The sequence below is a fragment of the Arachis ipaensis genome, chromosome B6 (genome assembly GCF_059453495.1).
Source record: "Arachis ipaensis isolate K30076 ecotype BB chromosome B6, ASM5945349v1, whole genome shotgun sequence".
In the NCBI taxonomy this organism is placed as follows: Eukaryota; Viridiplantae; Streptophyta; class Magnoliopsida; order Fabales; family Fabaceae; genus Arachis; species Arachis ipaensis.
Window position 1 is genome coordinate 114,914,350 of NC_142441.1, and position 51,864 is coordinate 114,966,213.

At 33.4% G+C, this 51,864-nt stretch overlaps 4 protein-coding genes, 1 long non-coding RNA gene, 1 other non-coding gene and 1 pseudogene across 6 annotated transcripts; 2 read left to right on the forward strand and 5 right to left on the reverse strand.

Moving 5' to 3' along the window:
- Window positions 1-8,677: 8,677 nt before the first annotated feature.
- On the reverse strand, window positions 8,678-18,693 carry LOC148562385 (uncharacterized). Its single transcript, XM_088490876.1, has 6 exons — window positions 18,674-18,693; window positions 18,300-18,510; window positions 14,186-14,257; window positions 11,569-11,772; window positions 8,882-9,730; window positions 8,678-8,794 (listed from the first exon to the last, which is right to left on the reverse strand). Exons 1-6 carry the CDS (start codon window positions 18,691-18,693, stop codon window positions 8,678-8,680), a joined length of 1,473 nt encoding a protein of 490 aa, XP_088347002.1.
- A 5,623-nt stretch (window positions 18,694-24,316) lies between these two features.
- Window positions 24,317-27,393, forward strand: LOC107604717 (uncharacterized). The gene is made up of 3 exons (XR_015886112.1): window positions 24,317-24,561; window positions 26,270-26,821; window positions 26,947-27,393. It is a non-coding gene; the product is annotated as an uncharacterized LOC107604717 (transcript).
- Window positions 27,394-28,360: 967 nt separating this feature from the next.
- LOC110263431 (uncharacterized) lies at window positions 28,361-30,326 on the reverse strand. Its single transcript, XR_002349083.2, has 2 exons — window positions 29,360-30,326; window positions 28,361-28,980 (listed from the first exon to the last, which is right to left on the reverse strand). It is a non-coding gene; the product is annotated as an uncharacterized LOC110263431 (long non-coding RNA).
- On the forward strand, window positions 28,912-33,278 carry CRD1 (dicarboxylate diiron protein, putative (Crd1)). The gene is made up of 5 exons (XM_016306368.3): window positions 28,912-31,184; window positions 31,642-31,706; window positions 31,798-32,125; window positions 32,479-32,577; window positions 32,866-33,278. Exons 1-5 carry the CDS (start codon window positions 30,711-30,713, stop codon window positions 33,127-33,129), a joined length of 1,230 nt encoding a protein of 409 aa, XP_016161854.1. The 5' UTR covers window positions 28,912-30,710; the 3' UTR covers window positions 33,130-33,278.
- A 462-nt stretch (window positions 33,279-33,740) lies between these two features.
- On the reverse strand, window positions 33,741-35,682 carry SIP2;1 (small and basic intrinsic protein 2;1). The gene is made up of 3 exons (XM_016306369.3): window positions 35,216-35,682; window positions 34,369-34,629; window positions 33,741-34,221 (listed from the first exon to the last, which is right to left on the reverse strand). The coding sequence occupies exons 1-3, from the start codon at window positions 35,510-35,512 to the stop codon at window positions 34,057-34,059; spliced, it is 723 nt and encodes a 240-aa protein (XP_016161855.1). The 5' UTR covers window positions 35,513-35,682; the 3' UTR covers window positions 33,741-34,056.
- Window positions 35,683-39,606: 3,924 nt separating this feature from the next.
- LOC148562386 (uncharacterized) lies at window positions 39,607-40,462 on the reverse strand (annotated as a pseudogene).
- A 5-nt stretch (window positions 40,463-40,467) lies between these two features.
- Window positions 40,468-43,068, reverse strand: LOC110263794 (uncharacterized). Its single transcript, XM_021105587.2, has 4 exons — window positions 41,704-43,068; window positions 41,260-41,313; window positions 40,720-41,079; window positions 40,468-40,542 (listed from the first exon to the last, which is right to left on the reverse strand). Exons 1-4 carry the CDS (start codon window positions 43,051-43,053, stop codon window positions 40,468-40,470), a joined length of 1,839 nt encoding a protein of 612 aa, XP_020961246.2. The 5' UTR covers window positions 43,054-43,068.
- Between the last annotated feature and the right edge of the window lie 8,796 nt (window positions 43,069-51,864).

The window sequence follows — 51,864 nt, forward strand, 5'->3', positions numbered from 1 at the left end:
ATATAAATTTGAGGTTAATTTTAACACAGAAGATTTGAGGTTAATTTTAACACAGGCATCCGTTTAAAATCTAAAGAAGGAATGTATGAAACATTTTTAAGAAAAAAATTATTATAGAATGTGATTGTGCCAATGATGGTGCTAACAGTTTTGGTCTCATTTGGTAATATCACATTGATTGGAACAAAAAGAATTAAGAGAGGGAGAAAAATAAATTATTCTCATTATTGAAGAGAATGAAACATTTCATAAAAAATATCTATTGCGTTAGTACTCCTTATTTACTTTTACTAAAAAAAATTATAACAAATAAGCCTACATGTATTGATAAAAAAAATCTAGGCTAAAGTCAAAAGGTCCATTAAAAATAAAAGAAATTGTGAACGATTCTCTCATAAATACTATTGAGGTTGATGTATATAATTTTTCTCTCCAACTAGATAAAGATTTAGTACCGGAACAAGGATTTTGTCCTATGGGGATAGAAATTATTTTATTCATGAAGATTTTGAATTTTTAAAGTTAAGATGAAATAGTAAAAATTAAGATGAAAATAAATTAGGAGTCTATCTATTAGACTATATGGCTGCCATCGAAGATTTCTATAATGCAAATATATATATAGAAAAATTTAGATGGGATAATTTTGCCATATATAATAATAAAAGTCGTTTGTTGTTGGGGGTTGTGGAAAAATCGTTAGAGGCCGACACTACAAGACAAAGGGCGAAGAAGAAGTGATATGATTTGTATTTGCTACTAAAGCCATTTAAAAGAGTGTTAATCCACTTCCTAAAAGATTGAAATCTTACCTTGGATACATCCATAAAAGGAAGTCATGGGATACACTTTGACATCATCCATATGTATCAAATTCTATGAAGAAATTAGAGTATTTCATTTCTACATAAACTCTATGAAGTATTTGCCACAAGATATTCAACTGCGTAAAATAGTTACTAATAATCTTGGCCTGCAACATTTTAATTGAAGAACGCATGCTAATGGAAATAAAATTCTTAATCCAATTTTTATTGGAGGAACCTATTACGACAATTCTATTGAGTTATTACACTTTATATACTATGTACTCTTTATGTATTCCTACTAAAAAAATTATAACAAATAAGCCTACATGTATTGATAAAAAAAATAATCAAGGTTAAAGTCAAGAGGTCCATTAAAATTAAAAGAAATTGTGAACAATTCTCCCATAATACTATTGAGGTTGACGCATATAATATTTCTCTCCAACTATATAAAGATTTAGTATCGGGACAAGAATTTTGTTCCATTGGAAATATAAATTATTTTGTTTATGAAGATTTTGAATTTTTGAAATTAAAATGGGATAGTAAAAATTTAGATGAAAACAAATTAGGAGTCTATGTATTAAACTATATGGCTGCCATCGAAAACTTCCATAATGCAAGTATGTATATAGGAGAATTTAGATGGGATAATTTTGTCATATATAATAATAGAAGCCGTTTGTTGGGAGTTGTAGGAAAATTCGTTAGAGGCCGACATTACATAACAATGGGCAAAGAAGAAGCGAAATGATTTGTATTTTTCTGCTAAAGCCATTTAAAAGTGTATTAATTCACTCCCTAAAAGATTAGAATTTTTCGTTGGATACATCCACAGAAGAAAGTTATGCGATACTGATACACTTTGGCATCATCCATATATATCAAATTATACGAAAAAATTTGAGTGTTTCATTTCTATCTGAAATGCTATGAAATATTTGTCACAAGATATTCAACTGCTGATGAGTAAAATAGTTACAGGCAATCTTGGCTCTCCAACAGCGCATGCTAATGGAAATAAAATTCTTAATCCAATTTTTATTATTACGACAATTCTATTGAGTTATTACACTTTATATATTATGTACTCTTTATGTACTCCTACTAAAAAATTATAACAAATAAGCCTACATGTATTGATAAAAAAATAATCTAGATTAAATTCAAGAGGTTGATTAAAAGTAAAAGAAATTGTGAACGATTCTCCCATAAATACTATTGAGGTTGATACATATAATATTTCTCTTCAACTATATAAAGATTTAGTATCGGGATAAGGATTTTGTTCCATTGGGAATAGAAATTATTTTGTTTATGAATATTTTGAAATTTTGAAATTAAAATGGGATAGTAAAAATTTTGATCAAAACAAATTAGGATTAAACTATATGACTGCCATCGAAAACTTCCATAATGCAAGTATGTATATAGGAGAATTTAGATGGGATAATTTTGCCATATATAATAATAGAAGCCGTTTGTTGGGGGTTGTGAGAAAATTCGTTAGAGGCCGACAGTACACGATAAAGGGCAAAGAAGAAGCGATATGATTTGTATTTTTCTGTTAAAGCCATTCAAAAGTATGTTAATCCACTCCCTAAAAGATTAGAATATTTCGTTGGATACATCCACAGAACGAAGTTATGCGATACACTTTGGCATCATCCATATCTATCAAATTATACGGAGAAATTTGAGTGTTTCATTTCTACCTGAAATATTATCGAATATTTGCCACAAGATATTCAACTGTTGATGAGTAAAATAGTTACGGACAATATTGGCTCTCCAACAGCGCGTGCTAAAGGAAATAAAATTCTTAATCCAATTTTTATTGGAGGAACATATTACGACAATCCTATTGAAATATTACACTTTATATATGATGTACTATTTATGTACTCCTACTAAAAAAATTATAACAAATAAGCATACATATATTGATAAAAAAAATAATATAGGTTAAATTCAAGAGGTCGATTAAAAGTAAAAGAAATTGTGAACGATTCTCCCATAAATACTATTGAGGTTGACGCATATTATATTTCTCTCCAACTATATAAAGATTTAGTATCGGGACAAGGATTTTGTTCCATTGGGAATAGAAATTATTTTGTTTATGATTATTTTGAAATTTTGAAATTAAAATGGAATAGTAAAAATTTTGATCAAAACAAATTAGGAGCCTATGTATTAAACTATATGGCTGCCATTGAAAACTTCCATAATGCAAGTACGTATATAGGAGAATTTAGATGGGATAATTTTGCCATATATAATAATAGAAGCTGTTTGTTGGGGATTGTAAGAAAATTCGTTAGAAGCTCCCTAAAAGATTTGAATCTTTCGTTGGATACATCCACATAAAGAAGTTATGCGATACACTTTGGCATCATCCATATCTATCAAATTATACGGAGAAATTTGAGTGTTTCACCTCTACCTGAAATGCTATCGAATATTTGCCACAAGATATTCAACTGCTGATGAGTAAAATAGTTACGGACAATCTTGGTTCTCCAACAGCGCGTGCTAAAGGAAATAAAATTCTTAATCCAATTTTTATTGGAGGAACATATTACGACAATCCTATTGAAATATTACACTTTATATATGATGTACTCTTTATGTACTCATCTTTGATGTGGATCAATCTTGTATCTCACAACACTTAGCATTGATTAACAATTGACAATACAAGTTTGAGGTTAATTTTGACCCAGAGATAAGTTTAAAATCAAAAGAAGGAATGTATAAAATATTTTTGAAAAAAAAAATTTAGAGAATGTGATTGTGCCAATAGTTTTGTTCACATTTGACAATATCACATTGATTAGAGTAATATTTTGAAAGTTTGCAAAATTTTTTAAGTTAAAAGTCATATGATCTATTGCACCGGAGCCAATGACCCATAGTGCAGATTTTGGAGTGATAATACTCATAATTCTCCCATTAAAAGGTTTGAATGGAATTAGTCAAAATTTGATTTGCATTATGGGTTGTTGCTGCACACTTTTGTTTTTGATCAACTCTAACAAGACAAATCTTTGCTCTGAACCCAATCTAGATTTTCTCTAGAGAAAAAAAAAAGGGGTTTTATTGATATTGAATCAGACATGTGGAATTTGAGATTGAAAATTTGTAGGTTGATGGAGGAGATTGGCATTGCTTTGGTTGTCAAAATCACTACTCGATGATCTATTTACCATGTTTGCTATTTTGAGAAATCAATGAATCAAGTAATAAGGATTCAAATCTTCTTTCTTTCAACTTGTTGATCGGAACAACTATGTTCAACAAGAAAGAATCTTGTGAAATAGTCCCTCATCAAACTCTATTGAATGAGTTTAAAGAAATAGGTAAGAAAAGTGAAAAAAAAATGTCGAAAGAAAAATAAGGAAAAAGAAAGAAAATGGAAAAAATTGGCAACAATTGGATCTCAATTCACAATTTTTTTTTCAATTTGATTCATAGCTTTGTTACTCTTTATGCTCATTGCACAATGGAAAAAATCTCATGTTCTAAACTATTCAAACTGTGATGTTGATGGTTTGATGAAACAAAAAAATTTAAGAGAAGGAGAAAAATAAAGGTGTTTGCTTCGATAATAAATTCATACGTACCCATACGTTAAAAATATAGACAAATGACAACAAGCCACATGAAATTTATTTTTCACATCAGCACCTAATTTTTTTAAAAAAATATATATTATATCACTATTTTTATTAAAATATTCTTATAATTTAATAAAAATAAAAAATATTTTTTATTTAATTTTTTAAAAGATTTAAATATCTTTTTTTATATATTAGACAAAAATTACTCTTCTCGATTAATCAAATTATTTAATTTTATCGTTTCAAAATTTAAATAATTTACAAAACAAAAATAAAAATACATTTAATAAAATTATTTATCTCTCCACAAATCCTAGTCAATCATTTATACCAAAAAATTAAACAAATCTAAAAAATACTAAAAAAAATCACTTTGTTCTTTATTCTGGTGGATTTTTCATCCAACCTTCATGTCTCTTCTCTGTACTTGTATCTCTTTCTTGGGCACAAATTCGGTACGTGCTTCCTGTTAGCACCGAAACACCAAAAACGTATTTGGCGCCCCGATCAGCCAAAAAATGTCAAAATAAAAATATTTATTTTCTGGGGTCTTTTTTGCAATTGTACATAAAATAATGGGGTTTTTTTTATTTTTTAAATGATTACTCATATTTAATTATCTATTACTGCCATTAACATTCTCCTCCAAGTTTTCTTCCTCCCATTCTTCTGCCGTCGTAAGCGCACAGCCTCCTCCATTATCTCCAACGCCAACAACGACTGAATCTCCAAGACCTCTCCTCCTCGCTTCTTCGTCGCGCTACCAACTCCTTCTCCTCCCCCGCTCAGTCATGGTGGCTTCGGCAGCCTTTTATTGAGCACGCCTAAAATTCATTGCCCACATTCCACCGAAAATTTCAGTAACTCATACCGTCCATTCCTTTAGAAGTGCCCACATCCTCATGCTCAACAGTGGGATTCACTTCCACAGCATAGAAATTGGTGAAGCTATTGACCAAATTTGGAGTCTTTGTGAATCATTATTGAAAAGCATCGCTGAGATTGTGAGTTCACTGAGTTAGGTCGGTGGAGATTATGAGAGCAGAGTCGTGAACAATGGCGAGAAGAATGAGAGTATTGAGCTGCATGTAGTTTTGCCAACACCACCTTTGTCATCGAGGAAAACCTATTTGAGAGTTTCTTGGTTTAGAATGTTCTGCATCGTTCCTTCAAATTCTGCTGATTCGCCATGGCCACACACCCACACTGTTCCTGTTTCTCTCAAATGCGGTTTCGAATATTCCGTCAAAGCTTAAAAGAATATTTCGTCAAAAACGTGTTAAATGAGATTCGGCAATTTTTAACCATTAATTATATCTTTTGAACCATGAATCATCATTTATACAAATACAATTATATCTTTTTATAAATAAATTATTGAGCAGTTTAATGGGATTAATTTTGAATATTATTTTTTACTTTTATAATAACTAAAATAAATTAAAATTAAAAATTAAAATTTGTATTAGATATTATCTTTAAAATGATACTGGTATCATATTAAAATATACGTGGACACAAATATTAGAATATTGTAAGCACATCTGAATATTTTAAAATTAATTTCTTATTTTGTATTGATTTATGTACAAAGATATGTTTTATATATCTAAATATTACTCTTGTGACAATGAGTTATGACTCAAATGTCCCTGTACTCATTTAAGAGATTGGATTTGAGTTTTCTATCATCAAATATTACTCTTATCTTATATATACAAATATCACTCTTTTTTTTTTTGTCTTTCTTTTATTAGATTTTGTGAAAAACAAAATAATTTTTAGAAAATATTACAAAAATTTTAATTGAAAAATTTATTCTCTATATCATTTAACCATAGTTAATAAAATTATTAATTTTCAATATATATATAAAATTAATTAAATTACTCTTTAAATTACTAATTTAGAATTTATGTGAGGTTTTTATTTGTGTAGCAAAATATATTTATCTTATTTTTTAAAAAAACAAAATACTAATTATGAGAGTTTGGGAGTTAGAGGTTAAGGATTAGAGTTGAAAGTTTGGAGTTATTGAGCTAATCACTAGATGACTAGACTAGTTCAACTTAATTAAAATATATTTATCTTATTTATTAATTTTTATAGCATCTTACTATAATTCATACTCTATATAATTAATCATCTTCCATGATATATTTTTATAATTAATAAACTTAATTTAACATAATAATTAATTTCTCATATCATATTAACATAATTAATAAGATTATTTTAAAAAGATTTAATCTCTTAAATCATATTAGTATTACTATAATTAATAAAATTATTAAAAAAACTAATTTTTTATATATTCTCTGTCCTAATTTTTATAGTATCTTACTATGATTAATATTCTATATCTATCTATTCTATCATATAAAAATCGAATTTCTGCACTTAATGATGGAGTTGACGTGGTATGCTTCTGAAGATGTTTTTCGATTTATTTCTTTCAATTCTGTAAAGTAAATCAATTATAACTAATTAATGATATCAATTAATTAATTTGATTAAACATTCAAATCTCACAATTTATTGTAATTTATATAAATTGATTAATTATAATTAATTATATCAATTAATTAATTTAGTTAATTATATTAATGATTTGATTTGATTTGATTGGAGTAAATATCAAATTATTTTAGTAAATAATAAATATGATAACAAAATACATGAATTAATTTAATTAGTTTATTTTTTTCAAAGACATCTATTTATACGAAATCATAATGTGTTTTCTATTTATTCATTCATTCATTCATTCTCTCTCTCTCTTTCTGATCTCTCTCTCTCTTTCTCTGATCTCTTGTGCTTAGGACTTTAGGGTACAATTTTTGTAATTTATTTTATTTTTATTTCTTTTATCATTACTTATACATTTCATTTTTTTTATATTTTTTAAAGTTGTTTGTTTATTTTAGTTGCTCATCATTAAGTGCATATTTTTTTCCTACGAGCTTTTGATTAACAAAAGAGATGTGTCTTTTTTACGGTATTTTTAAATAATCTTACTATAATTTTATTTTGTAATATTCTCTTTTATCATGTGTACTTCATGTGTTTAAGGAGTTGACTTAAAGTTATAATATGATATATAAAATTATAGTATGATTTACATTGCTGAAATATTTGGACATTATCGTATAGATATTTTTGAATTTGTCCATTAAATTCAATCATATAGGATCTTGAAAATTATGCAATTATGTAATTATTTATTTTTTCATATAATTATTGTATTGGTCATTTATATTACGGGCTTGCTACACATACAAGCAAAAAGGCCTTACAAGTGATACAAGCCCCCAACCTACAATCCTTCCAAACGCGCAGTGAATAACATTGAATGTAGCATCATTTACACGCGCTCTACTCAAACGGTTGCACTCCGCTCCTTAATGGCGCACTCTTCCACTTCTCAAAGCCATTCAAAGAAAACACAACCGTTTTATTTTCGAGCAACATTCGAAAGCGAAGATATACAACTCGTCACTAAGATTCGAAAATTCCATCAACACAACATAAAACTCTCGATCGAGACTCTCCAGCAAAAACGAAGTTATAATACTGAAGGTACGTTACGTTACTATTTTAGTCATGCTGTATATTTTTCACATTTCGAAATCGAAGAACTAGGTTTTACTGTTTTTCTACGTTGTTGTAGGTTTTACTGTTCTTCTTGTTCTACGTCTCATTTTACAGTTTATAATGTTCTACTTGTTCTAGGTTTTACTATTATTCTTCGTTCTAGGTTACACTGTTCTTATTAGTTCTTCTAGGTGTTACTGTTCTTGTTTTTGTAGTTCTTCTGGTAGCTGATTTTTGACAATTATAATGCAATTTATTGTGATATTTATTTCAATAATTAAACTCTGTCTGCTGTATTTAAAATGTATGAATTACAGGTACTATAATATGAAGGAAAACATCAAACCAAAATATACACCCATAACCTGCTATTTTTTACACCCAAAGAAAGTTGAATATATACCCAAAAATCTATCACCCCAGATACTTTATCCCTAAAACCCTGAATCCTAAACACTTAATACCATCCATATGCAAACTGTATTTTATAACATAAAACCCATAAAACGTTGTAAAAAAAAACAAACAGTATTTTATAACATAAAAATAAGGTTCTGAAGTATATATATGTATATATATGTATAATGTGAAATACAAGAAAATTCAGAAATACACCCAAACAAACAGTGTTTTTACACCCATATTCTGTAACTATACACCCAAAGAGTTATCCACTGCTGCTGGTACCCTGAACTGATAATTCATAATACGTACTTGATATTGGCTGGAATTTGAATGCACCACTGATGCATCATCAAAGAGGTTCAACTGAATATAAGAAACTCAAATATTAGCTAAACTATTAATGAGAAAATTAAACTCAATCACCACGTATTTAAAGAACATCACTTTTACCTCATTTAAAGCTTTCGTTTTCTTCTTCTTTGTGGCATTTGCAATCTGTTTGTCCAACTTTGAACCTAACCTATCTTTTGGATGCCCTCTTGTTCGAATCCTTGGAGGGCTTTGAAGCTCGTTAACGGATTCCAAGTTGGCGTCTTCGTGAGATAAAGAAGATGTGCCCTTTCTTTTGGCTTTCAATGATTCCATCTCAACCATGACGTTATCGTACGCACGGTGCAGAATTGCAGTCAGCTCCTCAGATTCAGATGCAAATTCGCAAATATTTTGCGAACGAAAAACCAATTGGTCAAACCTCTTGCTTCTTGGCTCCAACAGTGGCTCGTCGTGGCTGCTCTTGATGTGTGTGTGTCGCCTCTTTACCTTCTTGCACCATCGTTCCAGTATATATCTCGGTGACACTTGGCTCACTTGTTCAAAGCTTAACACGCTTAGTGCGTGACGGCACAGTATCCCTCTCGACTCGAATAATAAACATTGGCATTTTACCTCGGCTGCTACTAAGTCGTAAGTAACCACAAACTTGTTGAATATTGAGCTGGAAACCTGTTCTCCAACTTCGTATACTGAATATCCTAGAGCGGAATTCGTTAATCTAGTGATGCGATTCGCCTTTCCTCTGAATTGTGCTTGCACTTCCCTAAACTTTTGATGAGTGTACACATCTTGAAACTGAGCTTCAATGGAGGATTTGGTTGCACACGGTATGGTTGTATGGAAATCTGCAGCATCTGATTCTCTCTCTACTTGCTCCCTGCTTCCGAGGCAATTATCGTATTGTTTGACGAATTGAATAAGCGAGATGTTCTGGGTAATAAACTTGTTAAAAAATGAATAAATGCTCTCGCTCAAGGTTCAGAAAACCGGACCGGTCATCAAACCGCTCTAGCTACTGGTTCACTGGTTCACTGGTCCAACCAGTCTAACCGGTGGTTCAACCGGAAAAACCGTTTTAAAATAAAATAATAAATAAATTATAAATAAACATGCTAAAATATAATTAATTAATTATAGTATAACATAAGTATTAAAATAGTTTTCAAATTTAAAAAACTACATTAAATGTCATCAATCAAATTCATATAATCTTATTAATATGTTGATGGTGGTGGTGTCTTCTGAGGCATCAATGTCTCCTCATCCAGCCCCTCCAATTTCTTCGGCTAAAGCCAGCAATTAGAAAACAAAGCCAGCAATTAGAAAATACTAAACCTTCACCCAGCAATTACAAACAAAGCTAGCAAAACCAACACAACCAGCAACTATAAATCAAAGCAAAACCAGCAACTACAACACAATGAAAACAGAGTAGCATTTAGCAACAACCATTACAAAACAGCAGCATAACAACAACAGTGCCATAACAAAATAGCAGCATAACAACAACAGCACCTTAACAAGTCACTAATCAAAAATTCCAAATTTAATTAGCAATCCTATTCTTGTTTCGTGCATTTAATTACTCATAAACAAAACTCAACTCCACCTGAATTGTTAATTTAACCTTGGTCTTATGGAATCATAAATAGGAATACATTACATTGCTCTTTCTCCTAAAATTCAAGCAACAACACATGATTTCACAGTTTAAAACCTTATTCACCGGCTTCTCTTCTGATGCTGTGACTGGGAAGCAACAAATTCAGCAACAAGCAACAAATTTAACAAATCCTAGTAAAGTCCCGATTTATAGCAAAAAGGCAAATTTATTGATTACCAATTCAGCAACATGTAGAAATACAAGAGAAGGGAAATCTGGAAAAGAGAGAACACCAAACCAAAACATTAACCAATAATCACAAAACACTAAACTTTCACCCAGCAATTACAAACAAAGCCAGCAATTGAGCAATAAACAGAAATTGAGCTACAAACAGAAATTGTGCAACAAACAGAATTTTAGTAACAATGGAATATAAAGGGATCTGATGCTGTGGAACACTAGCAGCCACTGTTGCTACATTACCAGCTGAATTCCTAAATTGAATCGGAAAAATAAAGTGAACTTTCAAATAGGTCAACACTCTACAACACAAACTTCCCATTTACAATCATATATACACTAGCTTAGTTTGAACACCCTAAGATTTTAGGGGGAAAAACCATTTTCAAGAGCTATGTCATAAATTTTTGTATTACAGGATATTATTTCAAACACAAACTAACTTAATCAAGTAACCAGAGCAAAATTATAAAACAGAGCCAGCAACAAGCAACCAGCTAACAACGATTAGAAAACAGCAATTACACTAACATTGGTACATTATGAAACAGACCAGTAACTAGAGCAAAATTACAAAACAGGGCCAGCAACAAGCAACCAGCTAACAACAATTACAAAACAAACCAAAACATTAACCAATGCAATAATCACAAAACACTAAACCTTCACCCAGCAATTACAAACAAATCACTGAGGACCTGGGGAGGGCGGCGGCGCTGAGGACCTCGGGCACGACGGCGGCAATGAAGGGCTAGGGTTTTGCTTTGCTTCAGAGGTCTCCAGGGAGTGCATGAATGATTTGGGATTTGGAATACAATAAAATAGAAATTGGAATTAATTTAATTTTATGATTATTTTTTTCTTATACTAAACAAGAAGACCGAAGAAGACCAGAGGCGAAGAATGAAGAAGATGAGCAGAGGAAGTTCAGAGAAGATGAAGGGGACGAGTCACTCACCTGGGTTCGATGGAGGGCTACTGGTGTTGAGGACCAGGCGACGATGAAGACGATCAGAGGGCTACTGGTGTTGAGAAGATGAAGACGATGGAGGGCTACTAGGCTGGGAACCAAGCGACGATGGAGGGCTACTGGTGCTGAGGACCAGGCGACGGCGGTGGCGCTGACGACCTGAGACCGCGGCGACGATGGAGGGCTACTGGGCTGGGAATGCTTCAGACTTCAGAGGGCTAGGGTTCACTGAGACTGAGATGAATGAATGGGGGGTCGAGGGAAGAAGGGGGGTGTGGTTCACGGGTGGGTCGGGTTTCTTTTTTAATTTTTTAAAAATAATTACAAAACGGCGTCGTTTATAAGAACCGGCCAGTCACCGGTCCGGTCGAACCGGCCAGTTTTCTGCCGGTTCACCGGTTTTTCAGCGATTTTCTATCCGACAGTTATTAAAGGAGGACCGGACCGCTTATATTTCCAGTTCGCGGTTAAACCGGTCGAACCGGCCGGTCCGGTCCAGTTTTTAGAACCTTGCTCTCGCTCCTTTGTGTGCTTCTCATCCCTGCCCAGAAGTGGTGATCCAGATATATTGGAACCCATATATGACGGTCTTCATAGAGATCTGCATAATACACCCAAACATACACTATGAATACACCCCAAAAAATATGCAATTTACACCTCTGTTGCATATTTTAAACAAACATTACCTGAAAGCCACTTGTTGTCCACAAGACCAAAATTCAGCAGAAAATCATTCCAATTCCTATCAAATGAGTCTTTGCTATGAGAGTTCCAAACAACTTGGCTCATTTCTTGTTCGATTTCTGCATGTCCCTTGTACCCGTTTAATTTACTTGGAATCTTCTTCATGATGTGCCAAATACACCAACGGTGAATTGTTGTTGGCATACAGGCCTCTAAAGCCCTTTTCATTGATGCGCATTGATCGGTGAGAAACCCTTTCGGAGCATTTCCTCCCATGCAACGAAGCCAACATTGAAATAACCATTTGAATGATTCAATTTCTTCTTTTTCATCAAAGAGCATCCGAGAAGTGTTGACTGACCGTGGTGATTCACCCCGACAAAAGAACCACAAACCAAATTATACTTGAATCAAATTACCATATTGCAGAATGGAAAATCATTAAATACACCCAACAAATGCTTTGTATACACCCAAAAACATCCAAATATACACCTCTGCGGAAGATTCATAAAACAACATTAATTTAGCATCATAAACAGGGAGAGTTTGTTACCTGTTTGTATTGTAGGTGGTGTCAAATGAAATAACATCTCCGAAATACTCAAAGGCAGCTCTACTTCTTGCATCAGCCCAAAAAGCCAGCTTAATCGATTGATCCTCCTCGAGTTCAAGCTCAAAAAAGAAATTCTGATTCTTCTCTTTCATTCTTAACAAATATTTTCCGAATTCCTTTGCATCTTCTTGTTCGGAAACATTCCGCACTTCTCTCGTAATGTAATTCCTCACATCATTTTCAATAAAATTTAACTCGCGGTGACCCCCGGCAGCCGCAACAAATGATTGGTAGGTTTTGCTTGGTCTAATACCGGCCTCCTCGTTATTCTCTATTGTACGATGAATGGACATGCTTAGTTCCCTGTGCTGTTTGAGCATCTCTGCTTTACTTGGACAGCAAGGGTGTGAATGATCCAGCACAACCTTTGAAATGATCCAAGCACCAACATCCTTCAATGTGTGTATATAAATTCTTGCAGGACAGTTTAAACCGGCTGTCAGATTCGTCTTCTCGGTCGGAGATATTTTAGATTTCCATTTTCCCTCTCTGCTACATGTAATCAATTGGTTCTTAATCTCGTTTCCCTTCCTATTTGTGCTCCGAACTCTTGTAGAAAAACCTGCAGCCTTGGCGTAGTTCCTATAAAATTTTCCAGCATCTTCAAGGGTGGTAAAGGTCATTCCAACCTTCGGAACAAACTGGTCATCTATAATAGAGAGAGGCTGCAGAATACACCATGTCAAAAACTAAAAATACACCCAATCATTGCTGATATAATACACCCGAAACAAAACAACTCAACTAAAATAACAAAAAAAATCATAAACTGTAAATACACAGGCTGCAGAATATACCATGTCAAAAACTAAAAACACACCTAATCATGTTTGATATAATACACCCGAACGACAAAAACTCAGCTAACATAACAGAAAAAGTCATAAACTGTAAATACACCCACACTTCTCGCAAAAATACACCCAAAAAAGTTCTGATCTACACCCGAGCGTCTGCTATAAATTCCAGATAATTAATCAAAACTAATACATTACATTCAATCCACAGATTCATATTAACGTGTTAGTTTCACAGTCAATGTTCACGAATTATTCAGCTGCACAATGCTATTCAAATGACTGCAACAAAATTCAGAGTAATCGTATGTAAATCAAACCTCAGGAACTTCGTTAGATTCAAATTCATAATCCACTTCGCCCTGATTTAGCTAACAATCTGAGGCTGAATCATCCATAATCTTCAAAACGAGTTCAAACTTTGATTTCAGAAAACAACAAATCGAATAGAAAATGAAGCTGGAGTTGCAGAGAGAGGAACTAACGTAAATGACGAAGAACATACCAGTGAGAAAGGAGGGAAAAAGAACGATCGAGAAGAAGCAGGGAAGAGGCGCGAGAAGAAGAACGAGCAAATCTGGAAATAAGGAGAACGAAGAAGGAAACAAATCTTTTAAATTTGGTAGTTATATATACGCGGGATCTTTATATAGCGCGTGTATTGGACGTAGAGCTTGCAGCATGTTTTTTGGGTTTACTCCTTAATGAACTTGTAAAGCATACAAGCCCTAATGGCTTGTATCCAGAACTTTTCTGTTTATATTAATGAGACTATTTTTGTTATTAATATTTATAAATATACTATTATCTGTATAATTAATTGAATCATCTTATTCGTTTAAGTTTAATTCTATTGAATTAATTATTCGAAGTGTCATGGCTATTTCTATTTTTAAAGATTTTTTTCTAATATTATTTAATAATTATAATAACATGATGATAGTTAAAAAAGACAGAGCAAAAAAATTTTTATTGTGAAAATAGGGTAAAAAAATAAATTTATTTAATGTGAAAATAGGGCAAAAAATAATATGTTTCTTTTTTATAGATAATTGTTGTAAGGCATTAAAAACTCTAACAATTATTAAGAATAAATGATCGTTATAAAAACAATGTCAATTTAAATGATATACAAATAAACCATGTCAAACATAACGTACAATTTAAAAAAGTTACTTATGAAAAAAAATAGTTTATAATATTTATTTTTTTTTACTAACAATAGACCTAGGTTGATCTTACTCACTTGAGTTAATATTTTGAGTCATTATTATAATAAATATTATACTATTAAATATGATTATATTTAGTATATACAAAAGTTAGGTAAACTTACAATAGATTTTATAATCAAACTAAAAAAATTCTAATTATCTTTTTTTTTAATTTTAAATATTATTTACTATCTTAATGAAAAAGTGAATAATAATAATCACTCACATAATTAAAATAGATCATCCTAATATATATATGACACTACATATATCAAAGATTATTATATGTGATAAATTATTTTTTTATTTTTCTAAAGATAATTTATATGTAAATTAACTAATCTTTATAACATACGATCTATTGTATAATTTTTCTCCTCTTAATATGGATAAATTGATGAATTTAATATATAAAATATAATTTATATTATTTAACATACAAAATAAGTAACTTAAGCCATTATCTAAGACAATAAATATAATAGTACAAATACCTACATATTTATTAGTATTAAAAAATATACAAATAATATAAACATGATTTTTTTAGAAAAACAATAATAAAGATTATTAATTAAGTTAATTACATAATAAAAAATTATGAATAATTTTTTAAATAATAATAAAAAATAAGATTACTATTTTCACATACTACAAAGTTTATAAAAAAAATTTAGACAATAAATCAATTCTCAATAAATTATACATTAGCTCTGTTAAAAAAATTAAATTATATGTTAGATATTATTATTTGTATATATATATATATATATATATATATATATATATATCTATATTATTGATTATTAAGTTATAATTAATTTCTAACTCAATTTTTGGTAATTAAAATTTAAATGATTGAAATTATTAAATGCTGAATATTTTGCAGCCAGCTAACTAATTTTGTTTTGTTATTAAAATTAAAAAAAAGGTGAGTTGTTAGTCAATTCTGAATTTAAATTTGTGTAAAAAAATATTTTTAATTTTTTTTACTAACCAGAATTCATTTTAAAATAAAATATTATTTTGTACATCATATTATAAGATAGTGTAGTCATTCGTTTTTTTAATGGTAATTATTGTCAAATAAAATGATATAAAAATAGAAAAAAATATATTTACCAATCTAAGAATAATAATTCATTTTTCAATAGAATAAATTATATATTGAATAACAAAAGTTATTATAGTTTCTTTTTACACAAACTAATATACTCAACGACGGTGTTTTGGTAATATTACCAAGAAATATTAATCAATCTAATAGCTTTTGTTAATGACATAAGTTTATCAGTTTAGAAACTTAAAAATCATGTCATACAATATAACATTTTAACTGGTAACAACGTTGATCATATTGTTTGACTTCTCGAATGAATATGATACCGTATATAAAACTATTTTCTTTCACTGTATTTTCTTCCATTTATTAAGACTCTGTTGCTAGCTAAGGAGTTGTTACATACACAAGGCGGGGTTCGAAACTCTAATATTTACTTTGGTAGACGGGTGAGATGGTCACTCAACCACTCCAAATCAATTAAGACAAATACTAATTATTTTTAATATTTTTAACAATAAAAATAATTAAACTTTGATTTTAATTATAATTTAATAAAATATTTATAATAATAATTATTATATATATTTTTTGTTTAATCTCTTTTAATAAAAAAAATTTATATATTTTTATTAATTATCCCGTACAGTGTACGGAAACATACACTAGTAATTAATAATTTTTCATGACATATTACTATAGTTAATAAAATTAATTTAACATAATTATTAATTTCTCATATCATATTAATATAACTAATAAAATTACTTTAAAAATTTACTAATTTCTCATATCACATTTCTATCATTTATAAAATTACTAAAAAATTAACTAATTTTTTAAATTATATTATTATAATTTATACAATTATTCTAAAAAATTACTAATTTTATATGATATCTTATTATAGTTAATAAAATTATTTTCGATATCATATAACTATAATTAATAAAATTAATTGAACCGAATTACTTAGGGTGTGTTGGTAAACACGTTGGAAGCACAAGAAGTGCGTTCAATCTTTTTGAATGCTGTAATTTTTGTTTGGCTAATTTTTTTCTTCTGAACGCGTGAACATGATTTTGGATTTGAACTCCCGTTTACCAGAAGCAATAAACGATAGCTTTTGCGTTTAGTTTCTGCATTCACTTCATAAATTAAAAAATTAATTGATATTCTACCAATTTTGCTATTCAATTTCATCTACAATAAAAAATACCAAAAACAATCATAGAGTTCTTGAATTTTTTCATAGCTATTTTTACAAACAAATATTTTTTTAATATTATTATTAGTACTCTTTGTTAAGTTTTAATTTTTATCAATTATTTATTTATTTTTTTATTAATAGTATGGATATTTTTGTTTAGAATTTTTTTTATGTTCACTTATGTATATCATTGTATTTTTTTAATAGAATTTTTAGTATTCATTATTGATATGTTTTTTTTAATTATTTTTATTAATACATATTTTTTTTATAGAACTTTTTTTTTTAATTGACTTTGTGTATTTTTTATTATGTATTTTTAAATTAGTTATATTTTATTTATTATTATTAATTTTTATAATATAAATTTTATTAAGAAGTTATAATTAAATACAAAAAGAGTAGTAAGGAAGAGTACTAACAAATTATAACAAAAGTGTACTAATTTTTAATACATAAATTTAAATCTTTTTAAAAGTAATTATAGTCAAAAAGTGTTAAAATAATATAAATTTGAATGATATAAATTCATGTTCTTTTTAGTAATTTTTGTCTAAACGTAATTTTAAATAATGTAATCCAAACAACATTCATTTTATTATAATCCATTTTGATACAAAATTACCAAAGGTTAACACCAACTCATTTTTTTATCAAAATCAAGTTTATAAAATCAATTTTATACAAAATTTTGTTTGCAAACTCTAATCTAAATACACACTTAGCTTATAATAATTAGTTTAGAATATAAGATTAATTTAGAATGTAAAATTCATTTATGATTTTTTTTCATAAAGTGTTTCATTCTTATCAAAACTTCAAAAATTAATGACAAGTAGACGAATATGACCAACCTTACTTTTGACTTTTTGTTAAACAAAAAATTCAAAATGGTAATTATCCAACAAATCGAACACAACTATTCATTAAAATTTCAAAGGATTAATTAATTTTAATTTTGCAAATGAATTAAAAAGAGGATCTTGTTGTGAAATTGGCTCTCGTTGCTACAAGGTTATTGTGGGTCCAGAGCTTCTCCTGGTATGCCACGCGCGCAGCTGCGAGCCGTGCATCGGTGCTGGCGATAGGTCGGAGATCGTGAGTGGCTTTGGAGGAAGCGTTTTTCGCCACTGACGTGGACTAGGTTCAAGTCTGTTACGGCAGATTTGTGGTCGTTCACGGCGGCTATGTTCTCTCTAGCAGCTGCAGGGTTTGAGTCCTCGTTCTGAGAGTCGATCCTTGCTAGATAGGATGGCGCATGCGCTCTGCCAGTCCGTTCGGGTCGACCAACTCCCTGCGAGAAGCTTGATGATTCGAACCCTTTAACCGCATTAAGAAGAAAGAGTCTTAGTTAACGAAATACACAATCATTAACCGTAATCAATTTCAACTTAAGAATTCATAAATTTTTTCTACAATAACCCCATTAATTTTCGGATCTCCCAAAAAAAATCAGTAGCCAATCAAAAGAGAAAAGTAACAAGTAATCTGAGTCTTCGAGGGTGGCACATAACGAGGCAGCCGGCCATGTCGGTGGGGATTAAAGGAGATGGTAACAAGACTCAAAGTCAGCGGATATCGTTCAGAGATAAAGTTATTGGTGCCTCAGCAAGGAGAGCTTTAGAGGTTGCTGATTCTCTTGATAGAGATAAGATGGCTACCGTAGTTGGTAAGCAAGGTGATTCGGAGATACCAACTGTGACGTTCACTGAAGAAGCAAAAGAGATATTGGCATAGCCCTACAAAGATGCCATCGTGATCAAAGTTCTTGGAAAAAATTTTAGCTATACAGCAATCACGCATAGGCTTAAAGGCGTCTGGAGAACCAAAGGAGAATATGAGGTACTAGATGTCGGTTTTGGCTATTTCTTAGTCAAATTTGATCTCTTAGAGGATAGAGAGAAAGTTCTCCTTGGAGGACCGTGGATGATTACTGGAAGCTATGTTGCGGTTAAACCTTGGAGTTCTTCATTCAGACCTTGTGAAAACACTTTTGGGTCTACCATGGTTTGGATAAGAATCACAGGTTTAAACATTAACTATTATCAAGAGAGAGCCATGAAAATGATTGCGTCAGCTGTTGGCAAACCGATCCGCATCGACTTAGCCACCAAGTCTGCAGAGAGGAGAAAGTATGCAAGAGCATGTGTGCAAATTAACTTGGGACTTCCAGTTATAAAAAAAATTCAAGTTGATGGTCATATGTATGACATAGAATATGAGCACTTGAATTTAATTTATGAAAAATGTAGCTGCTTTGGACATGTCACAAGAGAATATGTGAAAGAGAACAACAATGGCATTGGGAAGGAAAGCACGGTGAAGGAGAAAATTTTGCCGTTACTTTTTCCTGTAGATAACAACGAGAAAACGGTGGAAGGTAGTCAAATCCTAGTAAAAAATCAAAATTTATCTTTTGAATTTGGAATTAATGCCAAATCAATTTCAATTATGGAGAAGCATGGTGCAGCAGATCTTGTGCATGATAATTTGCAAGACTCACGTATGGAAAGGGATACTCGTGCAAAAGAAGGTGAATGGGTTACAGTTAGTAGAAAAGGCAAGGAAAAAGTGGGTAAAGGCCACAATGTGGTGCCAAAAAAGCCAATGTAGCAATATGCTCCAATTTGGTGAGTAAGAAATTTTCTTTTGGGTCTAATAACATGCATGCTGGATCCTCATCAAATGCAAAGGTGAAGTCCTTATCAAATGCAAAGGTGGGGCCCAAGGAAAAGAAAGATCCTCCATCCACGCTTGACTCTTTGGAAACAACTCAGGTGGCTTTCAAGGATCAGAGTACTCCCTTTTTTAAAGCAGGGCACAAAAGGCAGCGTCCTATTTCGCTTCAAAACTCACCTACTGAAGCATTGTCAATGGATTCTCGAGTACAAAAAGAGCTTGATAAAGTTAGTGCAACAACAAACTTGGAGACCCAACCTCAACAGAAGAATGATGGTTCTGCAGTACAAGTCCACAAGGAGACACTTGGAGACAGGGGTCCATCAACGTGAGGTAGAAAGATTAAATATTCCAATTATTTAATTTATTTTTTATGGATTGTGACCATTTAAATATTATTAGTTGGAATGTTAGGGGGCGTCAAATAAAATGTCTCGGGTGCACTGTAAGGAGTTGGTACGAAAATTTCAACCAACTTTTTTTATTTTGGTGGAAACTCATATTGGGTTTGAAACTATGAAAGAATTTTGGGGGAGATTAGGCTATTATCCTGTAGAGATTGTAGATACTGTTGGACACAATGGAGGAATTTGGTTCCTTTCTGCTAATTTAAAATTTTCTTGTAAAATTCTTTGGGCTATGAATCAATGTGTAACTTTGGAAATTGATGGTGGTGGGCGAAGATGGATCTGCAGTGCAGTTTATGGCAGCCCTCAAGCCACTAATAGAGTAGAATTATGGAGTCATCTGCTTGATATTGGTTTGTGCATTCAGGACCCGTGGGTGGTGGTTGGGGATTTTAATGATATTTTGAGTGTTCATGAGGTAAAGGGGGGTAATTTCTATTCAAATCGCAGTAGTATCTTTGCAAGTACTCTAGATTCTTGTGGTCTTTTTTATCTAACAACCTCTGGAAGACGGTTTACTTGGTTCCGTAAAATTCAAGGAAACAAAGAAATTACAAAGAGATTGGATAGAGCTTGCTGTACTACAGAGTAGCGCCTTCTTTTTCCAGAAGCTTTTGTTGAAGTTCTCAGTCGTTCCCACTCTGATCATTGTCCCCTACTTATTCGATGTCAAGGAGTTCCTATCAAGAAAGGAAACCGGCCTTTTAGATTTCAAGCGGCATGGGCAACGCATCCTGATTACAAGGCCATTGTTCAGAAATCTTGGGATAGTACAGACTTTGGCATCCATAGAAAGTTGTTGGGGGTCCAAGAAGCTTCGTTGGAATTCAACTCTACGGTCTTCAGCAATATTTTTATTAAAAAGAGGGAATTTGAGGGTTATTTGAATCGTATTCAATGGAAAATGGAAGCTGACGATAATCTGATTCTGAAGCACAAAGAGGAAGAATTGAGAGCTGAGTATAATATAGTTTTGGCCCAGGAAGAATTGCTTTGGTACCAGAAGTCAAAAGATCAATGGGTTCGGTATGGTGATAGAAATACTAGCTTTTTCCATATGCAAACCATCCTTAGAAGAAAATCTAACAAGGTTCATGGGTTGCTAGTCAGTGATGGGTCTTGGTCTGATGATCCGGAAGTTTTGCAAAGGGAGGTTGTTCATTTCTTCAAAAATATTTTTTGTTCTACTGAGCCTGTTGAGGTTAATTGCATGGGAGAAATTCCTATGCCATCTCTTAGCCAGGATGCTTGTGATAATTTGTCTAAACCAGTAACAATGTTGGAGGTTAAAGAAGCTCTGGATAATATGAGCTCGTTCAAAGCTCCTGGGCCGGATGGTTTTCAAGTTTTTTTCTTCAAGGAATATTGGGATGTGGTGGGTCATGAGGTGTGCGACCCTCCAACTAGATTAAAGGATTTTCGGCCAATAAGCCTTTGTAATGTAATTTATAAGCTAGTGACTAAAGTGCTGGTTAATAGATTATGACCATTTTTGGATGAGATTGTTAGCCCAACTCAGGGAGGGTTTATTCATGGTAGAGGAGCACCTGATAATATTATTGTCGCCCAAGAAGTTCTTCACTTTCTTAAGCGGACAAAGTCTAGAAAAGGAGCTATGGCTTTTAAGATTGATTTAGAAAAGGCTTATGATAGAGTTGATTGGAATTTTCTTGAGCACACTCTTGAATCTTTTGGCTTTCCTTCTCTAATTATTCGACTTGTAATGAATTGTGTTCAGGCCTCAAATCTTTCCATCCTTTGGAATGGGAATAAATTGGACAGCTTCCAACCTCGCAGAGGGCTCAGGCAAGGAGATCCAATTTCTCCGTATTTATTTGTTTTGTGCATGGAGAGATTGGCGTGCTTCATTTCCAAACAAGTTGACGAGGGTATTTGGGATGGTGTGGCTGTTTCTAGAGGGGGACCTAGAGTTTCTTACTTGATATTTGCAGATGACCTCCTCCTTTTTTGTAAAGCGAAGAAAAGTCAAGTTCAAAATGTTGTGCACACCTTGGAGTTGTTTTGTAAAGCTTCAGGTATGAAGGTTAACATTGAAAAATCTAAAGCTATTTGTTCTAGAAATATCTCTAATAGAAGGAAGGAAATGTTGTCTGGTGTTTCTCATATTCCTTTTACTAGTGACCTAGGCAAATACTTGGGGGTGAACCTTAATCATCCTCGAGCTGCTAGATCTATTTTTTCGGACTCTTTAGAGAAGATCAAGAATAGGCTGGCTAGTTGAAAAGGTCGGCTCCTTAACAGAGCAGGCAGGCTTTGCTTAATTAAATCTGTTGCTTCTTCTCTTCCTATTTATCAGATGCAAGTGACTCTTTTTCCTACTTCGGTTTGTCAAAAGATTGATTCTGTGCTTAGACAATTCTTGTGGAAGGAAAAGGTGGAGGAGCGTTGCTTAAATTTGGTCAAGTGGAGCAAAGTTGTCACTCCAAGAAAATATGGAGGCTTGGGAATTAGAGATACTCAATGCATAAATTTTGCTTTACTCGGAAAGCTTGTTTGGCAATTATTGCATAATAAAGATAAGTTTTGGGTAAGAATTATGTTGGCAAAATATTTATTTGGGAGTTCTTGCTTTTCACCCAAATTTTCTAATAATGTTTCAAGCACTTGACGAGCGATTTATAAGACAATAGAAAAGCTTCGTGATGGTTTTGATTGGTGTACAGGTAGGATGTCTCAATCCTTTTGGTATCATGCTTGGCGACTATGTGGAACGCTAGCTCCTTTGGTTCCTTTTGTGCACATTTCTGATTCTCACTTGAAGTTAGAAGATGTCTGGCACCTTGGGCATTGGCGGTGGGATATTCTTTGCACAATGATTCCGGAAGAAGTTAAACTTGATTTGATGCTCTTTGATCCTATCAAGCAGGTAGGAGATAAAACAGGTTGGTTTTGGACAAACTCAAATACTCTCACCTACTCGACTAAAAGCGGGTATGAATGGCTATTGAAGAAGAAATTTGGCTGGAATGATAATGAAATTGGCTTTGGCTTTGGCGCTTGAGAATACCGGAGAAGATAAAGTGTCTGCTCTGGCTTTGCCTCAACAACGGAGTTCCCACAGCTAGTTACCAGTTTCAAAGAGGTATTTCTACTTCTGCTTTTTGTCAGAGATGTTATCTTGCTCTAGAGGATATTAACCACTGCTTTAGGACTTGCCAAAAAGCTCGTCAGATTTGGATTAGCTTAAATTTGGGAATGACCGCTGAGGACTCTAGTTTGGATTTTGTGTCTTGGATTCGTTCTAACCTCAACAAAAATGAGTTTCTTTGCAGCGGCCTTTTGGTGGATTTTGAGGGATAGGAACAATGACATCTTCCACCAAAATGATCCATGGAGTAAGGAGAAAATTGTTCACTTAGTTAAACATGCTGCTCGAGATTTCTCTAATGTTATTATCAACCAAAAACATATTATTCCTTCTTCTTTGAAATATAACTGGGAACCACCTCCAATGAATGTCTGTAAAGTGAACTGCGATGCAAGCATTTTTGAAAATGAGCAATTAGCTGGCTTTGGATGTATTATTAGAGACAGCATGGGAATTTGGATAAAAGGTTGTTCTGCCAGTATACCTCTTTCTAGTATTCTCTATTATGAGTTTCATGCTATTTGGAGAGGGCTTGTTATGGCTTGGGATTGCGAGTGCAAAGAGGTCATATGTGAAACTGATAATCTTGATATGTTTCTTCTTGTTTCGCGAGGCACAATCAGCATGATTAGGAATGACTCTGATCTGCTTGACAAAATCAAAGAGATGCTCCAATGCAATTGGACAGCTACTTTAGTACTCATCCAGCAAACAGCAAACAGAGCGGCTAATTTAATGGCTAAGACTGCTGTTTTAAACAAGCAGGTGTATCTAGAGTGGTTACTGCCTCCTAATAATTTAGACATTATTATTAGAGAGGAGTACTACCCTTTTTCTTAGATCTTTTTTCTTTGTGTTATGTTCAGTCACAAAAAAATCTATACCGTCAAATAAAAAAACAAGAAAGATCCAATGACTCTCGTCCTTTAGCGCACCGATATGCCAAAATTAAGTGCTATGCACACCGAAACGCCAAACACACACGGCACATGGAATCCGTGCCCCTCTTTCTCATCTCTTCAATCGCCTCTTCTTCCGATAAAGAAGACAAAGAAGCTTCCTTCACGGCGATCTGTCAAGGTCACCGCGGCTTTCGCGCGCGCCTCACCCAGCCGAGGAGAACGTGCGGCAGAGACCGTGGCTGTCTTCCTCGTTCCAGAGCGCGTCGCCGTCTTCCTCGTTTCAGAGAGCGTCGCCGTAAGGTTAGTCTCTATAATTTGGTTGAATGTTGCTGCTTTAAATTCTTGTCAAGAGATGGTGTTGATATTCATCCTTTCCTTAACCCTCTATTTTCTTGTCTCTTTAGAATTTATTTATCCTTCTCACGCATGCATATACATATTAGAGCTAGTTTGTTCATCAATTTGTGAAACTAAAAAATTATAATTTAAAAATAGAAAATTTCAGAGGACAAGCACGTTGGAACTGAATTATGAGTACTCTAAGCTGACAGAATGGTTTGTGTATTAAAATCTTAGGAGGTCATATACGGCTCAGACACAATCAGATACTAAATTATCTCCTTGTTTAATGAGTTGTTGAGTTCTATTTGTTTAGCTCTTCTCAAAGACTTGTACACAATCAGGTACTTCAAGACAAAACCTAACTCAGAAGCATAATCCTCTTTATTTTTGGTTTGATTCAGTCACACCCAAGTCAGAAACAGCATTATCTTAACTCTCCTTTCTTTTTCTTTTTTTATGGTAATGTTTCTTCGGCTTTTAATGGGTCCCTGAGTTGTTTTCTTGTCATTTTATACATTCATTTGTTAGGGAATTTCACCAAATTCCAAATCACAAGTGAAAGCTATGTGCAATCAGATTTGTAATGCTCATCAGGCACCAAGTTTGCAACCTTTGCCTTTTGAACATGTTCATTCAAAAGAAGCTAAAATATTTGCCTGCAGCAATCTCTGTTTCCTATTTTTGGTGTAGCCAAAATAAGAAGAAACTATATGCCTTTGTCATGGCCCTTTTTTTAAAGTTAGTTTTAAGCTGATAATTTGAATATTCAAAAACTTGTGATTAAAGTTAGTTTAGTTTCATTGCCTTAACTTTCGATTAAATCTTGTGTTGCAAATTGATGATGCCTTTTAACTCATTCCTACTTTGATCCCAGTCCCTATGCTACTTCTACTACATGCCACCCTTTTCCTCTTTATGAGAAGAGAAAAAACAAAGATCTGCACTTTTTGCAGGTTCTTTGTTCTCTTTTGGATTCTTCTTTGTTTCCTCCGACAACTTATAAGGACCATGAGATTCTCATTCTCATTCTCATGTTAACAACGACATCATTAATACTAATACTAGTATATGGTCCCAGCTCAAACACCCCTTATTATGTTTTCTATGCACCACTCGTGTTTGTAAAAATAGGGTAGTGAAAATCATCCTCATTTGAAGCTTGTGTTTTGGGGGGTTGTTTGGTTTGGTGGGGTGAAGTTTATGTGAAGTTTTTTTTTTTTTTTTTAAGGTTGTTTGGTTTGGTATATTGATAAATCAATGTATTTGAATGTATATCATATCTAGATACATTTTGTTATCAGTAGGTATTTGAATGTATTTGGGTTTAGTGTGAGTACAATGCATCCATTGCTTTTTTATCTTTATATATATTACACAATTGCCTTTGTATTATAGAAGCTTGCAGTTTTATGTGCCATAGCTGTGAGGTTGAGTAGCATATCTCTTTATTGTGAATATGCATTCTCATCAATCTTAAGGGTTCCCCCCACAATATGTGCAATTACTCTGCGTAGTGTTTTAAAATTGTATATCGTTGATCTGTCTTTAAGATATATGGCTGAATGATTGTGGTGACAAAATCTTGTTTGTATATTATTTCTTTTTGTCCTTCATTTTCATATGCTAACAAAGGTCTTGAATTCATTAATTCAATTTCCATTTTCAGGTCTCCTTCTCCTCCTCTTGCAAGATCTCGATCAAAGTCAAGATGTCCTGTTAGTTATCGAAGAAGGAGAAGGTGTCGTTCCTACTCTCCTGCTCGCTACAATAGGGATCGTCAGTCCAGATCACCAGTCAGGTCCCATCATTATTCAAGCTATGAAAGGGATCGAAGGTCCTATAGAGACATCAGAGAACACAGTGAAAGAAGCAGAAGACAGGATTCAGATAGATACCTTGATCGGCATTCATTTGCTTCAAGAAGGAATAGGAGTAGGAGCGTGAGCCCTCATTCAAGGAAATCACATTGAACTGGATCTATTTCTCCAAAACATCACAGAGAAAGTTCACCTCATAGAGGAAGGAAAGAATCACGTGCTGATTCTGGATCCCCAAGTCATCACAGAGGTAGTAAGTCATCTCCCAAGATTGATGAAATCAAACAAAAGAGCAAAAGACGTTTAAGATCAGTTTCTTCAGATGATAATAGGCTTCAATCCAGCAAAAATGAAGAAATTTTGCATGGAAAATCTAAAAATAGAGAGAGAAGACGGTCCAGGTCAGTATCTGTCGAGGAGAAGCCTTATATCTTGCATGAAAAGTAGTTGCTAACAGAGAAGTCTTATATCATTTAATGTGATTTTCATTTTTCACACACTTTGCTTTTCATTTTGTTTAATGCAGTTATCCTGGGCTCTTGGGTACATTGTTGCAACTCTTTTTTTCGCAGTTGTGGAGATGTCAATTGAAATAATTGTTCTCTCATTCGGCCAAGATTCTGAAGAGCACCAAGGGCTAGCCCAGTATGCTCCACCCATTCTCATTGAAACTCTTGGTGACCATAATGAGGTGCAGAGACTTACACAAGGACCGCAGTGAAGTGTGTCCATCGAATTTGCTTATGATGATAAGATTTTAGATGTTTTTGCTACCCCTTGTATATATGTCTTGATCATATACATTTTTTAACAAAGGTCATTGTGGGGTTATCTCTTGATAAGTTGGGTTATTTAGATTTACATATACCAAGCTATGAGCACAAACATAATTATTGTACTATGTAATATAATCTTTTTCCAAAAGTACATCTCAGAACATGAATTAATTATAAGCTTTCTTTGTTTAGTGTAAGTTCTGCTACAGAATCTCAAATTTCTTTACATTCAAAATAATGCAGGTGATAACAATTTTATTTAAAAAGTTTACGATAGTTTTTTGCTTGTCCAAGATATGTCCATTCTAATTCCAGAAAAAGCAATATGAAGTCTGCAATTCATTGTAGAGAAATAGCTTGAAATATTGGTTGATTGAAGCCATCAGTTTTCTTATCTGAGAGTTACTAGTTGTGTGTCTCTTAAAAGTGGTATGAAAATCAGATAGAGTCGTATGTAGGCTGCCAATGTAGTTGCTCTGAATCTTTGAATAATGAAGTCTGTTTTTCACTGGGTCATCGATACGTTGATGGACTTTGAATGGGGCTTATCTGCATATGGATTAGTGTTCCTTTTTAGCTAATGGAGTAACTCCAATTTGCAACACATTGTAAGCTAATGGTCCCCATCTCTTTGAACCCACAGTGATGTCACCTTCAAATCTATTTGGTTACACTACCATAAATCCTATTATTATATTAATACAACTTAGATCTATTTTCTTCCACACAAAGTAATCAAAATTTTATGATATTACAATCTTGAATAAATAAATCAATTTAAAACTGTCTATTAACAAGTTATTTTTACAATATAAAAATCTTGAGAAAGTATAGGGAGCCAATGACCTAAGCATACAATGTGTACAATGAAGGTTTGGAAAGTATTAGAGATATTATTATTAGTGTTACATTGTCTTCTCAAGTTACGCTTTTGGGATGAGTGGTTTCAGGGCATGGTATAAAAATTCCAGATCCGGAAGGTCAAACTTTGGTGAATCCAAAATTAGTTTTTTATAACATGTGATGTTTATTATCCCTGGTATCCGGATGGTTATCTCTGGAATCCGGATGGTTATTCTGCATAGTATAGGTGATGTTCATTTGATTCATAAACCAAAGATTTAGCCCACACATTGTACACTTAGGCCATTGGCTCCCTAGCACTACTCAAAAATCTTAAGATTTTATATATTTTTCCAATATAAAATCATTGTTTACTCAAACCAACATGAATGAGGTTAGAATACTGTAAGAAAACAACCACAATTTTGAAAAATAAAAGGGGATAATGAAAACAAAAAAGGGGTCACAATCAACGGGTGCAAGAGGAAATGTGGTGAAAGCGGTGATCATAAAAAAACGGTTGATTTTTGAAGCTCATGAGTCATGATGCTCAACAGTCAACGACCCATAGGTACAACTTCCATTAATTAACAAACTCATCATGAAGCCCTTCTTTTACAGATTCTTGATTCTCCTTGCTCTGTTTTCTCTCGTGGAATCTTCTTCGTCATGCAGCAACAACAACAACAGAGACCACGAGCTTGTCATAAAAGCCTTCCAATATGTGTCTGGATTCAAACCTTCATGGTTCCTAACAACACGCCAACCTTCTTCTTCTTCTTCTTCTTCTTCCAACTGTTCGGTAGAAGAGTCATCTCCCATTATTAAGAACATAGAGCTTCCTTCACTATAACTCTCTGACCAATCTGCTCAACATAAGCTATAAAATCACAAGCTTCTTCAAATATGCTGCTGATGTTACAGTCTTCATTGTCACTCACCTGTTTTCCAGTAACATTAGTACTAGTAACCAAAAAGGAATAAAAGAGAGAACATAACCCCAATATCAAGCACTTATATCTTTAAAAATAGGAGGGGGAAGAAAATGATAAATATGATTCATGATTATGCCTATTGAGAATTTAAATTAGCTCCAAAAGATCTTTAAAAATTAGTTTTTATAATATGATCTCTAAAAGATCATGTTTTGTATTGCTTGGGGTTCCAATTTCTATGATATTTAATTGTATCTTCATTGTATTCAAGAGTACTGGTGCAAGAGATTGCATCCAAAGAATGTATGTGAAAAGGTGTTCAGGCAACCCCCTTTGCGTGAATTTTAAGAAAAAGAAAATTTAAAGGGCATGATTTTACTCTTACAAAGCAGAAGGCTACTCTTATACAGGCTGCGGATTCAACTGGCAATAAAATTCAATATGACTGTCCCGGTTTTCTTCCTAATAGGCGTCAGGTAAAGCTATTCAATATATTGATGTCCCTCTTAAGTTCTAGCTTTTGAGCCTTTGGTGTCAATATTAGACTTGTACTCTTCTTTATTTTATTGCACCTAAAAATAATGATCAAACTGTAAAAGAAGCAAATGTGCTATATAGTATTTCCATTTAGTTGATGGTGTTAGGATATTTTGTTTTGGCAAATAATAATGATCTATAATGGTTCAATAATAGATAAAACTAGTACAGATTAAGCAGGTCAGTTTCCAGATTTTGAAGCAATAACTAACTAAAACTTCTCATAAACTAAATCATATGATAAATTTCTTGTCCACGAAATTGGAGAGTAAAAATTCATGGATGAGTTAAAAGCCATCATCAATTTGCAACACTAGATTTAATCGAAAGTTAAGGCAATGAAACTAAACTAACTTTAATCACAAATTTATGAATATTCAAATTATCAGCTTAAAACTAACTTTAAAAAAAGGGCCATGACAAAGGCATATAGTTTCTTCTTATTTTGGCTACACCAAAAATGGGAAACAGAGATTGCTGCAGGCAAATATGTTAGCTTCTTTTGAATGAACATGTTCAAAAGGCAAAGGTTGCAAACTTGGTGCCTGATGAGCATTACAAATCTGATTGCACATAGCTTTCACTTGTGATTTCGAATTTGGTGAAACTCCCTAACAAATAAATGTATAAAAATGACAAGAAAACAACTCAGGGACCCATTAAAAGCCCAAGAAACATTACCATAAAAAAAAAGAAAAAGAAATGAGAGTTAAGATAATGCCATTTCTGACTTGGGTGTGACTAAATCAAACCAAAAATAAAGAAGATTATGCTTCTGAGTTAGGTTTTGTGTTGAATTAACACTTTATATACTATGTCCTTATATACTTCCACTAAAAAAAATTATAACAAATAAATCTATATATCTTCTATTGATAAAAAAATAATCTAGATAACAAATTTTACAAGTATCAATACAAATTGAAGGAAGGCCACAAGTTCTCGTCAAGTTGAAATCACAATAAATAAACCAATCATCTCGCAAAGAACCTCACAACACCTGCCACGTGTCAACCTTCCATTACATCTCATAGATTTCATTGGATGAGATTCTATCACGGTCCATCCGCAACTTAACAGTTATATCCTCATTCGATTCTTTGTCCTTAGTACTCCTGTGGTTACTCCTCAGCCTCAAAGTACACTCACATACACACACCAACTGCTTGGGATTTTGCTCCAAAGAAAAGAAAAAAAAAATGGCTGCAGAAATGGCCCTTGTGAAACCAATCTCCAAGTTTAGCAACACCACACCCAAATTTGGCACCAGAAGAATTGGTTCATACTCCAAATTCAGCACCATAAGAATGTCCACAACAACACCAACACCTCCAGCTGCATCAACCTCAACAAAGCCAAGCAAGAAGGGTAAAACTGCCATAAAGGAGACACTGTTGACACCAAGATTCTACACAACAGACTTTGATGAGATGGAGATGCTGTTCAACACTGAGATAAACAAGAACTTGAACCAGGATGAGTTTGTGGCACTGCTCCAGGAGTTCAAGACTGATTACAACCAGACACACTTTGTGAGGAACAAGGAGTTCAAAGAGGCTGCTGACAAGATTGACGGTCCACTCAGACAGATCTTTGTTGAGTTCCTTGAGAGGTCTTGCACTGCTGAATTCTCTGGTTTCCTCCTTTACAAGGAGCTTGGAAGGAGGCTCAAGGTCTGTGTGTGTTTGCTCTTTCTAGTTTCTTTATTTCCAGGAAAATGCAATTCACCATGTGAACTTTAGTTTTGGGCATTGAAAAAAATTGCGATGTAATTTTGTCAATACAGCATATAAAAGTGCACTATTGGTGTTAAATTCTAATTAGTACTAGGATTTTGGATCTATATTATTTGGGTAGCTTAATGTGACTCTTAAAAGATAAGCTTGAGAATGCCATTTCTATTTGAGTTTCATTCTTGTCTTACAAGGAAGCAGAGCTTTCTTTGCCAATGCATTCTTCGAGATGTGTTGTTTGTACTCATTTTGACTAGTTCACTGAATCAAAGTGTGATTGGCTCGGTTTTGGAAGTAAAATGAGCATGCAAAACATTTCTAAGTCTTTATTTCTTTGTACACTTTTGGGCTTTCTATTTATGAGACTGATGAATTGCTTCGGATGTTGAAATCGCAGAAAACCAATCCTGTCGTGGCTGAGATTTTCTCTCTGATGTCTAGGGATGAAGCCAGACATGCTGGGTATGAAAACACTACATATTTGTTCTTCTTTCCTTCAATTTATTGTTTCATGTCTTATGCTGAATGGCCTTATCCTTTTGATTCTATACAGATTTCTGAACAAGGGTTTATCTGATTTCAATTTGGCTTTGGACTTGGGCTTCCTTACAAAAGCTAGAAAGTATACATTCTTCAAGCCAAAGTTTATCTTCTATGCTACATATCTGTCTGAGAAAATCGGATACTGGAGATACATAACCATATACAGACATCTCAAGGAGAATCCTGAATACCAATGTTATCCCATTTTCAAGTACTTTGAGAACTGGTGCCAGGATGAGAACAGACATGGAGACTTCTTCTCTGCTTTGATGAAAGCACAGCCACAGTTTTTGAATGACTGGAAGGCAAAACTATGGGCTCGATTCTTCTGTCTATCGGTAATTTTTTGCTTGTGTAGAATTTGATTCTTACTTTTACCCTTGGATTGTTAATTAGATTCTTAATGTAACCATAATATACGTTCCAATTTATTTAAGGTTAAGCTGCTATATAGAATATAATAGATAATCAAGAGTTTATAAGGGAAAAGTGTGTATATGGAACACTACATTTACATGTAGATCAAACCCAATAGCATCCATCAATGTCAAGTACATCCAAGATAATTTCATTCACATATGAATTTCTTGTGTCATGAATCGGGTTATGCCTGTCAAAAAGATCTTATTTGTGGTATCTTTCATCATCCTTCGTAATCTTTAAAATGTAATTCTCGAATTTGTTCATGCAGGTTTATGTCACGATGTATCTCAATGATTGTCAACGCACAGCTTTCTATGAAGGCATTGGACTCGACACAAAAGAATTTGACATGCATGTCATCATTGAGGTTAGCTTTTAATTTCAAATTAGCAGCAGTAGTCACTATTGATGTTCAATTAATTTTTTGTTCGTAAGTTTCTATTCTCCATAATGAAATCGACATCTGTTTCTACTAATTGTCCAGTACAAACTGATGAACATAAATACTAACTTGCGAAAAAGCAAGAAAGAAATTTGCAGCCTTAAGTTCCCTTAAAAACACATTACAAATGAGAGCTGCTCAACAAAGAACTAACTTAGACTTCATTAATTTCAAGATATTACTCAAGCTTCATTCCTTGATTGTTTTATGCAGACCAACCGCACAACAGCTCGGATTTTCCCAGCTGTTCTTGATGTTGAGAACCCGGAGTTCAAGCGGAAATTGGACCGGATGGTTGAGATAAACGAGAAGCTTCTAGCCGTTGGTGAGAGTGATGACATTCCGGTGGTGAAGAACTTGAAAAGGATTCCACTTGTTGCCGCCCTGGTGTCTGAACTCTTGGCAGCATATCTAATGCCACCCATTGAGTCAGGATCTGTAGATTTGGCAGAGTTTGAACCACAGCTTGTGTACTGAAGTTATGCATAAAATTCCCTTATTTACTTTTGATCTCCATCATAATGTTCATTATGGGTTCTATTAGTATTGCTGCCAAAAGTTGGTTGTACTAGACAGTGAGGAAACATTTACAATATTGACTTATTGAGGTCCCTTTCTAGTTATAATGTGTTCTACCGTATCTTCTACTTTTTAATTTCTCTTTTTCTTATTCAAAGTTCACTAGAAATTAGAAGTATCTTTATGAAGTACTTAATAAGATATGATCCTTTTCCTACAATCTTAAATTGGAAGGTCTAACAGTAGAATTTAAGGTACTTAATTAGAAGTCCCCTTATGAAGTACTGCACATTGATCTTTTTGTTTAACGTAGAATTTAAGGTAGAATTTTCCGTAATCTAGCTCTATAATAATGTATCCTCAGGTTATAAAGGTGTTACAAAACAATTCCCGAATGATGCATTGAGGTTATAGGTGAACCGAACTTGTGGGATTTATTCAGAAATGCTTTGTGTCCACAAAATCTGATTTATAACAATTGGGTGATCGCTTAATAAACATCGAATGGGAAAAGAAACCGTTTACTTGTATAGAAAAGAAAATTTAAGGTTTGCATTACTTGCAGTATAGAGAAGAAAAATTGTCTTTTAAAAAAATTAAAAAAAAGATGGATTTTACACACTGTTAATGCCCAACAATCTGTTAGGTGGGAGAGTACAACGCGTGAATCATGCATAAGAATCCAAGAGATGCATGCAAGGATTCCAATTAACTCAAGCACTAGAAAATATTTAGAATTGCACAAAAACAATAGCTGCCGCAACACATACTGATTGTTAATCACCTAAGCTTGATGTACATTTATCCCAAACCAACTAGACTACCCAAATATTAATTGAAAGCTAAGGAAGAATCACACATTTAGCACAAAAATAGTAACAAAGCTTAATCCGATTTAGTTTTCGAGGCAGTCTTATCTTGTTTAACCGGCTGCACTAACAATTTGAATGTCCAAACTGCCAATATAGTTGCCTCTATGGGGGCAATCCAGTACACAAGAATGTGCTCCTTTGTTATGTGATCTCCTCTAGCATAAGCCCACCCCATTACCTGAAACATAGTCAAACAATGTTTTAATCTTTGATAAGATAACAATATAGAAGGTTTCTTAGCAAAAACTATTCGAAAGGATTCTCGCAATTTTTAATTTTACACTTGACAAGATAAAGTGTGATCTTTTTGGAGTAGTGTGCTTACAGAGGCAGGGTTCATACAACCACCAGTAAGATCCGAGCCAAGTATATGAAGTGTTAGCTTCGAGAGACTGGATATCCATGTTTTCATGAAGAAACCTCCACGAAGATTCGTGGTGAGACCAAGAGAAATGGTCACAATTGCATATGTTAGTAACCCTTCTGTCAAGGCACCCCGATGAATGTCAGTGTTCAAGCGCGGTCCACGTCCTACTTCAGGAATGGTATCAATTAAAAGCTTAACTCCAATTATAGATCCAAGCACCTGGAGAGAATGAAACCAAGCATATTAGAATGGTAATCTTCCATTCAAGTTGATTTTGATTTTGTAAAATCAAAATGGTTCAACTAAACAAAAGACGTGACATTATGCACAAGTTAGCAATGTTATGTCAAATAACACCCCTGGTTCTTCACACATCAGACATTATCATTGGTTTTCTGTGTGTGCCATCAAATCAACTATGATAAGATATGTATTATAACAACTATCATTAGTACTAGAGTATATGGATTTCCACAGCATGTAGGGTGTGAGGGAAAAAGATCTAAGGAGATTCCTAAACTGATACAGGTTGCTGATGATTGAATTTGTAACTTCCATACTATACGAGTCTATTTTAGTTTAAGAATGATTAAACGTTTATTTTTTCACTTTACAGAAACTTATCCATTTTTGAGACATACAGAAATATACTGAATGCAAAAACTCGTTTATTTCTGGAGGCAACATATATATATTAACTTCCCTTATAAATAATTCAAAGCAACATAAGAATCCAGAAAAAAATGTGAAAATGGTGCGATTGATGAATAGTTTTGTTAAGGGGCAGGGTTTTGAAGAAGGTAACCTGAGCGGGGATCCGGGCAGCAACACAGTAAAAGAAGCTTCGGAAGCCTGCAGAGAAGGCAGAGGACAAAACGGTTAGGGGGTTGTAGGCCCCACCACGTGTGGCATTGGAAAGGAAGGCAAAGACGAACATGGTGGCCACAGAGAGCCCCATCTTCACAATCTCCGCAGCCAGGTGACCGTGATGGCGACCCACTTGCATCACATCGAAGACGAGAATCCTCACAACAACGCCTGACCACACCCACATCGCGGACAGCACAAAGTCCCACAACACCAGCCTCGTCCGCTCTCCCATCTCCGATGTCGACCGTCTCCACTTGGCTACGGTGGCGCTGACGTGGCCATAGATGATGCAAATGAAACCGTGTCCAGGCAATTTTAACTCTTCATCTCATCTCTAGGACGCCAATTTTCTTTTTATGGAAGGAGAAAGTGTGTTGCCAATTTTCTAGTGGGACTCTTCCTTTAAACAGTCCATTTTGTTAAGCATATACTCAAATTGGTCCTACAAAATTTTGCGTCTTACATTTTTGTTTATAAAAAAAAAATATTTATTGAATTTTATAAAAATAAAATATATAAATTTTTATTTTAATTAAATTCATTATTTTTACTCAAACAAATGAATTTTAAAAATTAATGACAAAAAAAATTATATACCTTGTTTTTATAAAATTCAGACATAATAAAAAAATTTTAAAAATAAAAATATCCAATATAAAATTCTTTAAAAACTATTTAAGTATATATTCTATTTTTTTTCCTGAGCAGCTGCTTAGAATTAAATGCTCTTCATACATACATTACATATTCAATTAACAGAGATGTTAAGTCCTTTTAGTATCTAATTTCAATTGAATTAGTTTACTAACTTAAAAACATTCATAATAAAAAATTTTAGTTGAAAATGAAGAAAAAAATCTCTTTTTTAGCCCGTGCTTGAATGCTTTTCCGAATATATTTCATATGCAGATAAATTATTAAAATTGTATTAAAAAAAATTGTGCATAAAAATTTTAAAAGATGTAATAATAAATTAATTTCTAAAATTTTATTAAATTTGATAAAAAAATAACTAAGGATAAATTGATAATAAAAAAGATTAGGTTGATCAACAAAGAGATGAGATAACAAATTTTGAAAATTATATTATTACATGATACCGCTATTTATTATTAACAATAAAATTACCGATAGTTCTGTGTCTGTGCATCATAGACGGGTAACAAACTTTTAGGCCCATTTATTAATGTGTTTTTTTTTTTTGAAATTAAGAGTGAAACTCAAACTCACGATCTCTAGGTAAGTACGGAAAGACTATGTCATTTGAACTATAGTTCCTTGAATTTTAAGAAACTATTTAAGTGCTTATGAAGAAGTTAAAAAATAACTTCTCTCATAATAAAAAGATTTTTATCATATTTTTTTTAAAATAAGCACTTTTAGAACTAAAAAACTAAATACAAAATAATTTATTTATAAGCTACTTTTAATATAAGCATTTATTGTTTAAGCTATTTTTTGAAAAAGAACTTAATTAAACTATTTATCTAAAATGGGCCTTAATGTAAACAACTTTTCTCTGACATTTTTCTATGGATTTTGTTTTCTTCTTTGATTTCTCTGTATTTTCTGCATATTTTTTCTCCTTTTTTTTTAATTTTTGCTTTTATGATAAATGTTATTTGATCTGAATTTGTTTTCAATCAAATAGTAAAATCAAGCAGTAAAATCAAATTCGTATAGATTTTTCGTGTTTAAAAATAATGAATGATGCAAGTTCAGATCAGTTGAATCAAGACAAATTGAATTATTATTTTAAATCAAATCAAGTGGATGAGATTTGATTCGTTCTTAATTAATGTAATTTATTAGTAGTTGATGCTTGTGTAGTTATTTTGTCTACAAGTTGAATAATTTCTTTTTTTTTTTGTGAAAATCAGTGTTCATGATTGAAGATTTAAATTTGAATGGAATGTAAAAATTTTGAATTATTGTTTCAATGAATCTATTTATATTATGTTTAATGATAGTTTCGGTGTATTTTAAAACACAATTTGGTGTTAACTAGAATTATTTTCGATGGTTTATATTTTGTTGTGGTCACTTTGATATATGATTTTGTGGTTGATATTGTTGGTTCTTATTCTATACACTCAGTACTAAATGGAATTAGTTATTGGGTTCTTTTTTTAACTTTTATGTGATTTCCATTAACAATGAGCTAATGAAATTCTTTGATTATGAATACAAACACTTTTTGTGTTTTTGTTAGTTTATAATAGTGTCGTGCTTATAATTTTTTTGTGTTTTTTCAGTTTTTGTGTGATGTTGATGAGATGTTTGTCCAAAAAATTGGGATGATTTTTAACATATTTAAAGAAGCTAATTGAATTTTATTGGATTCTATTTTTGGCAAACCGCATAGATTAGATCAGATCTGATTTTGGATTTATTTCTCAAAATCGATCCAATCTAAATTTGATCCAATTCAAACCACATAATGTACTAAATATTATTATTTTATTACCATATTTACAATTTTATTTATAATATATTCAATTTGTTATATATTTTTATATTATTTAAGTATTATTATTATTTAGTGAATATTTTAGGTTCAAAATGACATTTATTTATTTATTTTAACTAACTTATAATTTTATTTCTATTGTTAAGTTATTGTTAGTTTTTCAAATATTATTGAACTTGTTATGTCATTGTTAGTTATTTAAAATTTGATGTTGAGACTTGTTATATATATATATATATATTAATTTACAAAATCGCAAATTCAATACAATCCAAACTATTTGAAATTGGATCGGATTTGATTGGATTCTCAAAAAAAAATATCTAATCTAAACCGCATTGCAAGTAAAATTATGTCCAGATCAAATGAATTTTTTATTTAAAATCGATCCAAATCACACTGCGAACACCCCTAAATCTAAGTATAAGACAACAATATAAATAATTTATTAATATTAATAAATTATATTCAGATAAAATGAAAGTTTATGATTTTGAAATGAATAATTAATAAAATAAATTATACTTAAATGTTACAAGAAAAACTAATAACAACTTTACACCATATGAAGAGTTAAGTCTTAAAGTGATTTTTGAGATTGGACGTTTGCACCGAAAAGAATCCCTATATTTTAACTGCATATAAACGACTAAATCCCCATAGTGGTCCCCCAGATTCAGCCCGTGCACCAATTTTGCCCCTGAGATTCCAATTGCACTGTTTATGTCCCCCAGATTCCGATTCGAGCACCATAATGGTCCTTCGGAGATTTTCCGGCGTGACTCAGCGACAGCGTTGCTTATGTGGCACAGCCACTGCCACGTTGGACGCCGTAGTGTACATATGACGTGGAATGTGTGATAAAATTCCCTAATGTAGTCCCTGTCTTCATTTTTAAACCCTAAAATTTCGTTGGCCTTCCCTCAATGTGGTTCTCTCCATCAACGTCTTGTTCTGCATCTCTTCTGTACACCGATAGCTGTCCCCCATAAGAGGAAGTGGGAGCCATGTTGCAGGAAGTTCCAACCGGTCATCGTCGACGGAGAACTGGAGAAGAAGCACGACGCGAAGCAGGCATGGACGGGTTCCGGACTGGTGTGGCTGTGGTTGTCGCCCGGTGCTAAGGTGGTCTGGGATGGAGTCGCATCCTAACAAGCCCTTCTTTGGTTGCCCCAACTATAATGTGAGTAAAGTTTAATAATTTGTAGCTGATTGAAAATTTTTTTTTTGGTTGATTATTTTGGTTGGTTGCAGACAAGTGGAAAAACATGGTGTGGGTTATTCGTCTGGGCTGATTCTGTGCAAGAGGAGTTGTCTGAAGGAGCTGTTGCAGGAGATGATGATGGTGACAGGAAGATGAACTTTGCATGGCGGATGGGCAAGATGGAGGCAGACATTAGGAATCTGAAATTCATAACTCATGTTCTTAGATTTGGGTTCTTAGTAATTGTTGTTTTTGTAGGATTGGTGCTATTAAAGGGTTGAGAACATGTCAATGTAATGCAGTTTCCAAATTAATGAATGAAACTGTTATGTGGTAACATAACAAGGTTTGTGTAAATCATCTTACTTTGATATAATATAATATCCTGTTGGATGAAGTAAAAGAACTTGTAAATAAGTAACAGCAAGATTGATCCAAACCATGGACAGTATTAATTGATCAATACCAAAATATGGCAAACCATTCATAGTTTTAACACATTACAACCATAAGTAATTGAACAAGTAGCATGACATACTTCATTAGTAATCAACAAAATGAACCATTGTTTAGAGTGAGCGCAGTCATTGTATCTTTTAACAAAAAACAAACACTTGACAAGCAAAATGTCCTAATGTCCTAATATGAAAGTTCACTTCTTTCGGGGGTGCTTAAATCCAGGAGTCGGCACAAACTTCAGAAAATTTGTGAATCGTGAAGCAGTGGCAGAACTCGCACCCTTCATTGGTTCCAGTGCTGTAGAAGGGCCTTCTTCTAGTAGGCAGTTTGGCAGGTCTTGTGGCTGGTTCCCTGGTTACTTCAGTGAACTACACAAATTTCAAACCAGAAATAAATACCAAACATTGTCACTCACTAAACCTTTTTCAGAGTTTTTACTCCATGAATTACAAAGGCTTATTATAGAATTAAAATTGTACCTTTTGAGAGTCTTCTGGTTCAGAACAAATTGGCTGTGACAGATCAATTTCTGATGCTTGACCAATAGGAGCAGAATTGATGGTAATATTAGCATTAGCCGTAGCTGTAGCAGTAGTAGTTGCATTCGGAGTAGCAGTTGCAGTGGCACTGGCAGATGCAGAGGCAGTTGCAGTGTCAGTTGTGGTGGCCTGGGCAGTTGCAGTTGCTTGTGCACTAGCATTTTTAGGGTCTTTAGCAGCCTCTGCTGCCTTTGCAGCAGCCGCAGCATCAGCTGCAGCTTGAGCAGCATCAGCTGCTCTTTTCTTTTCACATCCTCTCTTGGTGTGACCCTTTTGCAAGAAGTACTTACATGTGAAAGGCCGAAGCTGTCTTTTCAAGGCTGTTACTGACTTAGATTTCTTGCTAGAACTTGAGACTTCATCTGAGTCCTTCCTCCTCTTTGTTTGAAGATTCCCTGGCTTCCTCTTGATTGGTGGTGCCAATGGCTTGTTAAACTGACTTTGTTCCCAGAAGGCTTGGCCAGGTATAGGATTGATGTGGTACTTGTATGTTTTCTTGTAAGACTCCATGGTTATCAACTTATGGTAGAAATCCTCTGGGTGCTTGTTGACTCTGGCCAGTGCTGCACAAGCATGAACGCATGGAATCCCTACAAGTCCAGTTTACTTCCAGCTTAGGTTAAATCAAAAATTATTTATAACACTAGTGTAAAATTAAATGAGCAAAGGTAAGTGGTTGGGAGAGAATAACCTGTTAACATCCAGAACTGGCAGGTACATAATCTTTTCCCCAGGTCTACCACATGGTTTGTTGGACGCCCATGGACCTCAAACTTCTCATATCCAGTATCTCCAGACCATATAGCATGCCAATGTCTGGACTCTTTCCTCACCTTTTCTAACCTACTTTTGATTACGGGTGGTAACAGCCCCAGGTGATTGTCCAACTTAACCTTGTTCTTAGCCATAGTCCTCATGACAAACATTCTCACCTCTTCTAGAAGAGTAAGTATAGGCTTGCCCCTTGCTTCTTTGATCTTTGAATTGAAAATCTCACAGGCGTTGTTGCAGATCGAGTCCAATTTCGGGTTGTGCCTGAACTGTGACCTCGTCCATGCCTCCCTTGGCCACTTGTCAAGATACTTCCATGCGTCCTCGTTCAGCCGCTTTATACTATCCATGTATTCCTGAAATTCAACAGTTAATAGTTGGGAAAGAAGTCCATGTAAGCTAACTCCAGTTTCAAAAAAAGTGGCTTTATATACCTTAAACTCTTGAAATGTTGTAGCTCTAGCACACTCCCATAACAGTCCCCTAAGCTCCAGGTCCTTTCACTGCTTATTGAAATTTCGCCACAAGTGCCAGACACAGAATCGGTGTCCCACATTAGGCATCACGGCTTTCATAGCAGGCAGTAATCCCTGAAGATATCAAGCATTATGTTACCATAATAGTCCCTAACTTTGAAAATCGATCACCATAATAGTCCCTAACTTTGCACAATCGTTCACCATAATAGTCCCTAACTTTGAAAATCGATCACCATAATAGTACCTAACAGCACACCATCATGGTATAGTACATAATCAAACAATTAGATAAGAGCAGTATTCACAGTATAGCAGCAGACACTAACAGCACACCACAGTATATACTATAAAGGTATCATCACAATTGTATCAAACAATTATATCTTAGGTATCATCAAAATATGGCAGTATACTGCACTATATGCACTACATCAAGCTAACACAGTTTTACACATTTAAACTTATGTGAGAGTAAGGATTAAGGTTTCAGTAAGAAATTACCTTTTGCATATCAGAGATGAAGTTCCACCCACGGGTCTTGTAGTCTCCAAGATCCTCATGTAGCAACTCTAGAAACCACTTCCAATTCTCAAAGTTCTCCACTTCCACAACTGCCCAGGCAATGACATAGACATGATGATTAGCATCTTGTCTAACAGCCGATAGAATTTTCCCCCCGAAAATAGTTTTTAGAAAAGCCCCATCAAGTCCAATTAACGGACGACAGCCAGCCTTGAAACCTGACTTGCAGCCACTCAAGCAGACATACATCCTCTCAAATATGACCTCACCACTAGGCTGTGGCTTTGTGCATATCTGAACAATTGATCCCGCGTTTATTTTCAATAGTGTTTCACCATAGTCCCTAAGCATAGCATATTGCTCCTTGGCATCTCCATAGACTATATTTCTAGCATCACACAGTGCCCGTGATATAGAGTTCCTATTGAGCGACAAGTCATATTTCGTCTTGAAATATGTTGTAACCTTACAGTTTCTGAAATTGGGATATTTCCTTAGTTTTTTTACCAACTTACCTGCAACCCAATTTCTATTTGCTGCCTCGTTTTTATCCTCTCGTGGACAAGTGTGGTCATTGAAGAAAGTCTTAACTTGCCAGCAACTGTCTTCGTGGTCCCTTGATGCGTACACAACCCACTTGCAATCCTTCACCTTACATACTGCCCTCACCCTTTTACCATCGTTCTTCCTAAACCTCATCCGTCTCCCTTCTTGTATAGTGAACTCCCTCACTGCCTCTTTGAACTCCCACTTAGTATTGAACTTCATCCCGACTTCTAAATGTAGTTCCCCGAACCTAGCACCCTGTCTAAACACCGGAAATACATCCTCTGAACTTTCTTCTCCAACCAGCTCATCCTCTGAATTAGGTGGTGTTTTCATCTCCAAAGAGTGCCACGAATTGCCACCATCCGATTCTGACCCCGGATCAAAAGCATCATGGTTATCCCCCTTTATACCTCCCCCCACAAATCCAATGTCCACATCTTCATCAGAAACGTCTTCCACAAATCCAACATCATCAACACAGACCTTGGCCTTCCCTTTTTCCTTTCTACTCTCAGCCTGGACCTTCTTCCTTGCATTGGGTTTCTTGACTTTCTTCTTCTGTGAAGGAACAGTATATCCAATGCCCGATTCATCTGAGCTATCATCCGGCTCTTGTGGCTTATAGGCCTCGTCCTCAGCACTCTCGTAGCTGTCATGAGAGTCTGAGTCAGAGGATAAAAGAACATGATCACTAGCATTTTTCTTTGCTTTTGAAATACCTTTCCCTACAGACCTTAGACAATATCTCCTAGTCCTAGTTACATTGTTCTGTCTCGGCATGGGTTTGGGTTTGGAAACTGTCTTAGGCTTACACTTTGACTTAGGCTTAGGCTGGGACTCCATGTTAGAATTCACATTGCTCTTCTTCAGTAACGCCTCTTTAGCTTGGGGCTTGTATGTTACCATGCTTAAACTCCTAGGAGGGTCCTTCTCGGTGGTAGGTTTGACAGGGGGTCTTTCACCATCCTGGCATTTGACTTGGCTTGCTCTCCAAGATCCCTCACCTCGTCATCAACATGCACAACAACATCCTCTCCTTGTACTATTTCAGGTTCTGAAATGCCATGTTCAATGTAGACATCCACTACCCCATTGTTCTTTCCACAATGAGAACACAGCTCTCTCAACTCATTATCAGAGTCTAAACGCCTCAAACATACTTCCAGGCTCATCCCAGGGACCTGCCACCAAACCTCCTTCATGGTCTCATAGCCTAGCTCTTTGAAGTAATTTCTCAGGTAGAATACATCCAACCTGTCCACATCCAGATCACCCAAACAATGCCTATTGTCAGGTGTGTATGTCCATCTCCCATCCTTCCCCCTCTCAAAATTTCTCCCATGATGAAACATTATGTCTAACAATTCGGCGTTCATCTGCAACATAACAGAGAAAATGCTTAAAATTTACCACGCATGCAACACAAAAACAACAAATAACTTAGATATTACACACCACCAGAGATTAACCCCTGTTCTTTTCACAAGAAACAGAGAATGCATTACTGGTTTGAAGAAGAAAAAAACTAAAACCCTAACAGGCAGTGGATTCTAACACAAACTACATGCATCATGTTCAAGTAACTTAACAATCGGCCATATCAGGAATGAAACATGATCCAAAAAATTCAAAAAAATATAATAAAATTTGTACCTTGAAGCTAGCTTAAACGGTTCTTCAGTCGATGCTTCAATGGTGAACCACAAACCTTCTCCCAAGTTCGTTACAGCAATGTTAAGAAACCAGGCAGCAGTGCCCTTGCCTGTCGCTACTGCTTATGGAGGAGGAGACCAAGCGTTGAGAGAGGTGAGAAAATATGGAGGAGAAGACGTAACGAATACCAAACCCTTTGCCCAAGTTACTACTACTCTCACTGGATCAAAACGGCGACGTGTGGGCTTTCAATCGTTTTGCCCCATGAAACGACGTCGTTCTGACTCTCCAACGTGGCAGTGGCTGTGCCACATAAGCAACGCCGTCGCTGAGTCACGCCGGAAAATCTCCGAAGGACCATTATGGTGCTCGAATCGGAATCTGGGGGACATAAACAGTGCAATTGGAATCTCAGGGGCAAAATTGGTGCACGGGCTGAATCTGGGGGACCACTATGGGGATTTAGTCGCATATAAACGTTCTTGAAATTAAAAAAGTTGCACTACGTTAGTTCTTTCTCCTTTTCCACTTTCTTCCCCTATGAATGACCTAGCATATCTTTTTTACGCTGAATTAGACAAAATAATGTTGCTTTAATTTTGGCACTAACTACTTTATAAAACGACCATTTAATTTTAATGGTCATACATTTTTTGTGTGGCATAAGATGTTTTGTAGTTTATTGACTTAAATGATTTCGTTTCATCAAACATTAGCGTCAAAACTAAAGCAATATTGTTTCATTTAGACTTGATTTGGTAAAGTTTTTATTTTTTAAAAGTAGCTTATAAAAATTAGTTCTTAAAAGATAATTTTTTAAAAGTTGTAACATTTATGTTTGGTAAATTAAATTAAAAATATTTTTCAACAAATATAAACAACAATAAGTACTTTTGGTAAAATAATTTTTAAAATTTTAAAATACTATAATCAATATTAATGTAGAAATTGAATTTAGATATTAATTAATGTATGAGGTTATATTAAATTTTTTAATTTTGATACAAATTATTTTTAAAAAACTTCACTTTAGATATTTTTAAAAGTACCTCTATCTTTAAAAACTATAGTCACAAGTACATAATCTTTTTTATTTATCAAATATAAAATAAAAGATACTTTTAAAAAGTTTAAGCATCTTTATTTTTAAAAAATTTTACCAAATTAAATATTAATTTAGCATAGAAAAATATGTATCAAGTCGCTCCTAACATGACAAACAACTTGTAGAAAAGGGGGTAAAGATCAATATAGTGCAATTTTTTTAATATAAAAAACTTTTATGATGTAATTAAAAGTTTAAAGATCTTTTTAATACAAGCAGTTAATTTTAAATATTATTTTGGGACTTAACTCCTATGCGAGCCGGAGCCACAATAATCAAACAAATATTTATATCATCATATCAAATATTCTCAAAAAATAAAAATAAAACAAAAAACCCAACAAAAAAACCTTGCTACAACGTATAATTGCAACTATAGTCCTAAGTTTTATTATCAATAGGCTTAGAGGTTTCTTAACTTACATAACTCTGTTATAATAGCATCAATTTAAATAGATCAAATTCTTATAAAGTGAAAGAGTAAGAAAAATAATAGAGTAACTTATTAAAATAGTATTTGAAACTTTATAATACTGACAAAAATAACTCTAAAAAATATTAATGACAAATAAATTTTTAAAAATTTTAAAAATATGAAAAAAAGCTAAATATTAAATATATTTTAAAAAATAACTTAAAAATTAGATTTTTATACAACTTTTTATATAGAAAAATAAGATATTTTTATTTTTAAATTTTAGTATTTTTATGTCAAGTAATTTTTTTAAAAAAAAATTATTGTGAATGACCACATTGTTTTGAAAAGTGAAGAGAAAAATTTAGAGAATAATTTTTTTTCAAAATTTTTTTGTTCATCTTCTAAATATTTATTCAAATATTACTAAAAATTTAGATCAAATAGATAAGTTGTTTGCTAAATATAAAAGTTTTTATCAATTACAAAAAAATATAATATTTATTAGTTATTTTTGTCGCAATTTTAAATAATTTAGAGTTTGTTTTATCGATAATGTCTTTCAAGAATATTTTTGTTAGTACTTAAATTTTTTGGATACCGAATTAATAGTTAACTCTAAAATAATAAAATGGACAATTAATCATTTTTAAATTAAAATAATAAAATTCACATATAATGAAAGTATCAATTCAATTATAATTAACCTCTTATTTTATTATTTTACCAATATTATCACTTTAAAAGATCTAAATTCAACTTAAAAAAATCTTAAATTTAGGTTTAGTTGAGTAAAATTTTTACTTTTCAAAAATAACTTATAAAAGTTAATTTTTAAAAGATGATTTTTTAAAAGATATAGCATTTATGTTTGGTAAATTAAATTAAAAATAGCTTTTAATAAACATAAACAATAATAATTGTCTTTGGTAAAATAACTTTTAAAATTTAAAAATATTATAATAGATATAAATGTAAACATTAAGTTTGAAAATTAGTTAACATATAAGGTTATATTAGACTTTTAGATTTTGAAAAGCACAACCAACTTTAAAAAACTCTATTTTAATTTTTAGGTGCTTTCAAAAGTACTCTAATTCTTTAAAAGGTGTAACCACAAGTACGTGGTCTTTTTGATTTACCAAAGGAGCTTGACCTTTAAAAAAATACAAACACCTCTTCGAAAAATTTTACCAAATCAAGCCTTACTTAATTATAATCTCTAATTTTTCTAAATAATTAAATCTTTATTTAAATTTTAGTGCCTTTACCGCAAATACTAATCTAAATACATCTGGCAACAAACACAACTATTTTGAAATTAAACATTTTAACATTACTAATATTTTTTATTTTTCTTAAAAAAATCTTATAACAAACTTACAAGTTATAACTCATTTTATTTAAAAAACTTTTTCTTCCAACATACATAAGTGAATTATGTTGTGATAAGATAAAAATGGTCAAAGTGGATACCCATTAATATAGGCGTCTGATTTTATTCTCAATACTTTACTTCTCAAGACAAACCAAAAAGCAACCCATAAACACTACACAGCAATAATAAAACAAATACTTTTCTCTCTTTTTTTTTATAAAGCACTTCTTTACTTTCTTCACGTACTACAATATAATATTAATATATTATCTTTATAGTAGTATTAGATTTGGTAAATACTTATAGTAGTGTTTTTCTATTTTTACTTTATTTATTACCTCTTCCTTATTTATTTATTTATTTAGTTATTTTATAACACGTTATCAGTACGACACTCTGATCAAATTTTTAGGAAGACTCAGATAACAAATTTTTATTATGTCGAAACTCTCTCATCTTGAATTCAATGCTCTTGATATATCTTGAAACAATTATTTATCATGGATATTAGATGCTGAAATCCATCTTGATTCAATGGATCTTGGAGATACCATTAAGACTGAAAATAATGCATCCCAAAAAGATAAAGCTAAAGCCATAATTTTTCTTCGTCGTCATCTTGATGAAATATTAAAAAATGAATATATTACATTAAAAGATCCTGCAGATCTGTGGAAAGACTTTAAAGAAAGGTATAATAATCAAAAGACGGTGATACTTCCTCAAGCCCGATATGTTAGAGAAAACTTTCTCGATCTTCCATGTCTCGAATGTGCTCCTGTAGCAGCAGTATCGAGAAAAAGAAATAAAAAATATTCTGAGTTAATTTCTTGCCTTCTTGTTGCTGAACGCAATAATGAGCTACTTTTGAGAAATCATGAAGCGCGCCCATCTGGCGCCGCCCCATTTCCTGAAGTAAATGCGGCAAATTACCTCAGAAGAGGTAAATGGCAAGGTTTTAAAATAAGAAAATTTATGGAAGGAAAAGAAATTATATTCAAAAGAGAGGATCTCACCAGAAGTGGGATAAAGAAAGAAATATCGGGTAGAATAAATCAACAGGTGATAAGTGTTTCCGTTGTGGTGGAAAGGGCCATTGGTCACGTACCTGCCGTACCCCAAGGCACCTAGTCGATCTTTACCAGGCATCTTTGAAAAAGGACGACAAGGAAAAAGAGTCAAATTTCGTTTCAAACGATGCTGAAAATTCCACCACTCATTATGATGTATATGATTTCTTTGAGGATCCTGAAGGAAATATTGACTATTTGATCAATGATGGAATAGTTTGATATGTTTATGTGTTTGTTAAGTATTTATGTGAATAATTTTACTGTGCATGTACTTCTACTCATTTTATTATTATTATCATTTGTCTTTGAAGAAAAATGGCAAGGACATATCCTGAAGATATTTGCCTTGCGGATAGTGCAAGTTCGCACACTATTCTTAAAAGTGATATATATTTTACCCATCTTGTGCGAAAAGAAGAATATGTTAATACTATTATTGGCTCATGTAATATGATAGAAGGCTCCGGAAGAGCTATAATTTTGTTTCCTGGAGGAACAAAATTTATAATAAATAATGCACTATTATCTATCAAGTCTCTGAGGAACTTGTTGAGCTTTAAAGATATTCGCCGAAATGGATATCATATTAAGACTATGAATGAGGGAAGTCATGAGTATTTATGCATCACAACTCATGATTTAAATAAAAAGGTTATATTATAAAAGTTGCCCTCACTTACATCTGGGTTATGTTATACCAAGATTAGTGCAATTGAATCACATGTCACTGTAAACCAGAAGTTTACTAACCCAAATGAATTCATAACTTGGCACGACCGATTGGGTCATCCGAGAACAACCATGATACGAAGAATTATTGAAAACTCACATGGACATTTACTAAAGAACCATAAGATTCTTAAATCTAGTGAATTTTGTTGTGCTGCATGTTCTTAAGGGAAGTTAATTTTAAGGCTATCACCAGTAAAGATTGGATTTGAGTCCCCTGAATTCCTAGAAAGGATTCAAGGTGATATATGTGGACCTATTCATCCACCATGTAGATCTTTTAGATATTTTATGGTCCTGATAGACACATCTTCGAGATGGTCACATGTGTGCTTATTGTCTTCTCGCAACCTGGCGTTTGCGAGATTACTGGCTCAAATTATTCGATTAAAAGCACAATTTCCAGAAAATCCAATCAAAGCAATTCCTCTTGATAATGCTGGTGAATTTAATTCCCAAGCTTTTGATGCTTATTGTATGGCTAATGGAATAAGTGTTGAACATCCAATAGCTTATGTTCACACATAAAATGGGTTAGCAGAATCGCTTATAAAACGCCTCCAATTAATTGCTAGACCCTTCCTTATGAGAACAAATCTCCCAACCTCAGTCTGGGGCATGCTATTTTACATGCCGTAGCACTTATTCGTTTGAGGCCAACGGGTTACCATAAGTTCTCTCCTATGCAATTAGCTTTTGGCCAGCAGCCAAATGTTTTCCATTTAATAATTTTTGTGTGTGCAATATATGTTCCCATTGCACCACCTAATCACACTAAAATGGGACTCCAAAGAAAATTGGAGATATATGTTAGATATGATTCTCCCTCTATAGTGAGGTATCTTGAGATACAAACTGGGGATATATTTAAAGCCCGATTTGCGGATTGTCATTTTGATGAATCAAAATTTTCAACATTAGGGGGAGAGAATAAGCTTCTCGAAACGGAACTTAATTGGAATGTATCATCGTTGATGCATTTAGATCCTCGATCAGGGCAATGTGAACTAGAAGTTCAAAAGATTATACATTTGCAAAGAATAGCAAATGAATTGCCTGATGCATTTTCCGATACAAAGAGGATAACCAAATCTTATATACCAGCGAAAAATGCCCCAATTCGAATTGATGTCCCAGTTGGACAAATTGCCACCGAAGCAAATACGCGCCACAAGCGTGGCAGGCCTGTCGGTTCCAAAGACAAAAATCCTCGAAAGAGAAAAGAGGTAAATACTATTCCTGTTGAAAAAGACATAGTAGAGATACATGTAGTTGTCCAAAATTCTGATATAATTTTAACGCTAGAAGACGTTCAGGTACCTGAAAATTGTGAAAATGACGAGATCTCGATAAATTATGTCTTTACAGGAGAGAAATGGGACCGAAATAAGACAATTGTCAATGAAATATTTGCATATAATGTGGCGTTAAATATCATGCATGAAAGTAAGGATCTTGAGCCAAGATCAATCGAAGAATGTCGACAAAAGAATGATTGGCCAAAATGGAAAGAAGCCATGAAGGCTGAATTAGACTCACTTGCAAAACGTGAAGTCTTTGGACCTGTAGTCCGTACACCTGAAGATGTAAAACCTGTTGGATACCGATGGGTATTTGTGAGAAAACGAAATGAGAAAAATGAAGTTATGCGCTACAAAGCCCGACTTGTGGTACAAGGTTTTTCACAAAGGCCCAGTATAGATTATGAAGAAACGTATTCCCCTGTAGTAGATGCGATAACATTGCGTTATTTGGTCAGTTTATCTGCATATCATAAACTACATATGCATTTAATAGATGTGGTAACAACTTATTTATACGGCTCATTAGATTGAGATATCTATATGAAAGTCCCTGAAGGACTAAAGATATCTAAACCATCCAATGAATATTCACAAGGGTTATACTCAGTCAAATTGCAAATATCTTTATACGGTCTAAAGCAATCTGGACGAATGTGGTATAATCGTCTTACTGAGTATCTAGCCAAAAACGGATTCAAGAATGATGATATCTGCCCCTGTGTTTTCATAAAGAAATCTGCATCTGGATTCATTATAATTGCTGTGTACGTTGATGATTTAAATATCATTGGAACTCCTGAAGAGATTCCAACAATTATAAAAACTCTAAAAGACGAGTTTGAGATGAAAGATCTTGGAAAGACTAAGTTTTATCTCGGCCTGCAGATCGAGCATATAAAAAGTGGGATCTTTATTCATCAAACAACATACACAGAAAAGATCTTGAAGAGATTTTATATGGATAAGTCACATCCATTAAGTACCCCAGTGATCGTAAGATCTTTGGATGTGGAGAATGATCAATTCCGTCCTAAAGAAGAAAATGAAGATATCATTGGTCCTGAAGTACCATATCTTAGTGACATTGGAGCACTAATGTATCTTGCTAATAATACACGACCTGATATATCATTTGCTGTGAATTTACTAGCAGGATATAGTTTCTCTCCAACCAGAAGACATTGGAGTGGAATCAAATAAATCTTTCGATATTTTCATGGAACGGTTGATATGGGATTGTTTTATCTATATGAATCCAAGTCACAACTAGTTGGCTATGCAGATGCTGGATACTTGTCTGATTCACATAAAGGGAAATCTCAAACAGGATACTTGTTCACATATGGTGAAACGACTATATCATGGAAGTCCACGAAACAGACGATAGCAGCAACCTCCTCTAATCATGCTGAAATACTAGCGATACATGAAGTTAATCGCGAGTGTTTTTGGCTGAGGAGTGTGATCCAATATATTCTGTCATCATGTGGACTGGTTGATCAGAAGATAGCTCCAACTGTCCTGTTTGAAGATAATACAGCATGCATTGCTCAACTTAAAGGCGGATATATCAAAGGTGATAAAACAAAGCATATTTCTCCCAAATTTTTCTTCACTCATGATCTTTAAAATCAAGGGATAATTAATGTCCAACAGATCCGCTCAAGTGACAATCTGGCAAATTTATTTACAAAGTCACTCCCAAAATCCTCCTTTGAAAGATTAGTACATGAGATTGGGATGCGCCGATTTCGAGATATCAACTGATGTTGACAAGAGAGGGAGACTGTACTCTTTTTTTCTTTGGTCAGGTTTTTTTTCCATTGAGTTTTTCTTGACAAGGTTTTTAATGAGGCAGTCCCTATCACTAAAGGATATTGTACTATTTTTCCTTCACTAAGGCTTTTTTCCCACTGAGTTTTTCTTTAGTAAGG

Excerpts from the sequence above, each read along its gene's own strand:
- LOC148562385 (XM_088490876.1), bottom strand. The coding sequence starts at position 18,693 with ATGGCCGGCTGCCTCGTTAT. Across the intron at positions 18,511-18,673 it reads ATGGCCGGCTGCCTCGTTAT|ACTCTTTCTTCTTAATGCGG; the intron begins GTGCCACCCTCG and ends TCGTTAACTAAG. Across the intron at positions 14,258-18,299 it reads CAGACTTGAACCTAGTCCAC|ATTTGCTCGTTCTTCTTCTC; the intron begins GTCAGTGGCGAA and ends CCTTATTTCCAG.
- CRD1 (XM_016306368.3), top strand. The coding sequence starts at position 30,711 with ATGGCTGCAGAAATGGCCCTTGTGAAACCAATCTCCAAGTTTAGCAAC. Across the intron at positions 31,707-31,797 it reads GATGAAGCCAGACATGCTGG|ATTTCTGAACAAGGGTTTAT; the intron begins GTATGAAAACAC and ends GATTCTATACAG. Across the intron at positions 32,126-32,478 it reads CTCGATTCTTCTGTCTATCG|GTTTATGTCACGATGTATCT; the intron begins GTAATTTTTTGC and ends TTGTTCATGCAG.
- LOC110263794 (XM_021105587.2), bottom strand. The coding sequence starts at position 43,053 with ATGCCGAGACAGAACAATGTAACTAGGACTAGGAGATATTGTCTAAGG. Across the intron at positions 41,314-41,703 it reads TCATCTCTGATATGCAAAAG|GGATTACTGCCTGCTATGAA; the intron begins GTAATTTCTTAC and ends TGATATCTTCAG. Across the intron at positions 40,543-40,719 it reads CTGGATATGAGAAGTTTGAG|GGATTCCATGCGTTCATGCT; the intron begins GTCCATGGGCGT and ends CTGGACTTGTAG.